This window comes from Amborella trichopoda, chromosome 1 (genome assembly GCF_054954075.1).
Source record: "Amborella trichopoda isolate Santa Cruz 75 chromosome 1, AtrichopodaSantaCruz75HAP2 v2.0, whole genome shotgun sequence".
Lineage (NCBI taxonomy): Eukaryota > Viridiplantae > Streptophyta > Magnoliopsida > Amborellales > Amborellaceae > Amborella > Amborella trichopoda.
The window spans coordinates 7,440,835-7,512,923 of NC_142336.1; the positions used below are offsets into that span (position 1 = coordinate 7,440,835).

The 72,089-nt window shown below is 35.6% G+C and overlaps 5 protein-coding genes across 5 annotated transcripts in view; 4 read left to right on the top strand and 1 right to left on the bottom strand.

Moving 5' to 3' along the window:
* LOC18426232 (aspartic proteinase CDR1) overlaps positions 1 to 1,149 on the top strand; it is a 1,717-nt gene extending 568 nt beyond the window's left edge. The window contains exon 1 of the mRNA XM_006832890.3: positions 1 to 1,149. This exon is cut by the window's left edge and continues 568 nt beyond it. Coding sequence (XP_006832953.3) covers positions 1 to 993 — 993 coding nt within the window. The 3' untranslated portion in view covers positions 994 to 1,149.
* A 14,486-nt stretch (positions 1,150 to 15,635) lies between these two features.
* On the bottom strand, positions 15,636 to 18,159 carry LOC18426233 (aspartic proteinase nepenthesin-2). The gene is given in 3 exon segments (XM_088867071.1): positions 15,636 to 15,691; positions 15,694 to 16,848; positions 18,030 to 18,159. Coding segments are annotated over 3 exon segments (1,341 nt in total).
* A 5,816-nt stretch (positions 18,160 to 23,975) lies between these two features.
* Positions 23,976 to 25,431, top strand: LOC18426234 (aspartic proteinase CDR1). Its single transcript, XM_006832892.3, has one exon. The coding sequence runs from the start codon at positions 23,976 to 23,978 to the stop codon at positions 25,320 to 25,322; it is 1,347 nt and encodes a 448-aa protein (XP_006832955.2). The 3' UTR covers positions 25,323 to 25,431.
* Positions 25,432 to 41,014: 15,583 nt separating this feature from the next.
* On the top strand, positions 41,015 to 42,481 carry LOC18426235 (aspartic proteinase CDR1). Its single transcript, XM_006832893.1, has one exon. It carries the CDS (start codon positions 41,015 to 41,017, stop codon positions 42,479 to 42,481), a length of 1,467 nt encoding a protein of 488 aa, XP_006832956.1.
* A 5,631-nt stretch (positions 42,482 to 48,112) lies between these two features.
* On the top strand, positions 48,113 to 48,749 carry LOC148783528 (putative aspartic protease At2g35615). Its single transcript, XM_088869079.1, has 2 exons — positions 48,113 to 48,324; positions 48,434 to 48,749. The coding sequence occupies exons 1-2, from the start codon at positions 48,113 to 48,115 to the stop codon at positions 48,747 to 48,749; spliced, it is 528 nt and encodes a 175-aa protein (XP_088725205.1).
* The last annotated feature ends 23,340 nt before the right edge of the window (positions 48,750 to 72,089 follow it).

Consider the following 72,089-nt stretch of genomic DNA (forward strand, 5'->3'; position numbering starts at 1 on the left):
CTTACGAATGACCGCGAATGTGGTGTCTCATCGTGCCAATACCACTATGAATACCAGGATGGCTCGGCCACCAGTGGCAAACTCTCAACTGAAAGTTTCACCTTTGAAACCCCCAAATCCACCTTATCATCCCTTAAACCTAGTATTAGTGCTATTCCCAGTTCTAGTCCCAGTACTAGTCCCATTAAAAGTACCGCTAGTGCCACTTTTAGTAACGATCAGGGCACTGGTGCAATAATCAAGGACCTTGGGTTCGGGTGCAGCTCCTCAACTACAGGGACCTTCGGCAAAAATGGCGAGGCTGGTCTAGTCGGGCTTGGAGGTGGTCCCTTGTCTCTAATCTCTCAATTAGGGAACTCAATTTCGAACAAATTCTCATATTGCCTTGCCTCTAGGCATGACAAGAATGCGACAAGCGTGTTGAACTTTGGCGAGAATGCCAATATCTCCGGCCTGAATGTCTCGAGCACACCGATAATGAATTTCGAGAATTTTCCAACCTTTTATTTCTTGAATCTATCAGACATTAGCGTCGGTGAAAAGAGGCTAGGCATTCCTACAGGAACGTTTGATCTAACCCCATCAGGAGATGGTGGGTTCTTCATAGATTCGGGAACCACTATGACTCTCCTGCCCATTGATGCTGTCCGATTACTGCTGGATGAATTCAACGATATTATCGATTTTCCGTCTATAGTTAATCCTCCGAGTCCATTTGAGATATGCTACATAGTGCCGGATTCCAGTAACATCACCGGATTACCAGATATTACATTCCATTTTTCCGGCGATGCCGATTGGAAGATGGGACCGAGTAATATATTTTATCCCTTGCATGAGAATGTGATTTGCCCGGTCATTGTGAATTCTCCGGCTGCCGGTCCTTCCATTTTCGGAAATTGGCAGCAGCAAAATACGGTGGTAGAGTATGATCTTGGGGAGAAGAGATTATCCTTTGCACCTGCTGATTGTAGAAGTTATAGGGAGCTATGATTTAGGGTTTTTTTGCCGGATTTTCATGGATATTTCCCATTCATGGTAAATTGGTAGATGTTGAAAAGTTTATAAGGAGATTTCATATGCTATGGTCCTATTTCAGAAATCTGTGATTTAGCGGATTATTAACATGAATTTGCTGCATATATAATATTTTATCACGCAAATATTGATCCATTAATCGCCTTTAAGACTTGGGAATCACCTTAGTCGAACTGGATGGAGGAGATTGGTGACTTCAAGGAATACATACCCAAAAATGGCGTAATTTTCCCTTGATTTTAGGTTTATTTTTTGGGAAATTTATATCCGTACTGGTTTAAAAAATCATTATAAGAAAAAGGCCCCCAAAATAAGTCATTATTACTTGATAGGACAGGCCCCTCAAAATTTTTTAATTTTTTTCAGTTTGCCGCAAGTCCAATTTTTTAGTCGTCGTCTAATGTTTAAAAAATCGAACTATTGGAGAGTTACCATGAGAGAGACGATAGTTACAGTAATGGAGAGAGAGGGAGAGAGAGTTACAGTGGGGTGAACATATACACCCGATGCTTTTTTAAAAAGATCCCTAAAGAGAGGTCCGGGTAAAACTGTAAAAATTATATAGGATATCCACGTAAGGTTTTTATATTTTCGGACGAAATTGTAATAACAGTTTGAGAAAATGGTAAGGACATAATCTCCCTTCCCCCAACTCTGGTATCACCCTAGCGAATCAGTGGACCTTTCCAATTTTTGTACAAAGCAGTGGTTTAAAAATCAGATTGGTGCTTCGGGTCGGACACCCCAAAAACCCATCTAAATTGGTGAATCGGTGATTCGGATCGAGAATCGGTTGAATTGATCGGATTAAGCTTTAAAACAAATTCAAAAAAATTATTAAAATTCATTAAAAATGTTATATTTTAGGAATCCAAAAAAAATTGGGGTACATTTTATTATTATTTTATTGTTATTTTATATTAAAATTGAAATTGTTGGTTTACATTGCAATATTATTTTATTATACAAATAATAACAAATCCAACCTTTTATTTATTTTTGACAAAACATACTTGATGTATTACCTTTGATTTTTTTTGATATAAACCTTTTAGTTTTTTTGACAAGAACCTTAAGAAAATTACAAAAATCCCCCCAAATTATACTATCTATGCAACTACCCCCCAGTTAACCTTTCCTATCACTTTTTTCCCCGTTATCACCTTTCCTCGAAAAACCCCCCAAGGTAAAAAGGTTGTTATTTTTTGGACGGAGATGCCCTTTCCTACAAAAAAAAAGTCAATTGTCGGTCCCAAGTAGTGTATTTCTGGAGCGACGAATTCAACCAAAGGAGCGATGTGTCTCCAGAAGGTGTACTGCAGGAGCGCTTGTCTTTATTGTTGGAGCGACCTATTCAACTACCGGAGTGCTGTGGCACTAAAAAGTGTACTGCTGGAGCACGTCTTTGTATTGCCGGAGCGACCTATGCAACTGTCGGAGAGCTATGGCTCCAGAAGGTGTATTGCCGGAGCGAGTTCTTGTCTTCATTGCCGGAGCGTTTAAATGGACTGCCGGAGCACATGGGGAGAGAGTCATGGGTAAAAGTGATGAGGAGAGAGAGGGGGGTAGTTTAATCTTTTTTTCTTTTGTTTTGGATTGGGGAGTTCTTGGGAGGAAAGATGGTTGTGTGGAAAAAAGTGAGAGGAAAGGTTAGCTGGGGGGTAAGTTGCACAAATAGTACACTTGAGGGGGGTTTTTGTAATTTTCTCTATTTGTTTTACAAGAAACGTTTATTTTTTTGACAAGAAAAAGAAATTTTGTCATATTATAATTATTTTTTATAAGAACCATATTTTTTTTTACAAAAACCTTTATTTTTTTGTTAAAAAAAATTTATTTTGTAAAAAAAAACTCTTATTTTGTAAAAACAAAACTCATATTTTTATGTGAGGGAAGAATGTGAAACCTACCAAGTGTTGAACCTGCAATGTCCAGGTGAGAAAAGGGCGTGCTAACTACCACCCCAAAATGTAAATTATGTTATTATTTGCCAGACTTAAAGATTATATTATATTACTATTTCAGCTATTACCTTTTATCACAATAATCCCACATCAAACACACGAAAGAAAATTGATGGAAATAAGTACTCCTTTGTTACCAATTCTTAACGCGTGTGAAACACATGAAGGAGTGTGGGGCTTGTAGTTAAGACACGTGGCCTGGAGGTTGTTGGACACCATGGATCTATTTTAACCCAAAAAATTACAAAAATGTGCATGACAAATTCATGACATCATGAGCGATTTACTGTACATGATATCATGAGCGATTTACTGCACAGAATCATCCAGTTGTAGGACAGATTCATGACATCATGAGCGATTTATTGTACATGATATCATGAGCGATTTACTATACATGATATCATGAGCGATTTACTGTACAGAATCATCCGGTTACATGATATCATGAGCGATTTACTGTACATGATATCATAAGCGATTTACTGTACAGAATCATCCGGTTCAAGGAATCGCTGACTGTACAGAATCGTATGACATTATGAGTGATTTGCTATACAGAATCATTCAGTTCTAGGACAGATTCATGACATCTGAGCGATTTACTGTACAGAATCATCCAGTTCTAGGACAGATTCATGACATCATGAGTGATTTACTGTAGGAATCGCTGACTATACAGAATCGTATGACATCATGAGCAATTTATTGTACATAATCATCCAGTTCTAGGACAGATTCATGACATCATGAGCGAGTTACTGCACATGATATCATGAGCGATTTACTATACATAATCATCCGGTTCTAGGAATCACTGACTGTACAGAATCGTATGACATCATTAGCGATTTACTGTACAGAATCGTTCGGTTCTAGGAATCGCCGGTTCTTATCTAAAACCAGACGATTCTCCGTTTTATACATGTATCGACAAGGGATGGCCGATTCCCTCATCCCGTGTCGAATTGGTTGATTCCGTGCCGACTTGACAACTTTAAACCACTGGTAGAAAGTATGAAGTTACAATACTTATTCGCAATTAACTTAGTAATGTTTGCTCGTATACATGCATGCGACTTTAAACCACCGGTAGAAAGCATGAAGACACAATATTTATACGCAATTAACTTAGTAATGTTTGCTCGTATACATGCATGCGACTTTAAACCACCGGTAGAACGCATGAAGATACAACATTTATACGCAATTAACTTAGTAATGTTTGCTCGTATACATGCATGCGTGCATACAAAGGCACACAGAACAATGGAAGGATATTTATCTTTATACAAGGGGAACACGGGATGACCGATTCCCTCATCCCATGTCGAATCGGCCGATTTCGTGTCGACTTGACGACTTCAAACCATTGATAAAAAGCACAAAAATACAATATTTATACGTAATTAACTTAGTAATGTTTGCTCGTATACATGCATGCGTGCATGCAAAGGCGCCTAGAACAAGGGAAGGATATTTATCTTTATCCAAGGTGAAGCATTCTATAGTCGGCATGAGCATAATAAATCCATGGCCCTGAGGGCCATCACCCCGTAAAAGTGGGACTACCATTTGGAGTGTTCGCATGCTGTGCTGGGCTCATTATCTTTCATCATTGTCCAATCAATAAGTGGACGATGATGATCTTGAAGATTCTTGGAAATATGTAAGCGTGATGGCTGTAGATGCCTTGACGATATCATAGAAGTGAGTTTGTGACGTTATAAGCACGGCTCATGCCAAGGACTCAAACTCTTACCGAAGGCGTGTTACTCGGGGAGACTTGAGTACCTCGCCTGAGTAGTTCACAATTGAATAATAATAATAATAATAATAAAATTATAAAGATAAAAAACGAAGGTAACATGTCATACTAAAAAAAAGGAAAAATAAAACAAACGATTTCGATTTTTTCAATTAAAAAATGGAGATCATGCTTGAGAGGCTCTGTGAATCGCGGACGTTAGGTAGCATCCACATACATAGTCGCGAACAAGCCACTTAAGCACATCACAAATAAGACTGCGAATAATAATATATAAATAAAATCAGTACAAGGTAATCGGCCACGCCCATAGGCTGAGTCCAGAAACGTTGGAGCATTAGTATATGATTCTCACTGTAAATTAGAAATGGAATATGTATAGTATTCACAATTTTGATATTGCCTCTTCGTTCACTCATTATTATAATTATTCAGTCTTGGTTTTCTATTAAATGTCCTGATTTCGAGTATAAATTTTCAATTTTTCTTTCATTTATTTTTTGGTAGTTCTATTTTTTGTTCTTGAAAGTCTGATGGGGAAGAAATATCTTTGAATTTATAAGTGTGCGTTCATCGATAAAATGAAGGAGACACCCCAGCCTTTTGTTAAAAAAAACAGGGAAATCATGATTTACTGCACTTATTATCTATACTTTGAATGCAAGCTTTCTTTATCCCCTTCTCTCTCAAGAAGGTCATACTTTGGTTTTTGAATAATATTTATTACAATATTATAATTAATAATTATATTAACTATACATTGATAATCAAATATTATATTCTATTTATTAATTTATTTATCTTATAAATAATAATTATATTAATTACATTGATTACCACATATTATGTTTTATTTTTTAATTTATTTACATTATATTACTTATAGGGTATTATTTTTTGTTATAGTAGTAAATTAGATTTTTTTAATACTATAAGACAAATTTCAAATGTATTTTTATTTGTATAGTAAAAATGATGATAGATTATTACCCAATAATTTCAATTTTAATGTAAATATTATAGTTAGTTAGATTATGATAATTTTAGACAAATAAAAAGAATTAATAAAGACAATTTCAAACTTTGATGCGATACTAATTTACTTTATATAAAAAATTATTTTTTTAATCTTATAATATGAAAGTATTTTATAATATTTTTATATTATTTTGATATGATATTGTCCCACTATCTTATAATTAATAATTACTAGTGGGATTACGTACGTGCACGAGAACAGAATGATCATTTAAGTGAATAATTCTCAGTTGGCATGATTTGTTAATTCATGGCATGGTTTGACCAAGTACAAGAATGTGTGCATGGGTTAATATGTAAAATTTGAGGACATATTTCGCATGTAATTTGAAAGGAGATGTTTTACGGTGTGGACTATGTCAAATTACCAATTTAACTTTGGCCTGTAAGTTCGATAATTTTACTGTGAGGTCATGCTCAATTGATTTTTAATTTATTTTTCAATCTCGCTTTAAAAAATAAGTGGTTCCATATTCGAAATATCGAACCATGGGCAACAAAAGAGACAGTAAGACCTCGCAGTCAAATTACTGAACTTATGGATCCAAAGTTAAATTTGGTAATTTCACCCCTAAAATGAAAAATAAAGATGCAAAACAAGTTTGAATACAGAAGAATGGTCCATATTTTAGGATATCTTATGTTCAAGGTTTTTGAGCTCCGCTAATTCATTTACCCTCGGTTAGAAAGTACTCTTTTGAACGCCCAAAACTTAAAAAACTGTGCTTCGGATAGTTCATAAGTTGTTTCGAATTTGACCAACGGCAAATTGATTTTGTTTTTGGACAGTTCAAATGTCCTACGTTCAAACCACTGAAAATATACAAAGAAAAGAAAAATTTATCAAAATATCCATAAGAGATGTATTACTTAATATTTTACTAATTACAACTATTCCAACTCAAGATAATGCGCTTTTTTTTTTCAGTAGTTTGAAATTTAATCAAAACATATGAATAGTGTTAAATTGTTTCTCTCGTAGATACTTTAATGAATGACCCCACAAAAAAAGGCTTGTGCTTTGGCCTGTTTGAAAGGAGGGCTTTCCACACCCTAACACTTAGGTCTTTTGTATTTGGGTGCAGTTGTATAGAGCCGAGGTTCTAAACAATCAAAGTAAAACTAACTTTTAAGTAGTTTCAAGGAATGTGGTTTCAATATTGAAAATCATTGTGATAGTCTTAAAATATATTTTCAACTTTAATTATAAAATTTAAAGCTTCAAAAATAGTGTCGATCTAGCGGATCTATGAAAACTTGAAAACTTGAAAATTGAAGTTCAAAAAATGCGTTACAAGATGTACTATTTCAAAAACTTGAAATCCATTTTTTATTCTCATATCCAGACATCTTGATGCCGAGATTATAAATTTGCAGATATTTGGATCTCAAAACCACTTCTTCTAGTGAAATTTTTGAGGTGGGCTCTAATTTGATTGTTTGAAGCCTCGGTCCTATATAAACTTTTTCCTGTGTTTCAGACCGCAAAAATGTTTAACTTGCAAATCAGGAGTAAATAAGCAAGAAAAATAAGGCTAAATTGGCCTCACTTTTTAACAATTTTAAAATTTTAATATCTGGTTCGAAAACTCAGATTGCTAATCCAGATTTTCGAATGAGCAATCCACGTCACGAATCCGTTTTCTAAAACCTTAGGCTATAAATATCACAAACTCACGTGTATTTGTAAAAGCATCTAAAGTCATCATGACCAAAGACTTCTAAGGATCTTGAAGATCATCATCATCCACTTGTTGACTGAACAGTGATGAAAGAGAGTGAGCCAATCCGAACGTGAGAACACTCCAAATGGTGGTCTCACTTTCACGTGTGTTAGCCCTCATGATCATAGATTTATTATGCTCATGCGGACTATAGAATGCTTTCCCTTGGTTAAAGTTAAATTTCTTTCCAACGTGCCTTGCATGCATGTATTGGAAATTATTCATATTATACATCATATGTAAATATCATTTACTGTATTATAATGAAATAATATATTGAGGAAATTAGTGCTGAGGGCCCTTAGGGCTGCCATGAGTTCCATGAAGAGCAGATGTGGGGTTCTCTTGAGGGACTCTTGATATTTAATACAGTTATTACTGGTGTACCGTTGCCAAGAATAGGTAAACTGATAGCTTTATGCTTTAATGGTTTGCTAATTTCAATGATGTGTGTGTGCCCGTATGTAGTTCATTTTCTAGTGTGTGCATGTATGCATTCCCTTTCCTTTACTCAAAGCGTGCATGTGTATAATTACTTTTACTAACACAGATCTAGGTAATTTTACTGTGATATCAAGATTTTGAATTCGTGGGGCAAGTTTACTTCAATTAGGAAATGGTCCAGTTCGTGGTGGTAGCACTCGCATGCTTAGTTACCGCGTTGTGGTTTCCAATCCTGTTGCCACCATCCACTTGCATCTTTAAAAAAGCTAACTCCCTTATCTATTTGAAAAAATGGATAGGGGCCGATTTGGTCTTCCCCAGAAGAATGGTTAAAGTTGATTATGTTCAAGGGTATTTTGGACAGTAGATTTAAATTTAAGGGATAGTTTGAGAAAGTTAGGTTAAAGGTGATTTTCAAATAATGGAAAACAATTGTGTAGAGTTCCGTGGTGACAATTCCAAATTTGAGATAGAAGAGTCAATGCATGCAAATTTCAATATGGAATGAGTGAAGTCTATAATTCTGTTGAATATTCTTGTAATTCGGTCCACACATATATGGTGTATGTTATGAGAGGGAACATGCAAATTTGAATATGGAATGAGCGAAGTCTAGAATTCTCTTGAATATTCTTGTAATTTCGTCCAAGCATATAGGGTGTATGTTATGAGCGGGAAAACCTTACTCGAATGAGATAAAAAGAGTCTAGAAAGGTCCTCAGAGGTCTATATATCCATGTACTATATTTTTGTACATGTAGAGTGAAGAAACTGTATTGATTTGGTCTCATTGTGTGCAAAAGTACAAATTGTAAAAGTAAGCCTTCTTCCTCCCTATTCTGACAAGTGGTATCAGAGCAAAAGTGTTAAAAACTGACCCCCTTGATTCAACTATGAGAATCGGAGTATTCAAATGAAGGCCTTGTTGGGGTCTCAAAATGCTTGAGATATTGTTGAAAAGTGGTATGTAGAACTGCCAACCCCGCAAGAAGATGCCGCTTTGTATCAAAATCAAAGAAGTGTGATAAAGGAGTTGAGAAGGTTGGATAAGAATGCTCTCTTTCTTATTTATCAAATAATTAATGAGAGTACTTTTGAGAAAATTTCTTCTGCTGCAAATTCAAAGAAGGTATGGGAGATTCTTCAAAACTCTTTCAAAAGAGTTGGAAAGGTGAAAAAAGAGTGCCTTCATACTCTTAGGGCTGAGTTTGAGGCATTGCATATGAATGAATCCGAAAATCTTTCAAAATACTTCTCAAGGGACTTGGTTGTTTTAAACCAATTGACAAAAAATGGAGAAAATATAGATGATGTTAGAGTAATAGAGATAATACTACGGTCACTAGATCGTAAGTATGAGCACATTGTTGTAGCTATTGAAGAATCAAAAGATTTAGAGGCCAAGACTATTGATCAACTCAAGGGTTCCTTGAAAGATAAACCAACGTGATTTTGTCGGGGTATATATATATATATATATATATATATATATATATATATATATATATATATATATATATATATATATATATATATATATATATATATATATATATATATATGGGTTTGTCTAGAGTTAACAACCCCTCAAAATATAAAGGTTAAAGTTAGAAGGGGTTGTGTTGGGTGTATATATAAAAAAGATGATTACTTTTTGTTTAAAAAATTAGTTTGAAAGGTAACTTAACTATTAAGCAAGGGCTGATTTGAAATTTTTACGAAAGTACAATGGCATTTTAAAAGTTAGTGTCTTGAAATTTTATTTGTAAAGTGCCCTTGTCGTTTAGTAAAAATTTCAACTTTACCCTTTATAGAGATGACAAAAGTACCCCTTGTCCTGTAGTAATATTTTCAAACTTGCCATTACTTAATGATGAGGATATCACAAAGAGTATCTGTTTTTAAAAAATAGACTACAAAATTAATAAATCCACCCTTCACAACTCTCTCATTTTTAACTTTCTTATTTGAATTAATAAATCCACCCCCTCTAACTTTAACCTTTGAATTTTGAGGGGTTGTTAACTCTAAACAAACCCATATATATATATATATATATATATATATATATATATATATATATATATATATATATATATATATATATATATATATATATATATATATATATATATATATATATAATTTTATTCTTTTCACCCCTTTCCTTTCAGCAAAGATCACTCATAAGCGTTCTTGTTACAATAATTCTTGCTTCAAGAAAATAAAAGAAAAACCAACGAATCCAAGATCTTGAAACCTTGATGCTATTAAACTAATTTTATTTAAACAAAGAAAAATAATCACTACTTCTCATACTTGGAAATGCAAAGATAATATAATTGAAAGGGAAAGACAATAAAAAAAGAATGTCGTAGATTACCTCACCTGGGTTTATTACACTCTTCACCGAGTCAGTGATCAATCTTCAATCTCAATGAGAAAGCAAGTTTCAAGGAAAACCCTCTAATGGAACATGAACACCTCTTGATCACAAAATTTGAAGTTAAGTACAAACCCATAAAACCTAGTTAATGCAAGATAACATCTACTTGCTACTACCTAGCCTTTTTCATAAAGCAAGATGAGGGTGAGAGATACATGGTGCTAAAAGTGGGGCATGCCCTTTTCATGATCTGGAGAGAGAGAGCCTTCTAGGGTTGGGACGTGGCCCCCCCTTCTTTTTTTTATCAAGAGAGAGAAACAAATATTTTAAAGAGAAGAGAGAAATTGACGTGTAGAGAATTACGGGTAAGGGGTCCTCTTTTTATAATGCTAAAAAATAGGATAAGGATTTCTAGGGCTTACCTCTTCTTGTGGATTGAATATGAATTGTTAATAATGGGTGACTTGTGGGGTGAGAGATTATCAACTCATCCTATAAAATAGGAAATCTCCTAAAAGTTAGGTGTGCCACCCATGTGGTGGATTTATTGGCCCCTCCCAATTTAGGCCATAGTCGCCCATGTGCACAATGGGCCCCCAATGCTATTTTTAAATATTTAAAAATTAATAAAATATTTCAAAATTAATTTGAATATTTAAAAATCAATATCTCTATTTGATAATTCAAATTTTATAAATAAAATATCTAGAGATCTAAAAAAATTCAAATAATAATTCTAAAATAACATCATCATAAATATCAATACAACTAAATATAGTCTAGGAGTCAACAATCTGAGGCATTCTAAAGTCTGATTGATGAGCCAAGGGGTCGTAATCCTAGTTTATGGATTTCAGGTTCTTCCCTGGAAACGTGCTAAGGTCACCTAGACCTGATGTGACCACAACTCCTATAGCGCATAAGGGTATCTCTCACATATACATAAACTTCACCCTAAAAGGAGGTTCATTTTCCTAAAATAACTATCATCATGCATGCCGTGTGATGCTACATAGATGAGGCTTTGGCCCCTGCCTCTGAAGGCTATCATCACACACAAGGGTCACATAGTCCTTTGGCTCATTCATTCAGGCATACTCCGACCTCATCAAGGGGTGACCTATTAGATCCCTTATCGGATAGTTTTCTATGCTCAGATAACATAGATTTTTTCCAACCGACTGGCCTAGACCGTCAAACACACTTCGGTATCAGCAAATATTATTTTCGTAGTATGATCCATGCGAAACCATGCTCCTATTGAGTTCATGTTCATTACATCAAATGTTTTTCATTACAAGCACTAATAAGACTTTTAATGGCCACACTCACCCAACATTCCTCATAAGCCCATGAACAAAGATTGTAAGAAAGACTCAAAACTCTTTGGAGCATGCATTGCAAGGAAGAGGCATAAGAGATCATGGCAAAAGAAGAAGAGGACATGGAAGATGCAACTATAACTATGGAGGTGTGAGAGATCAACCCACAAATTCACAGAGGAAGAAAAAGATGTAATTTTTCAAGGCCATACAATCATTCAAGATATGATAAATCAACTATTCAATGTTATAATTTTAAAAAATATGGCCATTATAGTTATGAGTGTAGATACCGTTCTCAAAATGATGTATTTAAAAAAGTTAATTTTGTTGGAAAGAAAAATGATGAAGAAGAAACAATTTTGTTATTAGCCTATAATGATAATAATAAGAATCAAATGGATACTTGGTATCTTAATACCGGTGCAAGCAATCACTTGTGTGGTAGAAATGAATTGTTTGTGGAATTGAATATGAACAAAGATTATAAAAAAGGCTCAAAACTCTTTGGAGCATGCACTGCAAGGAAGAGGCCTAAGAGATCATGGCAATAGAAAAAGAGGACATGGAAGATGCAACTTTAACTCTGGAGGTGTGAGAGATCAACCTACAAAGAAGAAGATGTAATTTTTCAAGGGCATACAATCATTCAAGGTATGAAAATCGACTATTCAATGTTATAATTTTAAAAAATATGGCCATTATAGTTCCGAATGTAGATACCGTTCTCAAAATGATGTATTTAAAAAAGTTAATTTTGTTGGAAAGAAAAACGATGAAGAAGAAACAACTTTGTTATTAGCTTATAATGATAATAATGAGAATCAAATGGATACTTGGTAGAAATCAATTGTTTGTGGAATTGAATGAATTTAAACCGGCAATTGGACTATAATTGAGAGATTTCTCTCTCCATGATTCTCTCCATTTATGAAATTTTTTTGAGTAGCTATTTAGGAAACTGTTTACATAGATGATTCTGTCTCTCTCCCCCCCTCTCTCTTCTCTCCCTCGTTTAGTAATTTGCTCCTTATTTTGTAAAATCTTTTAGATCTCCATATCTTTTCTTGAAAATGAAATTCTGCCATTTTCTACATATGTTTTCGTGGACCCGGTTTTTATGCGGCTAAGCCCGCATACATAGAAAGGCGGGCCTATTAATAAATCTATTTTTGAAATGGATTTTTGGAGTTAATTTTTAAGGACATGTAATAACTGACATGATCATGAATATGAAAAAATAAATAAATTCCAAAAACTAGAAATAATAATTCTAGTAAGAAAACATATGGACCATTAGTTTCCATTGTTTTTAGATGGAACGCCTGCTTGTATCCATCTTTAAGATAGATGGTTTCCACTTTTTGGATTGCATCTGTAGTCATGTGGTCCAGCCATGAAACAATTTTTCAGTTTTCTTTGTGTGCTGTCTTTATGGGGAACTGCAACATTCATTGTACATTTTCCATTGAAATCTCAGTCGGCATGATTTATTAATGCATGGCATGGGTGGATTCGCCATGACAAGTACAAGTATCTGTGCATAGGTTAATTTGTAAAATTTGAGGGCATATTTCACATGTAATTTTAAAAAAGAAGTTGTTTTATGGTGTGGACTGGGGAAAATTACCAATTTACCTTTGACCTACAAGTTTGGTAATTTTACTGTGAGATCATGCTCTCTTGATTTTTAATTTATTTTTCAATCTTTCTTTAAAGAATAAGTGGTTTCATATTTGAAATATCGAACGTTGGGCAATAATAGAGAGAGTAGGACCTCACTGTCAAATTACTGAACTTATGGATCCAAAGTTAAATTTGGCAATTTCACCCCTGAGAAGAAAATTAAAGATGCAAAATAAGTTTGAAAGTACTCTTTTGAACGCCCAAAACTTCAAAAACTGTGCTTCAGTAGTTCATAAGTTGTTTCGAATTTAGCAACGGCAAATTGATTTTGTTTTTAGACGGTTGAAATGTCCTACTTTCTAATCACTTAAAAAATACAAAGAAAAGAAAAAATTATCAAAATATCTGTAAAAGATGTATTATCTAACATTTTACTATTTACAACTATTCCAACTCAAGATAAATCGTTTTTCTTATCGGTAGTTTGAAATTAAATCAAAAGATATGAATAGAGCGTTAAATTGTTTCTCTCATAGATAATTTAATTAATTACCCCATAAAAAAAGGCTTGTGTTTTGGGCTATTTGAAAGGAGGGCTTTCGACCACCCTAACACTTGGTCTTTTGTGTTTGGATACGGTTTGTATAGAGCTGAGGTTCTAAATAATCAAAGTAAAGCACACTTTCAAATAGTTTTGAGAAATGTGGTTTTAAAATTGGAAATAATTGTGATAGCCTTAAAATATATTTTCATCTTTAATTATACAATTTAAAGCTTAAAAAATAGTGTAGATCAAGCGGATCTATAAAAACTTGAAAACTTTGAAAATTGTCGGTCCAAAAATATATTACAAGATGCACTATTTCCAAAATTTGAAATCCATTTTTTTTCTTACGTCCATACATCTTGATGTCGAGATGATCAATTTGAGGATATTTGGACATCAAAATAGCCTCTTCTAATGAAATTTTTGAGATTGCCTCTAATTTGATTGTTTAGAACCTCGGCTCTATATAAATTTTTTCCTTTGTGTTTTAAACCAAAAAATGTTCAAGGTGGAAATCAGGAGTAAATTAGCAAGAAAAATAAGGTGAAATTAACCTCACGTTTTTTTCCAATTTTAATATTTTAATAACTGGTTCAAAAATTCAGGTTGCGCATCTAGATTTTGGATCTGCCAAAGTAGATAAAAAAATACAGATGAGCAATCCGAGTCACGATTCCGTTTTCTAAAACCTTAGGCTATAAACATCACAAACTCACGTGAGCCCACCACAACATGAGAACACTCCAAATGGTGGTCTCACTCTCACGGGTGATAGCCCTCATGATTATAGATTTATTATGCTCATGCGGATTATAGAATGCCTTCCCTTGGCTAAAGTTAAATTTCTTTCCAACGGATTTTGCATGCATGCAGGTATTGCAAATGAAGACACATAAAATACAACCATACCTTACTAAGTTAGACAATGGGTTGGAGTTTTAGTGGTAGTTTTATAGCGCCCGATGATAAGGTCTTTTCCTCCATTGTCACCAAGAGGTGCAAGCCCAGAAATCCTCGTATCAAAGGGTAAGATCTCAAAAATCTCGATTGACTTACCATTTTTTGAGAATGGCTTTGGGGTCTGGGCAGTAGTATTGCCTAGCCCCATAGTGAGGTCTGTAACCCCATTGTCACCAACGAGAATACCTAGCCCCATGGTGAGGTCTCTGACTCCATTGTCATCACTGGGATAGTATTGTCAAGCCCCATGGTGAAATCTCTTACTCCATTCTCATCAAAAAGGTCGGGGACCGATCCCCATTAACCACTTTTCCTTTTACCTTACTAAGTTAATTGTCTATTAATCTTGTATCATCATGCTTTCTATTAGTGTTTCAAAATTGGAACGGTGCTCTAATTCTCTAGGGGTCCGATTCGAATTCACTCCAGTGATTCTTGAGTTGGATCTGACTATATTAAAAAACATAAAAAATTAAAAACTTGAAATCAGGGAGAATTATATCATTTTACGGTTTTTTTGCCCTGAAATTGCCCACCCCTCTATCCGGTCCAACTCCGGGGATTCCCAAGTCTCAACGGTGATTTATGCACCACTATTTTCGTGCTAAGGAACTGTATTTGAAAAAAAAGGAAAAACTGATAATAATCATAGATTTCTTAAATAGGACCATAGCACATGAAATCTTTTTAAGAAAAGTGCTACATATATTCACCCCATAATGTCAAGCATCTTACTTTTTCCGACAATAAACTTTTCAAGATCTACTATTTGACCATGAATACAAATTATCCATGAAGGACCAGCAAAAAACCCTAAATCATGGCCCCTGTAACTGGCTACACTGAGCAGGTGCAAAGGACAATCTGTTCTCCCAAGATCATACTCCACCATATTTTGCTGCTGCCAATTTCCGAAAATGAAAGGACCAGCATCACCAGTTGTCACAATGACCAAGCAAATCACATCCTCATGCAAGGGATAGAATAAATTACTTGGTCCCGTCTTCCAGTCGGCATTGTCGGAAAAGTGGAATGTAATATCTGGTAATCCGGTGATCTTACTGGAATCCGGCACCTTGTAGCATTTCTCAAACGGACTCGGAGGATTACTGATAGACGGAAAATCAACAATATCATTGAACTTGTCGAGTAGTAGTTTATCGGCAACAGCAGGCAGGAGAGTCAGCGTGATTCCTGAATCTATGATGAACCCACCATCTCCTGTTTCGGTTAGATCAAACGTCCCTGGAGGAATGCCTAGTCTCTGTTTATCGACACTAATGTCTGTTAGATTCAAGAAATAGAAGGTCGGAAACTGCTCGGAATTCTTTATCGGTGTGCTCGAAACGTTCAGGCCCAAGAAATCCGCATTATCGCCAAAGTACAACACGCTTGTGGAGTTCATATCATGCCTAGAGGCGAGGCAATGCGAGAATTTGTTCGAAATTGAGTTCCCTAATTGAGAGGTTAGGGACAAGGGACCACCTTCGAGCCCGACTAGACCAGCCTCGCCATCTGTGCCGAAGCGCCCAGTATTTGAGGAGACGCACCGGAACCCAAGCCCGTTGATTTTGGCACCAGTGCCAGGATCAGTACTAAAAGTGGATCTAGAGCTAGTTTTTATCGGATCACTACTAGGAGTTGTAGTGAGACTGAAACTCGGATTAACACTAATGCTAGCTTTAAGGGATGGTAAGGTGGATTTGGGGGTTTCAAAGGTGAAAGTTTCAGTTCAAAGTTTACCACTGGTAGCCGAGCCGTCGCCGTATTGATAGTCGTAATGGCATGATGAGCCACCACAGTCGAGGTTATCCTCAAGGTTTTGGCAGAGGGTTGAGGAGCAGTTAAGGGAGAGGTATGTTGAAGATGATTTGGGGTTGAAAATCGGCACGTTTTGCTCAAAGCAATTGGAACAAGGGAGGCATTGAGTCCAAGTTAGGTCGCTCCCTGTGTCGGCAATAAGCCAATATGGCTCTGCAGGGGTCCCGATCCCGACCCTCATGAGGTACTCAGAGGGACCCGCTTTAACCTCTGAGGACAATTTTGACGGTGAGGATTTGCCAGTGAGGACTATTGGAAGTGTTGAAGGCGAGAAAGGGAGCGTTGCGCAGAGAGCCGGAAGAGGTCAGAGGGCGTGGCCGAGGGTCACGCATGGGGGAGTAGGGAGAGTCCCGGTGTATGAGGGCTATCTTAAATGATGAAGAGGGGCTGGAATGAGAGAGGGGTCTTGAGAAGGAGCACAAGGGGAGGCAGAGCAGGAGGACAGACAGAGAGAGGGCCATTAGGGTTGCCATGAGTGCCATGAACAGTAGATGAGGGGAGGGACTCTTGACTATATATTACTTGGGTACCATGGCTAAGAATAGGTAAAAATTGACAGCTTTATGCTTTATTACTGTGCTAATTCCATGACTGTATCTATCTCGTTTTCTGGTGTGTGCATGTATGCAGTCCATTTCCTTTACTCAAAGCGTGGATGCGTTATATTACTTTCATTAACACAGTTCTATTCTTCTAGGTAATGTTACTGGGGATATCACGATTAAATCGTGTGATCAAGTTTGTTTCAATCGAACTCTCTATCTAGGAGAGATATTTCTGAGAAATTGGTTTCATACATTGCGAGTTATGAAGCCGTTTTCACACTGAAATAGGGGGTTGATGCTGGTCCTACCCCATCCCCCCCCCCCGCCTTTTCTCTCTGGCATCTTTCCCGAGGAACCCTCAATCCCTCATTCTCTCATCCATTGTGTCTCCTGACAAACCCTCATTCTCTCATCCACCGTGCCCTCAAAAACACAACTGGCCACTCATATTTCTATGTTGCTCTCTCTAAAACATCTCTCATCTGTGTTGAAATTCTTCTCCTTTCTCTGCAACATGTCTCTTACACGCAATGGAGAGAAGAGGATTGATTTATTAAAAAAATAGGAGAAACATGAAGATTCTTTGATTTCCAATGTGATTCCTTCAAATCTCCTAGATTTGTCTGTCCCTTTAAACCTATGTGTTTTTCTTTATTTTCCGTTTTTCTTTTAGAGAGAGATGATATGAGAGAGAGGTATGATTGAGAGAGTCGGGGTGCTGAGGAAAACATGGCCCAACGCCGCATGCCTAGGCATGGAGCCTGTCCCTTTCGTTTTTTATCTTTGCAGTCTTTTTTTTATTGTTTATCAACTGTGACCTACTTGGGCGAGTTACTCAAGACTCACCCGAGTAACACGCCTCGATTAAGGGTTTGAGTCCTTGGCCTGAGCCATTATTCAAAACACTAAAGCCTGCTGTATAATTGTAAACGCTGCAAACGCACATGCATGACATTGCAAAGGCATCTGCCGTCATCACCCCCAAGTATTTCTAAGAATATTGAAGATCATCATTGTCCACTTGTTGATTGGACAATGATGAAAGAGAGTGAGCATTTATTTTTTGTACAAATTTTTTAAAGAGATTGTCTCTAAAGAGGCCATTTACTTTTTGAAAATGTTTGCATAAGGATGCAACCTTATAATGTAGAACTATAGATACACCTCAAAAATCCATCGGAAAAGATAGTTTTAATGTTGAAAAACCCTTTGATTGATCATCTCGACATCGACATGTTTGACCATGAACAATAAAAAGATTTAAAGTCTCATAAATAGTACATTTTACGACATATTATCTCCACCGTCCATTATCAAGATGTTTATATGTTTATAGATCTACTTGATTTTAACCATTTTTTATATTTAAAATTTTATAATTAGATATAAAAATAGATTTGGAGATAATCCTAAGAACATTTTACATCAAAATTATATACCAAGATAAAATTTGAAGGTGCACCTTACCTCTACATCTACGAATGCATCCGTATGCCAACTGCACCCTTTATTTTTTGTACATAGAGATCACAATCGTTGTTGACCCATAAATTCCAAAATAGGTGGTCGTTAGAGTGTCGTTGAATACACACAAAGTTCCAAGAAAAATTCAAATTCTTAGACTCCTGACTTACTCCAAGCCATCCAATTTGACATGTAATAGGCAACCCCTTTTTAAATCGTTATTACGATTTGGTCTGAAAATATAAAAATTTTATGTGAAGCTCCTGTTGACTAGTTTTGTAATGTTTTTTTTACAGGTTTGCCCAACTGCTCTTTGGGGTTCTTTTTAAAATAGTATCTGGTGGATGGGGCTTAAATGCTCCAATTTTTACCCCTTTGTAACTCTCTCTCTCTCTTTCTCTCTTGTTCTCTCTCCCGTGCTCTCTCTCTCCCACTCCGAGTAACTCTCCAGTGGTTTGATTTTTTAAAAATCGAACCGCTTTGAAAGGGTAATGAGATATTATCAAGTAGTTCGATTAAAAAATCGGATTGGGGCAAACTTGACAAAAAAAATAAAAAATTTCGGTGGGCCGTCCTTTTGAGTAATAACATCATACTTTGAGGCATTTTCATTGTTACGATATTAAAAACGAGTACGGGTGTAAATTTCCCCAAAAAAATAAGGGTGCGGTTTGTATAGAGCCGAGGCTCTAAACAATCAAATTAGAGCCCAACTTCAATTAGAGCCCACCTTCAAATCATGTCGATAAATATGGTTTCAGTACTGAAAATCTTTGAATAGCCTTAAAATATATTTTTAACTTTAATTATAAAATTTAAAGCTTAAAAAATAGTGTAAATCAAGCAGATCTATAAAAACTTGAATAACTTAAAAACTAACGGTCCAAAAATGTGTTAAAAGATGCACTGTTTCCAATCAGCATTGTTTTCCTGAGCACCCCGACTCTCTCAATCATATCTCTCTCGTATCATCTCTCTCTAAAAGAAAAACGGAAAATACAAAAAACCACCTAGGTTTAGTGGGACAGAAAAATCTAGGAGATTTGAAGGAAACACATTGGAAATCAAACAATCTTCATGTTTCTCCTATTTTTTTAACAAATCAATCCTCTCCTCTCCATTGCGTGCAAGAGAGATGTTGCAGAGAAAGAGAAGAATTTCAACACAACATCGTGCCAGTTGTGTTTTTGGGGGCACGGTGGATGAGAGAACGAGGGAATGAGGGTTTGTCAGGAGTCACAATGGATGAGAGAATGAGGGATTGAGGTTTGCTCGGGAAAGATGCCAGAGAGAGAAAAGGGGGAGGGAGGGGAGGGGAAAATGAAAAGGGGTTAGAAAGACTGGGCATTTTTTTTACTTTTTTTTGAATTTTTTAGAATTTGTTTTAATAACCCGAAGTTATAAATACAATTCGGATCAACTCGAGCTTGCCCACATGGCGAAGCTGACTAGCTCAACCGATTCCCTATGGAATCCGATCACACTGGTAGGGTTTTAGCATGATGCATATCATTAAGTCAGTATTGTGATTACAAGTGTCATCATCGTCCAACCATTGGACTGGATAGTGGTGGAGGAAGAAGGGATGTATTACTGAATTAAAGATCTGAGACTCGCTTTCCATCATCGAATTCAATGTTCTTGTGGACCATAAATACTTTTTCTAAAGGGTAAACAAAGGTTTAATTTCAAAAGTAATGTTTTACCAACCAGGAATTTCCAATCTGAATATCTGTAGGAGAATCGATGGGGATCGATTCAGTTCTAGAATGGTATGAGTCATGGCCTAATTTCCCCTCTAAGACCCTTCTTTATTTTTATTTTTCTTATTTTTTTAAATTTATTTAATATTTTATTATGGCCCTTCTAAATCTCTACTTAGTAAACTCTTCTTTTAATTTTTATTTTAATATTTTATGGATCACCAATTTGGATCGAATCAAATCACCAATCCTACGATCCTACATGAATATATAGCAGAACAATCTTCCCTGGAGATCCAAGTTTTACAACACTTCTCAAAAGTGTCGCCCCATTTAAGGAGTTTTTTGTTTTTTTATGGGAAATTTATGTACAAGCCCAAATAAAATTTTTGTATTACAGGATGGCCTATATTTTTTGACATTTAATGGTGAGGTCTAAATTTTTTTTTTGCCTCGTTTTATTGCTAAGTTACTCCTAGTTTGAAAGTCCGACATTTGTACCATCTAAAACACGAAAGACCAAGCGGTGATATCCTTGAATGAAGCAAAGTTGTGGTGTCCTCGCTTGCCAGATTTTTTTTGTTGTCTTTTCTTTTATTTGATGTTGCCAATGTTCCTTTCCCAATGGCTGTAAAAGGTATGTCCCTGTAACATATTTTGAAAAAATATATCCATACCTCTTATTTTTAGGTTTCATTTCATAATAGACATAAGGTTTTAAAAGATGTCTTGGGTATAAAAATTGTAGATTTTATTTCTTCTAACCCCCTAAGCTAATTTAAATCTTGTTTTTTAGGCAAAACAAATCTAAAAAGACATACCCTTTCTAAAAGTCATCCTCTCAAATTCCTTTATCTCCATCTTTCCCATCTCTCTCCCTCACTCTCTCTTCTCCTGCTCTCTCTCGTCATGTTTTGAGAGAGAGAGGGAGATGTAGGAAGAAAGAGAAAGAAAGAAGTTTGGGGTATATAAATGAATAGAGAGAAAGGATTGGATTAGATTTCACGAAGGTGAGAGGTTATCAGTATGAGAGAGAGGTGTTTGGAGAAACACAAGAGGAGAAAGAGTGAGAGCTGCAAAAAGAAAGAGAAAGAGAAAAGTTTGAGGTATATAAGTGAAAAGACAGAAATGATTAGGTTTAAAAAGAGCATGTCCTTCTCACATTTGCTTAGGTTAAAAAATAGGTTTAAAGTGGCTAGAGGCTATATGTTTTAAAACTTTGGGTTTATCAAGAAATGAAACCTAAAAATAAGAGATATGGAGATATTTTATCTATTTTTTAGTTCTATTTGATAGAATCAGTTTGATTTTCCATGAGAAAAGTACCATAAATATCACGACACTTCCGATCAGGGTTTGGAGATTAGGGCCCTGAGGCTACTTTATTCTTTGAAAAACTTGTCACATTGTGCATGCATTGGAAAGACCTTAAACAATTTTTCTCAAATTATAAAGACCCTACATATCCGAATCCACGTAGGTTTGGCTACGTAAGAATATGAATAGGATCCCCACCGATCTGCTACAAGTAAAAACATTTTATGGTTCGTTGATCTATGTATGGTTGGCCAAGGGTTGGGTTGGGTCAGGTCCGGCTGGATTCGTACCCCAACAAATATTATGGGACCTCTACCCAGATTCTTCCGGATCCCCAAAAATCCACAACTTCTATATATTTAAATATATGTTATAAATTTGTTAAATATATACATGTGTTATTTAAATATTATAAGTAAAAAATAAAATCATATTTATTTCAATATTATATATTAAATTTTATTTAATTATTAAAACTATTCTAGTTGTTGGGTCTACATGGACTTAGACCTGTTTAGGTCTAAGATTTGGTCTCGGACCTGAATAGTATTCTGGTCAAAGATTTGGTCCCAGACCTAAATAGTGTTCAGGATCAAGATTTGGTCCCGATCATTTTTTGACCCATATCCAAATCCAAGTCAGGTCTACCTGACGGGTCCTAGTCTATTGCCACCTCTAGATTTATGCCCCCTAGCTCCTTGGTTTATTGTATACATACTAAGAGAAGTTTGGGTATGCGATACTTGGCATGAGGCCATTCAGGCCTGACATGCTCTAACTCTTCTAAGAGTGCTCTTGTTTTTAAGCCTTATATTAAAGCAGGAACAATTAGTGTAGGAATGAAATAGGAATAGAACTGTAGACATCATATTGCGTCAATCTGCCATTCTGACCACTTAAGTCTAATTACCATTATATTTTTTGGATATCAGGCGTAGAGCGCAATAATAATACCAAGCAAGTATGGTAATTAATTATCGGCCACCTACTGCTATCGTTGGCAAATCAAGGTAAGCTATGGTGATACTTGTGGGCAGTTGAATTAAAAATACTACTTGGTTAAATAAGAAAAGGGAATCTATATATTAAGGCCATTTATCGTTGGTACAAGAACATCATAATTATTTATAACTTTTTGATGTGAAATCTGATAACTTGAGTATACCATAAAGTACGATAAAATTTCTTTTGAATTTTGAGCTTGATCAATGAAATAAATGCAGCCATCCAATGGTCAAGATTAATTGCAACTAGCTTGTACCAAAGCTAAATAATCTCATTATATACTTTTCTATAAAAAAATGAGTGGCCGAATATAACTCTTATAATATAACTCTGTAGGTGGAATTGGAAATAAAAACACACATGAATATCTTAGTATTGTACAAATCTAGAAAGGGTGAGGTCTGTATAACAAGTTAACCTTAACCAACCAAAGTAAGGTGTAATGTCGAAAAATGAAGTTCTGTTGATAAAATATCCAATGATAACCCCAAAATTTATTTTTTTCCCAAATTGTGAAATCTATAGCTCTGAATGTGGAACAAATAGAGAAGATATTCATCAGAAATGGTGCCCAAGAAATTAAAAATGTTCAGGCTGCTAAATTGAAATTAGTAGTGTTTTGTTAGTGGAGGCAATCAGGCCCAAACTTGGTATGGGTCTGGGGACCGGTCTGGGTTAGCGTCCACCCGACCCAGTATATATGCATAAAATATATATAAACTATAAAATAAAAATTTAATTTCTTATCTCGAATGACTTGGATGAGACCCAGAACTAGGACGGTCTGGGTCTATGTTAGGGGTAGGACCAGCATCAACCCCCTATATCCGTGTGAAAACGGCTTCATAACTCGCAATATATGAAACCAATTAGTATCTCTCCTAGAAATAGAGTTCGATTGAAACAAACTTGATCACACGATTTAATCGTAATATCACCAGTAACATTACCTAAAAGAATAGGACTGTGTTAATGAAAGTAATATAACACATGCACGCTTTGAGTAAAGGAAATGGACTGCATACATGCACACACCAGAAAAGGAGATAGATACAGTCAGGGAATTAGCTGTCAATTTTTACCTATTCTTAGCCATGGTACCCAAGTAATATATAGTCAAGAGTCCCTCAAGAGAACCCCTCATCTCCTGTTCATGGCACTCATGGCAACCCTAATGGCCCTCTCTCTGCCTGTCCTCCTGCTCTGTCTCCCCTTGTGCTCTTTCTCAAGACCCCTCTCTCATTCCAGCCCCTCTTCATCATTTAAAATAGCCCTCATACACCGGGACTCTCCCTACTCCCCCATGCGTGACCCCTCGGCCTCGGCCTCTGACCTCTTCAGGCTCTCTGCGCAACGCTCCCTTTCTCGCCTTCAACACTTCCAATCAGTCCTCACTGGCAAATCCTCACCGTCAAAATTGTCCTCAGAGGTTAAAGCGGGTCCCTCTGAGTACCTCATGAGGGTCGGGATCGGGACCCCTGCAGAGCCATATTGGCTTATTGCGGACACAGGGAGCGATCTAACTTGGACTCAATGCCTCCCTTGTTCCAATTGCTTTGAACAAAAGGCGCCGATTTTCGACCCCAAATCATCTTCAACCTACCTCTCCCTGAACTGCTCGTCAACCCTCTGCCAAAACCTTAAGAATAACCGCGAATGTGGTGGCTCATCATGCCAATACGACTATCATTACGGCGACACCTCGGCTACCAGTGGTAAACTTTCAACCGAAACTTTCACCTTTGAAACCCCCCAATCCACCTTAACATCCCTTAAAGCTATCGTTAGTGTTAATCCGAGTTTCAGTCTCACTACAACTCCTAGTAGTGATCCCATAAAAACTAGCACTAGTGCCACTTTTAGTACTGATCCTGGCACTGGTGCCAAAATCAACGGGCTTGGGTTCGGGTGCGGCTCCTCAAATACTGGAAGCTTCGGCACAAATGGCGAGGCTGGTCTAGTTGGGCTCGGAGGTGGTCCCTTGTCTCTAAACTCTCAGTTAGGGAGCTCAATTTCGAACAAATTCTCGTATTGCCTCGCCTCTAGGCATGATACGAACGCGACAAGCGTGTTGAACTTTGGTGAGAACGCGGATATCTCAGGCCTGAACGTTTCAAGCACACCGATAATAAATTCCGAGCAGTTTCCGACCTTCTATTTCTTGGATCTAACAGACATTAGTGTCGATAAACAGAGACTAGGCATTCCTCCAGGGACGTTTGATCTAACCGAAACAGGAGATGGTGGGTTCATCATAGATTCAGGAACCACGCTGACTCTCCTGCCCGCTGTTGCTGTTGAACTACTACTCGACAAATTCAACGATATTGTGGATTTTCCGTCTATCAGAAATCCTCCGAGTCCGTTTGAGAAATGCTACAAAGTGGCAGATTACCGTAAGATCACCGGATTACCAGATATTACATTCCACTTTTCCGACGATGCTGACTGGAATTTGGAACCAAGTAATTTATTCTATCCCTTGCAGGAGGATGTGATTTGCTTGGCCATTGTGACCACTGGTGATGCTGGTCCTTTCATTTTCGGAAATTGGCAACAGCAAAATATGGTGGTCGAGTATGATCTTGGGGAGAACAGATTGTCCTTTGCACCTGCTCACTGTAGCCAGTTACAGGGGGCCATGATTTAGGGTGTTTTGCTGGTCCTTCATGGATAATTTGTATTCATGGTCAAATAGTAGATCTTGAAAAGTTTATTATGGGAAAAAATAAGATGCTTGACATTATGGGGTGAATATATGTAGCAGTTTTCTTAAAAAGATTTCATGTGCTATGGTCCTATTTCAGAAATCTATGATTATTATCAGTTTTTTCTTTCTTTTCAAATACAGTTTTTTAGCACGCAAATAGTGGTGCATAAATCACCGTTGAGACTTGGGAATCCCCGGAGTTGGACCGGATAGAGGGGTGGGCAATTTCAGGGCCAAAAAAACCCTAGAATGATATAATTCTACCTGATTTGAAGTTTTAAATTTTTTATTTTTTTTAATACAGTCCAATCCAACTCAAGAATCACTGGAGTGAATTTGAATCGGACCCCTAGAGAATTGGAGCACCATTCCAATTTTTGAAACACTAAGAGAAAGCATGATGATACAAGATAAATACACAATTTACTTAGTAAGATAAAAAAAAAGTGGTAAGTTCGTGGGGATTGAGCCCCTACCCTTTTGGTGAGAATGGAGTAAGAGACCTCACCATGGGGCTAGGCAATACTGCCCATGGGGCTAGGAATTACTACCCCTATCATGATGTGGTGACGATGGAGTCAGAGACCTCACCATAGGGCTAAGTGACAATGGAGTTAGAGACCTACCCTTTTAGTGAGAATGGAGTAAGAGACCTCACCATGGGGCTAGACAATACTACCCATTGGGTTAGGCAATACTAACCCTGTGGTGACAATAGAGTCAGAGACCTCACCATAGCTCTAAGTGACAATGGAGTTAGAGACCTCACCATGGGGCTAAGCAATACTACTGGTAAGGCACCAAAGCTATTCTCAATGGAGTCCGAGACCTCACCATAGGGCTAAGTGACAATGGAGTCAGAGACCTCACCATAGGGCTAGGTACCCCTTTTGGTCTTAACTCCTTTTGATGACAATAGAGTCAGAGACCTCACCATGAAGCTAACCAATACTACTGCCAAGGTCCCAAAGCTATTTTTAAAAAGTGATAAGCCAATGGGGATTTTTGGGCTCTTACCCTTTGGTGAAAATTGGGGCAGAGACCCCATGATAGGGCTAGGCAAAACTACCACTAAGACTCCAACACATTCTCTAACCTAATAAGGTATGGTTGTATTTTATGTCTTCATTTGCATTACATGCATGCATGCAAAGCACGTTGGAAAGAAGTTTAACTTTAGCCAAAGGAAAGAAATCTATAGTCCGCATGAGCAAAATAAATCTATGATCATATGGGCTATCACCCGTGAGAGTGAGACCACCATTTGGAGTGTTCTCATGTTCTGGTGGGCTCACTCTCTTTTATCAGTCAATCAGTGGACGATGATGATCTTCAAGAAGTCTTTGGTCATGATGATTTTATATGCTTTTACAATGTCATATGTACGTGAGTTTGTGATGTTTATAGCCTAAGGTTTTACAAAACGGATTCGTGACCCAGATTGCTCATCCGTATTTTCGATCTAGTTATGTGGATTGAAAATCTGGATTAGCAATCTGAACTTTCGATCCAGTTATTAAAATTTTAAAATTAAAAAAAAGTGAGGCAAATTTCACTTTATTTTTCTTGCTAAGTTAATTTTGATTTGCAACTTTAACATTCTTTCGGTATAAAACACAAAGGAAAAAGTTTATATAGAGTCAAGGCTCTAAACAATCAAATTAGAGCCCACCTCAAAAATTTCATTAGAACAGGTTATTTTGATGTTCAAATATCTTCAAATTGATCATCTCGACATCAAGATGCATGGACATGAGAAGAAAAATGGATTTCAAGTTTTGAAAATAGTGCATCTTGTAATGTGTTTTTGGACTTCAAGGTTTCAAGTTTTCATAGATCCGCTCAATCTATGCTATTTTTTAAGTTTTAAATTTTATAATTAAAGATGAAAATATATTTTAAGGCTATCACAAATATTTCCAATTTTGAAACCACATTTCTTGAAACTATTTGAAGGTGTGCTTTATTTTGATTAGTTAGGGCCTCGGATCTATACAAACCGTACCCAAACACAAAAGATCAAGTGTTAGGGTGGTCCAAAGCCCTCCTTTCAAATAGCCCAAAACACAAGCCTTTTTTTATGGGGTAATTAATTAAATTATCTATGAGAGAAACAATTGAACACACTATTCATATCTTTTGATTTAATTTCAAATTGCCGATAAGAAAAACGCATTATCTTATTGGCATAGTTGTAAATAGTAAAATGTTAGATAATACATCTTCTATGGATTTTTTGATAATTTTTGCTTTTTTTGTATATTATAAGTGAATCGAAAGTGGGACAGTTGAACCGTACAAAACAAAATCAATTTGTTGTTGCTAAATTCGAAACAACTTATGAACTACTGAAGCACAGCTTTTTAAGTTCTGGGCGTTCGAAAGAGTACTTTCAAACTTATTTTGCATCTTTACTTTTCTTCTCAGGGGTGAAATTACCAAATTTAACTTTGGATCCATAAGTGCAGAAATTTGACTGTGAGGTCCTACTCTCTCTATTATTGCCCACCATTGGATATTTCAAATATGAAACTACTTATTTTTTAAAGCAAGATTGAAAAATAAATTAAAAATCAAGGGAGCATGACCTCACAGTAAAATTACCAAACTTATAGGGCAAAGGTAAATTGGTAATTTTACCTAGTCCACACGGTAAAACACCTTCTTTTTTAAAAGTACATGCGAAACATGTCCTCAAATTTTGCAAATTAACCTATGCACAGATACTTGTATTTGTCATGGCGAATCAACCCATGCCATGCATTAATAAATCATGCCGACTGAAATTTCAATGGAAAATAAATAATGAATATCACAATTTCTCATAAAGACACCACAAAAAATAAACTGGAAAATTGTTTCATGCGGGCTGCACCCCATGACTACAGATACAGTCCAAAAAGTTTTAAAGCATCCATCTTAAAGATGGATACAAGCAGGTGTTCCATCTAAAACAATGGAAACTAATGGTCCATATGTTTTCTTACTAGAATTATTAGTTCTAGTTTTTGGAATTTATTTATTTATTTATATTCATGATCTCCATGTCAAAGATTACATATTTTTAAAAATTAACTCCTAAAATCCATCTCAAAAATAGATTTATTAATAGGCCCACCTTTTTAAGTATGCGAGCTTGGCCGCATAGAAACCAGGTGCAAAAAAACATATGTAGAAAATGGCAGAATTTCCTTTTCAAGAAAAGATATGGAGATGTAAAAGATTTTGGAAAATAAGAAGCAAATTACTAAACGAGGGAGAGAGGGGGAGAGAGAATCATCTATGTAAAAAGTTTCCTAAATAGCTACTCAAAATAATTTCATAAATGGAGAGAATCATGGAGAGAGAAATCTCTCAATTATAGTCCAATTGCCGGTTTTAATTCATTTAATTCCAAAGGAAGAAGTAAGCCCTAGAAATCTTTAGAAACCCTTATCCTATTTTTAGCATTATAAAAAGAGGATCCCTTGCCCATAATTCTTTATACGTCAATTTCTCTCTTCTCTCTAAAATATTTCTCTCGATCTTTTGATAAATAAAAAACAAGGGGGTCACTCCCCAACCCTAGAAGGCTCTCTTTCTCTCTAGATCATGAGAAGGGGCACGCCCCACTTTTTGCACCATGTATTTCTCTCCCTCATCTTGCAGCAAGTAGATGTTATCTTGCATTAAATAGGTCATATGGGTTTGTACGTAAGTTCGAATTTTGTGATCAAGAGGAGTTCATGGTTCCATTAAAGGGTTTTCCTTGAAACTTGCTTTCCCATTGAGATTGAAGGTTCCGGCGAGGGGTGTAATAAAGCCTAGGTGAGGTAATCTACGATATTGTTCTTTTATTTTTATTCCCTTTCAAATATATTATCTTTGCATTCCCAAGTATGAAAAGTAGTGATTATTTTTCTTTGTTTAAAGAAAATTAGTTTAATGGCATTAAGGTTTAAAGATTTTGGATTCGTTGGTTTTGCTTTTATTTTCTTGAAGCAAGAATTACTGTAACAAGAAAGCTTGTGGGTAATCTTTGCCAAAAGAAAAAGGGTTGAAAAGAATAAAATAAAATATATATACATATATAGTCTTTCCAACTCTTATAGGCGAAAATAAATAGTGATTTCGCCTACGTTCATCACCGTCCAAATTTCATCGCGTGGTCACTATTGTCCGGTAGTATTTTATTTTTCATTTTTTTTATAATCATAATGACCTAAAATTTGAAACATATGTACATCTTACTGAGGCGCATCTAATAAAAATATAAAAAAAATTATCTGTAAAAAACTATTGACCAAAATACCCCCGAAACTTTTCTGGGCCATTTTGGTCACTTATTTTTGACGAAAAATATTTTTTTATGTTTTTGAAAGATTTCTCTATTTTTTATTAATACACATTCTAAATTTCAGGTCATTCCGATTTGTAGAAAAAACAATAAAAAATAAAATAGTATCGGACAATCGTGACCGCTTGATGAACTTTGGACGGTGATGGAGGTAGGAAAAATTACTGTTTATTTTCGCCTATTGGTTTTACATAGTGTTTTTCATATATATATATATATATATATAGATGCACAACTACCTCAGCAAGATCACGTTTGTCGATCTTTAAAGGAACCCTTGAGTTGATCAATAGTCTTGGCCTCTAAATCTTTTGATTCTTCAATGACTACAACAATGTGCTCATACTTACGTTCTAGTGACCGTAGTATTGTCTCCATTAACATCATCTATATTTTTTGATTCATTCATATGCAATGCCTCAAACTTGGCCCTAAGAGTTTGAAGGCGCTCTTTTTTCACCTTTCCAACTCTTTTGAAAATGTTTTGAAGAATCTCCCACAACTTATTTGTATTTGCAGCAGAAGAAATTTTCTCAAAAGTGCTCTCATCAATTCTTTGATAAATAAGAAAGAGACCATTCTTATCCAACCTTCTCAACTCCTTTATCACACTTCTTTAATTTTGATACAAAGCGGGTTTTTCTTGCGGGGTTGGCAGTTTTACAAACCCATTTTCAACAACATCCCAAGCATCTTGGCATCCCAACAATGCCTTCATTTGAATACTCCAATTCTCATAGTTGTTTTTGGTGAGAAGGAGAATTTATAGTTGAATCAAGGGGGCCATTTTTTTAGCACTTTGGCTCTAATACCAATTGTTAGAAATAAGGAGGAAGAAGACTTAGTTTTACAATTTGTACTTTTGCACACAATGAGACCAAATCAATACCGTTTCTTCACTCTACTTGTACAAAAACATAGTGCATAGATATATAGACCTCTTAGGACCTACCTAGACTCTTTTTAGGCCATTCTAGTGAGGTTTTCCCGCTCATAACATACACCTATATGCTTGGACGAACTTACAAGAATATTAAACATAATTCTAGACTTCACTCATTCCATATTCAAATTTGCATGTTCCCTCTCCTAACATACATCCTATATACTTGGACGAGATTACAATAATATTCAACATAATTATAGACTTCACTCATTCCATATTTAAATTTGCATGCATTGCATGCTTTGGACTCCTCTCTCTCAAACTTAGAAATGTGACCTTGGTACTCAACACAATTCTTTTATATTATTTCAAAATTTCCCTTAACATAACTTTCTCAAAATATGACTGACATTTAAATATATTGTCAAAAATACCATTGAATATAATCAAGCTTATTTCTAAACATTCAATGGGGAAGACTGGCCCCTATCCAGTTTTTCAGATAGATTAGGGAGTAAACGTTTTTTAAAGTGTCAGTGGGTGGGGTCAACAGAATTGAAAACAACAACTTGATAACTAGGTATGGGGGTGCTACCACCACAAACCCTGACCATTACCTAATTGAAACAAACTTGTCCCCACGAATTTAAAATCGTGAAATCATCAGTCAAATTACCAAGTAGTGTTTTATGAAAAAATTATACACATGCACGCTTCGAGTAAAGGAAAGGAAATGCATACATGCACACACTCTTTCATTACTGTCCAGTCAACAAGTGGACGATGAGGCTTCAAGATCCTTAGAAGTCTTTGGTCATGATGACTTTAGATGCTTTTACAATGTCATATACACGTGAGTTTGTGATATTTATAGCCTAAGGTTTTAGAAAATGGACTCGTGACACGGATTGTTCATCCGAATTTCTGATCTAGTTCGGCCGGTCGAAAATTTGGATTAGCAATATGAATTTTCTAACCAGTTATTAAAATTTTAAAATTGTAAAAAAAATTGAGGCCAATTTGGCCTTATTTTTCTTGCTGATTTACTCTTGATTTTCAAGTTTAACATTTTTGCGGTCTAAAACACGAAGGAAAAAGTTTATATAGAGCTGAGGCTCCAAACAATCAAATTAGAGCCCACCCAAATATCCTCAAATTTATCATCTTAATGTCAAGATGCAGTTAGTCCCAATAAAAAAAAATAAAAAGTAAATAAAATTGAAATTGATAAAATAGTTTACTCGGATCTATCTTTAAATTACACGAGGGACTTAAGGTTCCATACCAAAACCTATAAACCAAGCCATCCGGTAACAGGCTACCTTGAGAGTCCTCTTTGTGAATCTCATTTACCTCTTTTCTATCCTTCTCTTTCGTTTCTAGCGGGGTTAACATCATTTTATAGAGAACATCTTTATTTAGTAACTCTCACATTCATAGTCCATAGGAGTTGAGTTCCAAGTGTAACTTCTGCCTTAATTCCTTTAAGTGTAGCTAATTAGGATTAATAAATTGTCACCAAACTCTTAATCCTATGTAATAAGCTAAACATGTCATTAGTCCACTAATGTCTCATATAATAGGGTGTCATCCAAGCATTCCCACACCACTGGGTTTTCCCTCCAGTGATACATCCTGTTAAAGCTAAAAAATGGATCAATGTTCAAGGCATTGCTTTATGTTAACCACATGGGATGTCACATATTATTCAATATGGCCTTTGTACTATTATTGAAAAAATAAATTTCCAGGAGGAAAAGGGCCTGATAAGCCATATTTCCATCAACTCCCACTTGGCCTGAATGCCCTTTAGCATATTGTACATGACATTGCCTCATGCTTTCCACATGAGATTTTCATATACTCAGCCTATGTAGTCACACACCACGTTTAGATTTCCTGGTCTCCAAAGCCTGACATTGCCTCATGCTACTTGTATGGGATTTCACAACTTTGTACATGGCATTACCTCATGCTTTCCACATGAGATTTCACATATACCTTGCCAATATGGTCAAACACCACACTTGGATTTCTTGGCCTCAATGGTTTTGTATATGACATTGCCTCATGCTACCTACTTAGGATTTCTCATATACCTTACCAATGTGGTCATACACCACACTTAGATTTCCTGGCCACAATATCTAGTATATGGCATTGCCTCATGCTACTTAAATGAGATTTCACATATACCCTGCCAATGTTGTCAAACATCATACTTGGATTTCTTGGCCTCAATGGTTTTGTATATTGCATTGTCTCATGCTACCTGTATGGGGTTTCTCATATACCGTACCAATTATTTACCAACACGTTGAATTTTATTTACATCTATCTTTTAGCCAAGAGAAAAATGCCTATTGCTTTCGCTTATTTCTTAAACATTTCGTCCACAACTGGTTTTTAAGTCCAAAGCTTAAATTCGAATCATAGGACAAAATAGTAAAAAAAATAATAATTTGACAAAGTTGTTGGTATTATTATATACATAAAGAAATCTTTAAGCGGTCTTAACCTTAACAATAATAAAAGAAAGAAATATAATATAATTTCTTTTTGACATGTTCAATAAGGTTCAAATTGATGATGTTATCAACTTATTCAATAATGGCTCCCACTATTCTCAATATGTGGTTGTCATCATAATAACAAAAATTAGTCCAATATAGTCTAGCATGCTAGATCAGTATTTGCTCTCACAATTTTAATGTGCATTGATAATTATAGAGCTAACAAATTCAATTCTAATTTGGTAAATGAAGATTTACTCCCACTATCTAATGAATAGCTATCACTAATATGATAATTCAATCTAACATGATACATCATTAACTATTTTATTGTCATTTGGACATACACAAAACACGATTAGATGTCAATGATAATTACTTCTCAATGAAAAATGATACCTTGGCATACATCCTCATGCGTACAATTTTAGTTTTCTAAATAAATAAAAGAATACTAAGCAAAACAATGCTGAAAAGTAAGTCACAACTTGGTTAAAAATAATAAACAACATTATCAATCTAAACAAAATATTCTTAATGTTTGTAGAAAGCAAGAAAAAAATTCTAACACAAATATACATATATTGTTGAACTTGAAATATTCATAATCATTGATCACCATAAAAATTTCAAATCAAGTATCTCTTTAAAAAAAATTGATAACCAATATATGTCTTATCATAATGTGTATAATTGCTAGAGGCCCATGTTGGAAATAAATAAGAATATCTTCCAACCTATTTTTTATAATTTATTTATTTTTTAAATAATGAAGAGTGAGAGATAGAGACTTGTGTATCCTTGGGTAGAGAGAGAGAGAAGCTTAAATTTAAAAATAGTACTACACATTGATTTACATTTATTTTATGCTATTAAGATAAAATAGAATGTCAACAAATTTCCAATTTAAGGCAATAAAGAACTTACCACAAAAGCTTTGTAATTAAAAATTGTCAAATTCTAATTTAAGGTAATAAAGAACTTACCACAAATGCTTTATAATTGAAACTTGCCAAATTCTAATTTAAGGCAATAAATAACTTACCACAAATTCTTTATAATTGAAACCTGTCAAATTCTAATTTAAGTTAATAAAGAACTTACCACAAAAGCTTTGTAATAGAAACCTGTCAAATTCTAATTTAAGGCCCTAAAGAACTTACTACAAAAGCTTTATAATTGAAACCTACCAAATTCTAATTTAAGGCAATAAAGAATTCACAAAAAAAACTTTGTAATTGAAACCTACCAAATTCTAATTTAAGGTAATAAAGAACTTACCACAAATGCTTTATAATTAAAACCTGCTAAATTCTAATTTTAGATAATAAAGAGCTTACCACAAATGCTTTGTAATAGATTTTGGGTACATTATTCATCAAAATATTGTTCAAAAAACCAGCTCATAAAATACTCTAAAGGCATGCAAAGATGATAGGTTGGAAGGATTGTTATGCCCGATACTTAATTTTTATTATCGGCATCCTTCACTACTCATACATGAGTGGAATAATCAAAGGACCCCTATAGAATAAATAATGAATTCATTTTTCTTTTTCTAATAGGTAAGAGAGAAGGAATTGTTAATGTGAGTTGCATGCTTTATTTATATATATATGAACAAAGGGATAACATTGAAAGTAAGAAATACCAGGCTTTAGAACTTGAATTACCACGGCACATGGTCCTAAAAAATGTATTAATTGCAAGTATTGTTCCCTAGCATATATAACTACCTTTGTTTTTTGGAAATGATATTAAGATTGGTTGTTCAAAGTCAAGAACTCAATTCTGACTTAGCTATTAAGCAGTCTGCATAATAATAAGTTCACACATAAGTCTATTTCTAATTTATACAAGAGTTATCACATAGAGAATAAATCTATATGAATATTGTATGATATCTCTAACAGTCATTCAATCATGGTTTTGTTGGAGTAAGTAAAAAGTAATATGAAAACCCATAGATAATGCATTGGATAAGAATGCATCCAATGGCTTGTATCCATAAAACATAATCTAACTGTTGTTAGAACAAATCCCACATTATTAATGTAGACCTATTTTCTACAAGGATATCCTCGTTTACAAACATAAATATACAAATCTCGCTCTGTTACCATTGTTAGTCCAAATAAAAATAATAACAAATAAATAAAATTGAAATCGATAAATAACTCAGTCGGATCTGTCCTTAAATCATACAAGGGACTTAAGGTTCTATACCAAAACCTATAAACCAAGCCATCTAGTAACAAGCTACCTTCAGACTCCTCTTGGTGATTCTTCTTCACCTGTTTTCTATCTTTCTATTTTTTTTCTAGAGGGGTTAACCTCTTTTTATAGAGAACACATTTATTTAATAACTCTCACAATCATGGTCCACAAGAGTTGAGATCCAAGTGTACCTCCTGCCTTAATTCCCTTAAGTACAGCTAATTAGGATTAACAAGTTGTCACTAAGCTGTTAATCCTATGTAATAAGCTAAACATCTCATTAGTCCACTAATGACTCATATAATAGAATGTCTTCCAAGCATTCCCACAATTTACAAGGAATCTAAACAGACCATTGGGTTTTCCCTTCGGTGATACTGGGTTTTTCCCTCTATTGATAGATCCTATTAAAGCTCAAAAATGGATCAATGTATATTGTATTGTCTCATGTTAACCACATGGGATTTCATTTATACTTCAATATGGCTTTTGTATCATTATTGAAAAAATAAATTTTCGGGAAGGAAAAGGGCCTGATAGGCCACATTTCCAACAGATGCATGGACATGAGAAAAAAAAAATGGATTTCAAGTTTTAGAAATAGTACATCTTGTAACGCATTTTTTGACCGTCAATTATCAAGATTTTCAAGCTTTCATAGATCCATTCGATCTACAGTATTTTTCAAACTTTAAAGTTTATAATTAAAGATGAAAATATATTTTAAGGCTATCGCAATGATTTCCAATATTGAAACCACATTTCTAGAAACTATTTAAAAGTGAGCTTTACTTTGATTGTTTACAACCTTGGCTCTATACGAACCGCACCCAAACACAAAAGATCTAAGTGTTAGGTTGTGGAAAGCCCTCCTTCCAAACAGCCCAAAATACAAGCGTTTTTTTGTGGGGTAATTAATTAAATTATCTATGAGAGAAACAATTTAACACTATATTCATATCTTTTGATTTAATTTCAAACTACAATAAGAAAAATGCATTATCTTGAGTTGGAATAGTTGTAAATAGTGAACTGTTAGATAATACATCTCTTACGGATATTTTGATAAATTTTTCTTTTATTTGTATATTTTAAGTGGTTCGAAAGCAGGACATTTGAAACCTCCAAAAACAAAATCATATTGCCGTTGGTCAATTTCGAAACAACTTATGAACTACCGAAGTACAGTTTTTTAAGTTTTGGGCATTCAAACGAGTACTTTCTAACCGAGGGTAAATGAATTAGCAGAGCTCAAAAACCTTGAACATAAGATATCCTAAAATGGGAAAGCTTTCTATGTTTCCTTTTCAACATAGAAGTTCTATGTTCCCCCTTATCCAACGGTCCATTTTTTAATGGAGGGCTAAGATTGCCCCAATCACAATGTCACGTCTCTATACTGTTTTATTTTTAATTTTTTTTTCTATAAACTGTTTTGACACTAAATTTTGGCTTCCATTCCTTTATTAAACTCATACTAACAAAAAATATAAAAAAAAAATATTTTCAATAAAATAAAATAACCAAAATACCCCTGAAAGTTTCAAGGGGTATTTTGGCCATTATTATTTATCGAAAAATTATTGTTAATATTTTTTATAGGTGCACCCTAATGAGAAGATGACACGTACCAAATTTCATATTCAAAAAAATTATGTAAAAAAAACTTAAAATAAAATACTTTGAAACGTTGGATCGAAGATCAAACGGTGAGTGGCTCTCTTGATAAAAAATGGACGACTGGATGGTACGGGGGAACATAAAACTTCTATGTTGTAGGGGGAACATAGAAAGCTTTCCCTCCTAAAATATGACCCATTCTTTAGTATTCAAACTTATTTTGCATCCTTACTTTCCTTTTTAGGGGTGAAATTACCAAATTTAACTTTGGATCCATAAGTTCAGTAATTTGACTGCGAGGTCCCACTCTCTGTATTGTTGCCCATGGTTCGATACTTCAAATAGGGTACCACTTATTTTTTAAAGCAAGATTGAAAAATAAATTTAAAATCAAGAGAGCTTGACCTCATAGTAAAATTACCGAACTTATAGGCCAAAGGTAAATTGGTAATTTTACATAGTCCACACTGTAAAACACCTCCTGTTTTAAAAGTACATGCGAACTACGTCCTCAAATTTTGCCAATTAACCCATACACATTAACCCATGTACAGATACTTGTACTTTGTCTTGGCAAATCAACCCATGCATTAACCGATCAATCCGACTGAGAATTCAATGGAAAATAAAGAATGAATATCACAGTTTCCCATAAAGACACCACGCAAAAAAAACCAGAAAATTGTTTCATGCGGGTGCGGTCTAAAAAGTAGAAAGTATCCATATTAAAGATGGATGCAAGTAAGTGTTCCAAGTATCCATTTGATTCTAATTTATTATCATTATAAGCTAATAATTAAGTTAGTTCTTCTTCATCATTTTTCTTTTCAACAAAATTAGCTTTTTGAAATACATCATTTTGAGAAAGGTATCTACACTCGGAACTATAATGGCCATATTTTTTATAATTATAACATTGAATAGTAGATTTTTCATACATTGAATGATTGTATGGCCTTGAAAAATTACATCTTACTCGTCTTCTTTGAGCTTGTGGGTTGATCTCACACTCCTCCATAGTTGAAGTTACATCTTCCATGTCCTCTCCTGCCATTGTCTTGACATCTTTGGCCTCTTCCGTAAGGAGATTCTTCATTCTCTTCCTTCATTGTAAGTTTTGTTTGTAGTGTATGCTCTAAAGAGTTTGGAGTCTTTTTTTACAATCTTTGTTCATACGCTTGTAAGGAACGTATGTGTTGATCAACAATCATGGTCTCTAAATCTTTTGATTCTTCAATGACTACAACAATGTGCTCATACTTACGATCTAGTGACCATAGTATTTTTTCCATGATTCTAACTTCATTGATATTTTCTTCAATTCTTGTCCATTGATTTAAAAAAACCAAGACACTTGAGAAATATTCTGAAATATTTCCCGATTCATTCATACGCAATGCCTCAAACTCGTCCCTAAGAGTTTGAAGGTGCCCTTTATTCACCTTTCCAACCCTTTTGAAAGAGTTTTGAAGACTCTCCCATACCTTCTTTTAATTTGCAGCAGAAGAAATTTTCTTAAAACCGCTCTCATCAATTCTTTGATAAATAAGAAAGAAAGCATTCTTGTCCAACTTTCTCAACTCCTTTATCATGCTTATTTGATTTTGATCCAAAGCGGATTCTTCTTACGAGGTTGGCGGTTCTACATACCCATTTTCAACAACATCCAAAGCATCTTGAGACCCTAACAATGCCTTCATTTGAATACTCCAATTCTCATAGTTGTTTTTGGTGAGAAGAAGAATTTATAGTTGAATCAAGAGGGCCATTATTTAGCACTTTGGCTTTGATACCACTTGTTAGAAATAGGGAGGAAGAAGGCTTACTTTTACAATTTGTACTTTTGCACACAAAGAGACCAAATCAACACAGTTTCTTCACTCTGCTTATACAAAAACATAGTACATGGATATACAGACCTCTTAGGACCTTTCTAGACTACTTTTATGTCATTCTAGTGATGTTTTTCCTCTCATACATACACCCTATATGCTTGGACGAAATTACAAGGAAATTTAAGAGAATTCTAGACTTCACTTATTCCATATTCAAATTTGCATTGCATGCTTTGGAACATTCACTCTCAAGCTTGGAATTGTGACCTTGGACCTCTACACAATTCTTTTATATTATTTCAAAATTAGCCTTGACTTAACTTTCCCAAAATATCCCTTGCATTTGAATCTAATGTCTAAATTGAACATAATCAAGCTTATTTCTAGTCATTAAGTGGGGAAGACCGGCCCCAATCCATTTTTTCAGATAGATTTGGGAGCAATGTTCGTAAAATCGGCCGACCTAACCGTTAATCGGCTGGTTAGATTGGAACTGGTCGGTTCCACCGGTTTTGGGAGGTTTTGGTGATCAACCGGTTTATTGAAGTTTAAATAAAATATTACGCCATGTTCATGTTAAATACTTTAAAATGCCGTGTTGGTTAGTGTTGTTGATTAAACTTTATATGGAACATGGTTCGAATCCCACCCTAAGCGATTTATCTTTGTAAGAATTCATTACATTGGTTTAGTGGTTTTGTTTTTAAGAATTCATTATATTGGTTAAAAAAAATTACTTACCCACATGAATTCATTAATCCCACCCTAAGCGATTTATCTTTGTAAGAATTCATTACATTGGTTTAGTGGTTTTGTTTTTAAGAATTCATTATATTGGTTAAAAAAAATTACTTACCCACATGAATTCATTACATTGGTTCAAAAAAATTACTTACCCACATGAATTCATTACATTGGTTCAGTGGTTTTGTTTTTAAGAATTCATTATATTGGTTCAAAAAAAATTCATTACATTGGTTCAGTGGTTTTGTTTTTAAGAATTCATTATATTGGTTCAAAAAAAATTACTTACCCACATGAATTCATTACATTGGTTCAAAAAAATTACTTACCCACATGAATTCATTACATTGGTTCAAAAAAATTACTTACCCACATGAATTCATTACATTGGTTCAGTGGTTTTGTTTTTAAGAATTCATTATATTAGTTCAAAAAAATTATTTACCCACATGAGTTCATTACATTGGTTCAAAAAAATTACTTACCCACAGGATTTTATTACTTTGGTTCAAAAACATTACTTGCCCACAGGAATGGAACTTGAAAGTTCTTGTAAAGAAATCATCATTATTAAACCCACTGACTATTACACCATTTACAACTTGGTTGCCTATTAGACCCACTAATCAATTGCGTACTTACTAAAAGAAAGGGCCTATATTGTATATAACTTAATTTTTTAATTTTTTTTTTTTTAAAAGAGTTGGTCACTTCGATTTTTTAACACTATTTTAATATTCTTTACATTATGGTAAAGATTAAAAAAAAAGTTGGTCATTGGTACTCAGTTTTATATTTTCTCATTTTTTTTAGAAATTTTTAAAATATCTCTAGGCACAAATCGATTTGTTCTATTTTTTTAATTAATTTTCAACTTCATTTGAGTGTATTTTGTATTGATCACATTCTTTATATGCTTTTCATATATTAGTCATTTTATGTATCTTTTTTATTTTTTTAACACTTTTTTATCGTTCGGACTAGAGCTGTTGAATCCGTCGGTTTACCCGTTGGACCGGTTAAATCGCTTAGGGGTCCAAATCCAATTAACTGTTTCGATTCGATTTTACGAACATTATTAGGGAGTTTGCTTTTTTGAAGTTGTCAATAGGTGATGTGAACAAGATTGAAAGCCACAACGTGGTAACTAGATATGGGAGTTTTACCACGCCCAACTAGACCATTGAAACAAACTTGCCCCCACAAATTTAAAATCGTGATATCACCTTTAAAATTACCTAGATCTGTGTTAGTGAAAGTAATTATACACATGCACGCTTGGAGTAAAGTGAAGAGAATACATACATGCACACACTAGAAAATGAACTACATACCGGCACACACACATGAGGGATGACATTGAAATTAGCTAACCATTAAAGCATAAAGCTGTCAGTTTACCTATTCTTAGCAACGTTACACCAGTTTTATATAGGCAAGAGTCCCTCAAGAGAGCCCCACATCGTCTCATCACGGAACTCATGGCAACCCTAAGGGTCCTCTGTCTCTGTGTCCTTCTGCTCTCCCTCCCTCTGTGCTCTCTCTCAAGACCCCTCTCTCTTTCCAGCCCTTCTTTATCATTTAAAGTAGCCCTCATACACCGTGACTCTCCCTACTCCCCCATACATGACCCCTCGCCCTCGCCCTCCGACCTCTTCAGGCTCTCTGCACAACGCTCCCTCTCTCGCCTTCAACACTTCCAATCAGTCCTCACTGGCAAATCCTCACCGTCAAAATTGGCCTCAGAGGTTAAAGCAGGTTCCTCTGAGTACCTCATGAGGGTCGGGATCGGGACCCCTGCAGAGCCATATTGGCTTATTGCCGACACAGGGAGCGACCTAACTTGGACTCAATGCCTCCCTTGTTCCAATTGCTTTGAGCAAAACGTGCCGATTTTTAACCCCAAATCATCTTCAACATACCTCTCCCTTAACTGCTCCTCAACCCTCTGCCAAAACCTTAAGAATAACCGCAAATGTGGTGGCTCATCATGCCAATACGACTATCATTATGGCGACGGCTCGGCTACCAGTGGTAAACTTTCAACTGAAACTTTCACCTTTGAAACCCCCAAGTCCACCTTAACATCCCTTAAAGCTAGCATTAGTACTAATCCAATTTTCAGTCTCACTACAACTCTTAGTACTGATCCCATGGAAACCAGCACTAGTGCCACTTTTAGTACTGATCGTCGCACTGGTGCCAAAATCAAGGGGCTTGGGTTTGGGTGTGGCAACTCAAATACTGGGGGCTTCGGCCAAAATGGTGAGGTTGGTCTAGTCGGGCTTGGAGGTGGTCCCTTGTCTCTAATCTCTCAATTAGGGAGCTCAATTTCAAACAAATTCTCGTATTGCCTGCCATCAAGGCTCGACGAGAATATGACCAGTGTGTTGAATTTTGGCAAGAATGCCGCTATCCAAACGTCTGATGTTTCAAGCACACCTTTGATTCAGCTCGAAGATTCCCCTACCTTCTTTCTCTTGAATCTAACAGGCATCAGCGTCGGGTCGAAGAGGCTCGACATACCTCCACTTTTCTTTGATCCAACCCAAAGAGGGGAACCGTTCGTGATAGATTCAGGGACCACTCTCACTATCCTGGGGCCTGGTGTTTACTATATACTGGCCGTCGAAGTCGAGAAAGCGATCAATCTTCCGACAACTGATCCTCCCCGCCCATTTAGTCTTTGTTACAAGGTGCCTGATTCTGGTAATATCACCGGAATACCGAATATTACGTTCCACTTTTCAGGCAACGCCGACTGGATAAATGGGCCAGAGAATTCATTTATTCCCCTAGATGATGGACATATGATTTGCCTGGGAATACTAGGTAGTGGTCAGGGTATGTCCATTTTAGGAAATTGGGCGCAGCAAAATAAGTTGGTGGAGTACGATGTTGGAAAGGGAATGCTTTCCTTTGCACCTGCTCGTTCCTGCGAGGTTTAGGGTTTTTTTCTTTGGTTTCATCCGATATTTTTCCACTTACTGTAAAATAGAGAGCTTGCAGGTCCGTGCAATCCCTTTATAGGAAGAAATAAGATGCTAATCAATTTTCTGGAAAATAAATAAAATGAAATCCTCGCCCTTATAAAGATCTCATATGCTTGGTTACATCTTTTGTGGAAATTTTGGATTAGTATTTTTAGAATGATATTAGTCCTGGGCTTCAAAACATGGAAAATATCTCTATACTCTCAATTTTTAGATTTGGGCAATGATCTAATGCAATAGTTGTATAGTAATATGATGCAACAACCTTAAAAAACCACCTTATGGCCATTTGGTTGATCCAAATTTTGATACTTTTTTTATTCTAATGAACAATTACAAAAAAGAAAAATTTGAAAACATAACCTAGAAAGTATTTTTGTAGCCCAATTAACATAAGCCATTCATATTGGTGAGATGCTTAGATCTAGGCATTAGAAGGATGTTTTTCATTTCCAATTTTTTCGGAAGGCTTTATTATCATTTGATAAACAATATTAAAAAAGAAAAAAAATGATTTTGAGTTTATTAAGTCTAAGATCTTGAAATTCACAAAATGAATGGTCTAGATTCTTTTTTGGAGGGGACTCATTTTGACCTTATTTAGGGTTCAAATTAAACATTTTTTTTTTTGAGGATTGATTATTGAGATGAAGAAATTGTATGTGCAAAATTTGGGGTCATAAAAATACCACAAACATGGTTTTCGAGAAGTGTCGTTGCATTATACTATGATGCAACTGTTGCATTAGATCATTTCGCTTTAAATTTTATTTCACAATAGAGCCAATGTTTTAAAAGATATCTTGGGGTATAAAAATTGTAGATTTTATTTCTTCAGAACCTTGAGTTAATTTAAACATATTTTTTAGGCCAAATGAATCTAAAAAAACATGCCTTTTTTAAAAGCCATCTTCCCTTTCTTAACCTGTCTCCCTTCACATTGTTTCTCTCTCCATCTGCCAAACCCATGTTTTCTCTCTCCCCATCTGCCAAACACCTCTCTGTATTTCTTCTATTTTCTCTACCCTTGTCTCTCACTCTTTCTCTTCCCGTGCTCCCCCAACTCTTTCTCTCTCTTGATAGACTAATTTTTCCCCCATTTTCTCAACTCGTGAAACATCTATTGAAGCTTTGTACTCCATATAGAAAAAATGAATGGGAAATACAAAAAGAGAAAAGACAGGGAACATATAAAGGAAAATATAAGGGGAGAGAGAGGGAGGTGTGAGAGATCGGGAGAGAGAGATGGGGAAGAGGGCAAGCGAAGAGGGGAAATATAAGGGTAGAGAGAGAGGGGGTTTGAGAGATCGAGAGAAAGAGATCGGGGAGAGGGTACGGGAAGAGAGAGACTGAGAGACTAGAGGAGAAAAAGAATAGGGAATATATATATATATATATATATATATATAGAAAGAGAGAGAGAGAGAAAGAGAGAGAGAGAGAGAGAGAGAGAGAGAGAGAGGACTAGGAGAGAAAAAAAAGTGGAATACAAAAAGAGAGAAGAATGGGAGAGAAAAAATAGGGGAATACAGAGAGAAGGGTTTGGGAGATGGGGGGAGAAAGAACGGGAAGAGAGAGAAGGTTTAGAAAAAGTATGTCTTTCTCGCATTTTTTATGGGAACAGAGAGTGCGAGACGCAGGAAGAGAGAGAAAGAGAGAAGTTTGGGTATATAAGTGAATAGAGAGAAAGGATTGGCTTTAAAGTTCCCAGAGGTTTAGAAGATATCTTTTGAAACCTTGGGTTTATCAATAAATGAAACCTAAAAATATAGGATATGGAGATTTTTCCCTTCAAAAAATATTAATGAAAATGAATTTTTTTTTGTTTTGTTATTTTTTTATTTTAATTTTCACTTGTAAGCATTAAGGGAAGATACATGTCTAGTATGTAACTAGTGTGCTTTCACATGGATTTGTATGTAATGATGTATCATTATGTACATATGGAATATCATATTATACATCATTAAAATCATCATATGTGCACATGCATATATACAATAATTAGGATAAGGCATGGATGATGATATTTGCATATGATAAGGCTCGAATGATGATATTTGCACATGCATACAAACAATTATGCTCCCAAAGGAGTATATTGTTAGGGGTGGTGACATCAGGTCGGGTATGGGTCGGGTCAGGCTGGACCCAACCCCTGACCTAAATAGTATTTGGGTCCAAGTTTTGGACAAGTACCCGAACCGTCGGGTCCAACAATTGGACCCATACCCGTACCTGTCGGGTCTTAGATCTATCCCATCATGTCTCGGGTCTAGTCTGGTCGATTTCCACTCTCACTAAGAGCTTCTTTTTTTTTCGTCTTTTTTTTCCATTTTTTTACCATCATATATACATAACAAGGTCACAATCACCTGTCATTAGATTTCAAGCCAAGCAAATAGGGCTTGAAGTATTTTATCTCTAATAGTTTACAGGTACGAGTCGAGTGCAAATCGAGTCGAAATGGACTTGGATCCAAATAGTTTTCGGGTCCAGATTTGGACACGGACCCGACCCACCAGGCCTAATCGTTGGACCCATACCTAGATCCGTGTGGGGTATACCGCATGGGTCCCAGGTCAGGTTTGGGTCCATTGCCACCCCTATATATTGTACATCTACTGCCTCTGGTTGATGCATATTAGCATGTTTCATATCATAAATCTTTGGACATGAGGATCATCACTACAGAGAAGGAGGGAGAGAGAGTAATAGTCTATAGGATTGATTGTATGCAACAATTTTTTAGTAATATAATAAAACAATATTAAAAAACTATGTGAGGGCCATTTGTTTCACCCAAATTTTTAAATATTCATTATTTTCATTCTAATAAACATTTAGAAAAGAGAAAAAATTGAAAGAATGTATTGTCTTAAGCTAATTAACATAAGCTTTTCATCTTGGTGAGCCACGTAGATCTAAGCTTTAAAATGTACTTTTTCTTTTCAAATTTTTATATAACTCTATTATGATTAAATTAACAATGTTAAAAAAGAAAAAATTGATTTTGAATTCATAAAGGCCTAGATCTTAAAATTCATCAAATGGACGGTTTAGTTTCATTGTTAAAAGGAACTCATTTTAACCATATATATGATGTAAATTATTAATTATTATTATTTTGAGATTAATTATTAAGATGAAAAGGGTGTGTGCAAATTAACCCATGCACAGATACTTGTACTTGGTCTTGGCAAATCAGCCCATGCTAGGCATTACCAATTCATGCCAACTGAGATTTCAATGGAAAATAAAGAATCAACATCACAGTTCCCCATAAAGACACCACACAAAGAAAACAAGACAATTGTTTAATGCGGGCTGGACTGCATATATATGTGTTCCCAAAAGTGTAAAGCATCTATATTAAAGATGGATGCAAGTGTTTCAAGTATCAATTTGATTCTCATTATTATCATTATAAGCTAATAACTAAGTTGGTTCTTCTTCATCATTTTTCATTTTTAACAAAATTAGATTTTTTAAATACATCATTTTGAGAACAGTATCTACACTCAGAACTATAATACCCACATTTTTTGTAATTATAACATTAAATAGTGGATTTTTCATACCTTGAATGATTGTATGGCCTTGAAAAATTACATCTTCCTCATCCTCTTTGAGCTTGTGGGTTGATCTCTCACACCTCCAAAGTTAAAGTTGCATCTTCCACGTCCTGTCCTTCCATTGCCACCACATCTTTGGCGTCTTTTGCGACAAGATTCTTCATTCTCTTCCTTCATTGTAAGTTTTGTTTGTAGTGCATGCTCCAAAGTGTTTTGAGTCTTTTTTTACAATCTTTGTTCATGGGCTTGGAAGGAAGCCATGAGTTGATCAATAGTCATGGCCTCTAAACCTTTTGATTCTTCAATGACTACAACAATGTGCTCATACTTAAGATCTAGTGACCGCAAATATTTCTCCATTACTTTAACATCATCTATATTTTCCCTATTTCTTGTCAATTGGTTTAGAACAACCAAAACTTTTGAGAAGTATTCTAAAATATTTTCGGATTCATTCATAGGCAATGCCCCAAACTCGGCCCTAAGAGTTTAACAGTGCCCTTTTTTCACCTTTCCAACTTTTTTTGAAAGAGTTTTGAAGAATCCCTCGTACCTTCTTTGAATTTGCAATAGAAGAAATTTTCTCAAAGGTGCTCTGATCAATTCTTTGATAAATAAGAAAGAGAGCATTCTTGTCCAACCTTCTAAACTCCTTTATCACACTTCTTTGATTTTGATGCAAAGCGGCTTCTTCTTGCGGGGGTTGGCAGATCTACATACCCCTTTTCAACAACATCCAAAGCATCTTGAGACCCCAACAATGCCTTCATTTGAATATTCCAATTCTCATAGTTATTTTCACTGAGAATGAGAATTTATAGTTGAATCAAGGGGCCCAACTTTTAGCACTTTGGCTCTGATACCACTTCTAAGAAATAGGGAGGAAGAATGCTTACTTTTACGATGTATAGTTTTGCGCACAAAGAGACCAAATCTACACAGGTTCTTCACTCTACTTGTACAAAAAATAGTACATGGATACATAGACCTCTTCGGACCTTTCTAGACTCTTTTAATGTTATTCTAATGAAGTTTTCCCCCTCATAACATACACCCTATATACTTGGACGAAATCACAAGAATATTCAAGCGAATTCTAGACTTCACTCATTCCATTTTCAAATTTGCATGCATTGCATTCTTTGAACTCCTCTCTCTCAATTTTGGAATTCTGGTCTTAAAACTCTACACAATTCTTTTACATTATTTCAAAATTACCCTTGACCTAACTTTCCCAAAATATTCCTTACATTTAAATCTAATGTCTAATTTGAACATAATCAAGCTTATTTCTAAGCATTCAGTGGGAATGACCGGCCCCTATCTGTTTTTTTAGATAAATTAGCGAGTTAGTTTTTTTGAAAGTGTCAGTGGGTGGTGTCAACAAGATTGAAATCCACAACGGGATAACTAGACATGGGGGTGCTACCACCTCGAACCAGACCATTTCCTAATTGAAACAAACTTGCCCCTGCAAATTAAAACTCGTGATATCATAAGTAAAACTACCTAGATCTTTGTTAGTGAAAGTAATTATACACATGCACGCTTTGAGTAAAGGAAAGGGAATGCATACATGGACACACTAGAAAATCAACTACATACGGGAGCACACATACATGAGGGAAGACATTGAAATTAGCAAACCATTTAAAGCATAAAGCTGTCAGTTTGCCTATTCTTAGCAACGGTACACCAGTATTATTTAGTCAAGAGTCCGTCAAGAGAACCCCACATCTCCTCTTCATGGAACTCATGGCAACCCTAAGGGCGTGTCCTTCTGCTCTCTCTCCTGTGCTATCTTTCAAGACCCCTCTCTCATTCCAGCCCTTCTTCATCATTTAAGGTAGCCCTCATACACCGTGACTCTCCTTACTCCCCCATACATGACCCTTCGGCCTCTCCCTCCGACATGTTTGGGCTCTCGGCACAACGCTCCCTCTCTCGCCTCCGACACCTCTGATCGGTGCTCACTGGAAAATCCTTACCGTCAAAATTGGACTCGTAGGTTATGGCGAGTCCCAATGAGTACCTCATGAGGGTCGTGATCGGGACCCCCACAGAGCGATACTACCTTATTGCCGACACAAGGAGCGACCTAACTTGGATTCAATTCCTCCCTTGTTCCAATTTCTTTAAGCAAAAGGCGCCGATTTTCGACCGCAAATCATCTTCAACATACCGCTCCCTTAACTGCTCCTCAACCCTCTGCCAAAACCTTGGGTTAACCGTGAATGTCATGGCTTATCGTGCCAATACGACTGTGATTACGACGACGGCTCGGCTACCAGTGGTAAATTTCTACTGAAACTTTCACCTTTGAAACCCCCAGATCCACCTTAACATCCCCTATTGCTAGCATTAGCGCTAATCCCAGTTCCAGTCCCACTACAACTACTAGTACTGATCCCAGAAAAACTAGCACTGATGCCACTTTTAGTACTGATCGTGGCACTGGTGCCAAAATCAACGGGCTTGGGTTCGGGTGTGGCTCGTCAAATGGGGGCTTTGGCGCAGATGGCAAGGCTGGTCTAATCGGGCTCGGAGGCGGTCCCTTGTCTCTAATCTCTCAATTAGGGAGCTCAATTTCAAACAAATTCTCATATTGCCTCGCCTCTAGGCTTGATAGGAACGCGACAGGCGTGTAGAACTTTGGTGAGAATGCCGATATCTCAGGTCCGAACATCTCGAGCACAGCGATAATTAAGTTTGAGCAGACTCCAACCTTCTATTTCTTGAATCTATCAGACATTAGTGTCGGTAAAAAGAGGCTAGGCATTCCTCCGGGGACGTTTGATCCAAACCCATTCTCAAGCGGTGGGTTTATATTAGATTCGGGAACCAATCAGACTTTCCTGCCCAATAATGCCTTTCTATTACTGCTCGACGAATTCAAAGATATTACCGATTCTCCAACTATCCTTAATTAACATTTCTTCATTTGCAATACATGCATACGTGCATACATTGGTAAGATATTAAACTTTAGCCTAGGGAAAGCATTCGCTTGGCCGCATGAGCATAATAAATTTGTGACCATGACAGAGTGAGATCACCATTTGGAGCGTTCTCATGTTCTGGTGGGCTCACTCTCTTTCGTCACTGTCCATTCAACAACTGGAATCCATGGGCATGATGATTATAGATGCTTTTGTAATGTCATATGCGTGTGAGTTTGAGATGTTTACGACCACAGTTTTAAAAAGCATATTGGGAATCCAAATAGCTCATCCAAATTTTTTATTCGAATAAGCTATCTGGATTACAGAACGGTCATTAAAAATTTTAAAAAAGAAAAGGAAAAAGTGGGGTCGGTTATGATTGATTCACTAACAGAACCGACTGATTCCAACTATTTTATGGGGGGAACTTACCGGTTCCCAATTTTTAGCAGGAACCGATGCACCTGAGAACGACGTCAGTTTAAACCTTGTTTATAACCGGAAAGAGTAGGGTTTTAGCATGATGAATATCACTATGTTAGCGTCGTGATTAGAATTGTCATCGTCGTCCAACCAATAGAGTGGATGGTTGTGGAGGTATAGGAGATGTATGATTCAATTAGTGACATGTTTTGTGGGACTCACTTTCCATCACTGTCCCAATGATCATGTGGACCATATAAAAAATTTATAAAAGAGTAAACAAACTAATAATCTCAAAAGTGTCGCTCCATTTAAGGAGTTTTTTTAATGGGAAATTTACGTACAGACCTTTTAAAATTAAAGGATGGTCAATATTGAATTAAAGGATGATCTAAATTTTTGGACATTTTATGGTAAGGTCTAAAAAATTTTGGCCTTGTTTTTCTCGCTAATTTACTCCGGGCACAAAAAGGCCTAAGGGTACGTTTCGTTCACGCTTAAATATTCCCCCGGAAATATTTACATAAGTAAACACTTTGTCTGTGTAAATATTTGCATATGCATTTTTTTTACGATCTTCGGCAGCACATTTTAAAAGCACAGTGTAAACAATTTCATACGTTTGGTAGCGCTTGGTTGCTGTCAAAATATTTACACAAAACCTTTAATATATAATATAATAAATACATATATTATTTGAGTAATGATACCATGAGACCCTCCTACACCTGTGTGAGTAAGACCTCAAAAGATCACCATTAAATTTTGATACAGATCTCTAGAAAAGTTATCAATAAACCCATTCAGCCAAGTCCCACACCCATGTGATAACGCTTTTAGAGATTTGTGTCAAAATTTAATGGTGATTCTTTGGGGTCCTACTCACATGGTTGTGGGAGGATCTCATAGTGTCATTACTCATATTATATATACAACATAATTTATAATATAATATAAATATCTTAAAATTATATAAAATATATAATATCTAATATATATTATGTTATAAATAATAGTATATATTATTATATATTTGATAAATATATTAGACCAACTAAATATATATAGTATTTTAATAAAATATAAATATAATAAAAATATATTATATATTTAATATAATAAATTTATCTATTATAAATAATATATCGTACATTACATATTTATTTATTATTATAGTAATATATAATATAAGTAATATATATTACATATAACAAGATATACACTAATAACATAGATATAAATAAATGATATATTGTTATTTATTAAATAAATATATATTAGTATATAAAAATTATATATTATATCTCATTTCATAAAGGGAAAAGTTTATATTGAGCCAAGGCTCTAAACAATCAAATTAGAGCCTACTTCAAAACTTTCCCTAGAAGAGACTGTTTTGATACCAAAATGTCATCAAATTGATCATCTTGACATCAAGATGCATGGACATGAAAAAAAAAAATGGATTTCATGTTTTGGAAATAGTGCATCTTGTAACGCATTTTTGGACCATGAATTTTCAAGAATCTCAAGTTTTCATAGATCTGCTCGATTTGCACTATTTTTGAAGCTTTAAATTTTTATGACTAAAAATGAAAAACAAAATTTAAGGCTCCCACCAAACATTCCAATGATAAAATCATATTCCTTGACACTATTTGAGGTAGCCTCAAAATTGATTGTTTAGAGCCTCGACTCTATACAAACTGTACCCTTTCATAAATATATTATAAATAATAAAATTATTATTATATTAGATAATACTAAATCTGATATAAGATAAATATAAATAACATAAATATATATAATATATCTATTACAGATGATATATTGTATATTATATATTTATTTAATATAATAATAATAATAATATATAATATAAGAAATATATTATAGATAATATAATAAATATATATTTTATAAAATTAGATATATATTAATATATAACATAATATAATATATAATATAATATGTAATATAATATATATTACATATTAGTATATATATATATATATACACATACACATACACTTATATACATATACATATACACATACACATATAGATATACATATACACATATATAGATATACATATACACATATATAGATATACATATACACATATATATACATATATATATATATATATATATATATATATATATATATATATATATATATATATATATATATATATATATATATATATATATATACACACACATATATATATATATACATGTACATACATATATATATATATATATATATAGTATAAATATAAATAAATGTTGTACGTATAATATATAATATAATAGACATATTGTATATTATAAATATAATATAAATTGGATTTTATAAAATAGTTCAGCTTCGGTGTGCAAAAATTCCCTGAGGAATATTTCCACACCTCACGAGGTGTGGTTTCATTTTACCATGTTTTGGCCCTTTCATGGTAAAATATTTGCATATGCATTTGGAATGAGCCAAACGTGTGAAAAACAGTTTACATATATAAATACTTCCCAGGAAATATTTACAGATGAACGAAACATACCCTAAGTGTTTGGGTGGTCCAAAACTTTCATTTCAAACAGCCCAAAACACAAGCGTTTTTTTTTTGTTGGATAATAATCATATTATCTATGAGAGAGAAACAATTTAACAGTCTATTCATATATGTCGATTTAATTTCAAACTACTGTTAAAAAAATATATGATTTGGTGTTGGAATAGATGCAAATAAGTAAAATGTTAAGTAATTGATATTTTGATTTTTTTTATTTTTTTTTTAATATAAATGGTTCGAAAATAAAACGTTTGAACCGGCCAAAAACCAAATCCTTTTGCCGTTGGTCAATTCGAAGCAACTTTTGAAATACCGAAGCACAGTTTTTTAAGTTTAGGGCATTCAAAAGAGTAATTTCAAACCAAGGTTAAATGACATTAGAGGAGCTCAAAAACTTTGAACCTCACCATAAGATATCCTAAACCATGGACCATTCTGTTGTATCCAAACTTACTTTGCTTCTTTACTTTTCGTCTTTATGGGTAAAATTAGCAAACTTACCTTCGGAACCGGAAGTTTAGTAATTTAACTGCAAGGTCATAGGTAAATGACATTAGAGGAGCTCAAAAACTTTGAACCTCACTGGCAAATCCTCACCTTGGCCTCTGAGGTTAAAGCGGGTCCCTAGGAGTAACTCATGAGGTTCGGGATCAGGACCCAGGAGAGCCATATTGGCTTATTGCCGACACAGGGAGCGACCTAACTTGGACTCAATGCCTCCCTTGTTCCCATTGTTTGAAGCAAAAGGCGCTGATTTTCGGCCCCAAATCATCTTCGACATACTGCTGCTCAACCCTCTGCCAAAACCTTAGGAATAACTGCGAATGTGGTGGCTCATCGTGCCACTACGGCTAAGAATACGGTGACTGCTCGGCTACCAGTCGTAAACTTTTAACTGAAACTTTCACCTTTGAAACTCCCAGATCCACCTTAACATCCCTTAGTGCTAGCATTAGTGCTAATCCCACTTCTAGTCTCACTACAACTCGTAGTACGGATCCCATAAAAACTAGCACTAGTGCCACTTTTAGTACTTATCTTGACATTGGTGCCAAAATCAAGGGTCTTAGGTTTGGGTGTGGCTCCTCAAATATTAGTGGGTGTGGCTCCTCAAATATTAGTGGCTTCCGCAGAAATGGCGAGGCTGGTCCAGATGGGCTCGGAGGTGGTCCCTCTTTATGCTTTCAATTAGGGAACTCAATTTCGAACAAATTATCCTATTGTCTTGCCTCTAAACATGATAAGAACCGGCCAGGCGTGTTGGACTTTGGCGAGAATGCTGATATCTCAGGCCCAAGCTTCTCGAGCACACTGATAAGGAATTTCTAGTAGTTTCCGACCTTCTATTTCTTGAATCTAACAGACATTAGTGTCGAGAAAAAGAGACTAGGCATTCGTCCAGGGAGGTTTGATCTAACCAAAATAGCAGATGGTGGGTTCCTCATAGATTCGGGAACCACTCTGACACTCCTGCCCACTGTTATTGTTAAACTATTGCTCGCCAAATTCAACGATATTATTGATTTTCCTTCTATCGATTATCCTTGAAAAAAGGATTAATGTGATCTTACTGGGGAATATTTCATTTTATTTTTCTTCTTTTTCACTCATTTTCTTTGTTTTCTTAATTTCTTTTGGCAAAAATCACTTACAAGTAATCTTATACAATAACTCTTGCTTCAAATAAAATAAAACTAACAAATCAAAGATTTTAAAATCCTTGATGCCACTAAACCAATTTTCTTTAATCAAAGAAAATAAAATCACAATTCTTATGCTTTAGAATATAAAGACTATATAATTAAATCTGGTGAGAAACAAAAAGAGAGCGTCGGTGATTACCTCAATCAAGTTTTTTACACCCCACATCGAGTCACCACCATCTAATGGCGCGAGATCAATGATCAACCTTCAATCTCAAATCGAAAAAGCAAGTTTAGGCCATACCCTCCAATGGAACTATGAACTACTCTTAGATCACAAATCTCAAACTTAGGTTCATAACCCATGAGACCTTGTTTAAGAGAGGTAGCATCTATTTACTACTACCCAACCCTTAGGATCAACACCATCAGAACATAAGCCCAGAGAGAGATAGATCTAGGTGGGGCATGGCCCCTCTTTCAAAACTTTGGAAGAGAGAGAGCATACCTAGGTTGGGGGGTGCCCCTTTAGGATTTAGAGAGATAGAGAGAGTTTCTAGGTTGGGGCATGCCCCCTTAAGCTTTAGAGAGAGAGAGAGATTTAGATAGAGAGGAGAGATTTTTGGTGTAAGAGATTAGCTGTAGAGATTTGGGTAAACATCCATCCCTTTTTATAGTGCTTGAACAAGATTAGGGTTTTTTAGGGTTTTCCTTGGATTGCCTATTTGTTTAGATTGAATATGAACCATTGATCTTGGGTTTCTTATGGGGTTAGAAATTTGAGCCTTCCATTCCATAGATGGGCTGTCAACATTATGAAAGGTGCTAGAATATTTATCCCTCATACCTAAATCATTTTCCCATATATAAAAATTAAATAAAATAATTTCATTCATAATATAGTTGTTTACAGTGCAAAATCAGAGGGATCTTTAGAGGGAGATCCCTTGAATGTGAACACCACAAACTGAGTTTTTTTTTTAAAGTGTAATAGAGAATGTGGGGAAAATCAAATTCTGATCTGAGGCAAGATCTACCCAGAAATGAGCGGATTTGTTCTCAGATCAGTGGAAGTACCAGCATTGATCCGAGTACGAAACACAAAATAAAAGCAATAAAAACTAATCTAATCTAATTAAATTGAAATAAAGCAGAAAAGAAATAATAAAAGAGTAAGAAATGATACCAAACCGAGCCAAATGACCTGGAACTCTCGAGCCTTCTAGGGCTCACCCGTATCAGAATCAGTGTCCTCTTTGTCTCTCTTTCTCCAAGTGTTGAGAGACAGCAATGAATAATACACCCGACCTTTTATGTCATACGGGGCTAGATGAATACACCCGACCTTTAATGTCATACGGGGCTAGACATTTTCTGAATACACCTAAACTTTTACGTCATACAGGGCTAGACATTTTCTGAATACACTCGACCTTTTACGTCATACGGGGCAAGATGTTTTTTGAATACATCCGACCTTTTACGTCATACGGGGCTAGATGTTTTCTGAATACACCCGACCTTTTATGTCATATGGGGCTAGACGTTTTCTTAATACACCCGACCTTTTACATCATACGGGGCTAGCCATTTTCTGAATACACCAGACCTTTTACGTCATACGGGCTTAGACATTTTCTTGTCTCGGCTCTTTTACGTCGCACAATTTTGACGTTTTTCTTGTCTCGGCTCTTTTACTTCGCACAAGTTTGACATTTTATGAATTGGATTTTAGTTGGCAGTTTAGGCTCGTGCCACTAAGGAGTACTTTTTTAACTTCCTTGTATTTTTTATTTTTATTTTGTTTTTGAAATTGGTTGGCAGTATAGGCTCATGCCACCACGGAGCATTTTCTTTTTTATTTTTTATTTTTATTTTTAAATTGGTTGGCAGGCTCATGCCACCGTAGAGAGTTTTCTTTTTGAATTTTTGGTTGGGCGACATAGGTAGTGTCGCCAAAGAAAATAAAAAACAAGTTTATTTTTTATTTTTTGGCTGCGGGTTGTGTCGCCCAAAACAAAAAGAAAAAAAAATTTAATTTTTTATTTTTGGATGGGCGACACAAGCCGTGTTGCCCAAAACAAAAAGAAAAAACAATTTTGATTTTTTATTTTTGGATGGGCGACACAGGCAGTGTCGCCCATAAAATATTTTTATTTTTTGATTTTTATGTTTTGGTTAGGCGACAAGAGTGGTGTCGCCCAAGAAAAAAATTTATTTTTTGATGTTTTATTTTTGAATGGGTGATACATGTGGTGTCGCCCAAAAATATATATATATGTTTTGGATGTGCGACACAGGTGGTGTCTCCCAGGAAAAAAAAATTTTGATTTTTTTTATTTTTTGGATGGGCAACATGGGTAGTGTCGCCATAGAAAAAAAAAATTATTTTTTAATATTGTCTGAGTGACACAAATGGTGTCGCCCAAAAAAAAATTTCTTTTTTTATTGGCTTGGCAATACTAGTGTCGCCCAAAATTGTTTTTTGTTGTCATTTATGTTTTGGGTGGGCGACACTTGCGGTGTCACCCTTGAAAACCAAGAATTTGTTTTTTTTTTTTTTTTTTTATGTCTAGGCGACACAGGTAGTGACACCCAAAAGAGTTTTTTTTTTTTTTGTTGGGCGACACCACCTGTGTCGCCCAGAGAAAAAATGTTTGTTTTTTTTTGGTGGGCGATACCACCTGTGTCGCCCAAGAAAACATACTTTTTTTTTTTGGTGGTAGGCGACACCACCAGTGTCACCCAACTAAAACAAAACATTTTTTATTTTTAGTTTTTTAGTGAGTGACACCACCTGCGTCGACTGCAGAAAAAAAATTTTTTTTTTTAGGGTGGCACTACTTGTGTCGCCCAGAGAAAAAAATCATTTTTTTATTTAAATGAGGGTCTTACAGTTTAGCCACTTGCGATCCCTTTGGTGGACTCTATATGAGCGTATCGGGTCCTTGCTTGAATCTTCAGAAAGATGAATCATCAAATATTTCTTTATTTTCCAACCTCAGCTCTTGTATTTCAATTCGAAAGAGCGTTCTCTGGATTATTGAGAAAAACACAGTCTTTCTTACACTTATCATATTGTTATCAATGAGATCTGGAATTTTATGTCTGAAAGCTCGATACTCTTCAATGCTATGAGCATAATTTTGATGTCAACTGCATCATTGAGATGTATCGTCTCCATGGAAAGGAGGAATCGTGGCTTCTATCGGTAATTCTATGAGTCTTGCCTTAAGAAACTTCTTAATGATATCGCTTATAGGCTCATCAATGGGAGTGAATTCCCTTGGTGTGGAAGTCTGTATTCTCCATGTGGTAGAACAAATTTTAATCTTTTCTTGTGAATGGTTTGCAGAAGGGTTGCTTTTCTTAATCATGTTTACCTCTCCTTCTTGAGAGGACTCTCCACCAGTTGAGTTATCAAAGACTATGGTCTCATCCTCCTTAGCTAACTAATATCGCGATACTCTTTCAAGCATAACATCAAACGAATAAGGGACTGGCCCCATACTGAAGAACGTGACATATTCCGGAGTCATATTTACTAATGACATGCTTACCTTTGCGGCTTCAGGGAGTGGAGTTTCAATGACTTGCATAGTGGCCTCTCTGAATATAAACAAAGAAGGAGACTTGCCTGACATTTGTTTGGTCGGGTGACAGGTCTTGGCCTTGTCCCACGATAGCGAGAGAAAAATTTCCTGAACATTTCGTCAGGAGTTGCTTCAAGGTTATCATTCATGAATCTTCTATGCCACATCAGGGGCTCTTCTGATAAGCTATACGAGAACATGACCTTAAGTTGGTTGGGTAGGTCTCGCAGTGTGTGGATCATCAATAAGTAAGCGTTGATGTGTGCCTCATGATCCTCTTTCCTTGAAAATTTGTTTCTGAATTGTGACATCACAAACCTTACTAGTAGATCTTCTAGGTGTCCTAGAATTTCTTGTACATAGGCTTTAGGAGTTGAGAAATCTCATATTCCCATTTTCTCTAAATAGTCTTGGAGGCATTTCATGTGAGCGAATTGAGTCGTTGTTATAACAGTGGCCTGGCTCTGTTGCATAGTCTATTAAACCTGACTTTGTGGTACGTAGCTCGTATAGACTGGCTGTTGAGCCCATATAGCGGGTGGCCCCAAGTATTGAGCCTGGGGAGTTTGTTGAACTTGGCGTGTCGGTTGTCGGCCTAGAGAATCAGCCAAGTTGAATTGGGTCAGAGCAGACCCATTACTTAGAGGTTGCACAACATGGCTAGGCAAGAAGGTTTGCATGATAGGATCACCCCTTGACTGAGATGGACGACTCGAACTGCTATGATGACTAGACCTCTAACCTTCGGCGGCTAGGTCTACCTGACCCTGACCTTAATTGGATGATCTATCCCTAGGGTAGTGTATTCTCTTACCTAAGCACTAGACTGAAACAGTGAAGGAATGCCATAACTACTGCAAGAGGTAGTCTTCCCTCTAAGTAGTCTTGGGCTCGATTGATGATTAGAAGTAGACCCCAGGCCCATAGTGGGTTGGATTGGTAGGCTAAGAGCCGTAAGATTATCCTAGTTTGAGCAAAAATGTTGGACTTGGCCCATGGCTTGAGCTTCTGACCTGAATTTCCTGGATTGACTACACTGGATGGTGTACCCATCATTCAACAGGTCTTGAAAGTATGCATACACCTTAGGATTGTCTTGATATCGAGTTAGGTCAAAGCCTTGACCTTTATTGGTACTGGGTTGCTTGGGCAGACTTTCCCTATGTTGTGTGTGGACCCACTCACCCACTAACTGGCTGATTGCCAAGACTGGAATGTTGGGTTGCTAATTGACCATCGGGTGGCTGAGATTGGTTGACTCAGAGAACTAGGTCGGGGCCTTACTCTTGGTGTGTCGACTGGTTTGAGGCTAACCCCCATGTCTTGGAGGATTGCCCCAAGCCTGACCCCTTGACTATTCATGGTATTACAAACCTTATTAACATGTTGGCTCGTGACTTCCAAATGATGGCTCTGCAGACGGCTTGGATGGCTAGTTGTGGTTTCGTATGGGTCAAGACTCGGCTCATTGACACGAGTGCTATGGATTTGTACGGGAGCATTGTGACAGTGTCTCTTGGACTAACTAGGTTCTCTAGATCTAGATTGAGCAGGAGCCATAGGGTTGGACCTTGCTCTGCTTTGATCCTGGGTCATGACTCCTAGACTTTTGCTAGACCAGAAAAGTTAGGCCTAGCTTGGGCATGGACTTAGATTAGGCTTGAAAGACCTAAGTATTAACTTAATGGACTTAGGTTTGAACCCTAAACTAAGGTGAACCTAGTCTAAGTCTAGGGACAACTCTGAATCTAAACCTAAGCAAGGACCAGGCTGGATGGATCATGCAAGACTCAATGGTTTTTGGTTTGGACCCTAAACTAGGATGAGCTTAGTCTAGTTTTAGAGGCAACTCTATATTTAGACCTAGGCTAGGACCTAGACTGAGATCTAGACTAGATGAGTACAAGTCTAGGCTCGGACCCAGAGGGGGCCTATATTCGGACCTGAGTGTAAACCTGAATCAGACCTAGACTGAGCTGGATGCAAGCCTAGGCTTGTACCAAGAGGGTTTTGAAAATCAGACCAAGTGTGGACCCCGATTGGATCAAGGTGAGTTAGGCACGAGCGCTTGGCTCTGATCAAAAGGGGACATAAGTTCGGACTTGGGTGTGAACCTAGTTCGGACTTGGGCTAGGCTGGGTACGAGGCTGTATTTAGACCAAGGAGGTTTCAAATATAGACCTAGTGTGGACCCAGACTATGTTTTGGATGACGTTTGATGTGAGCTTTGGCTCGCACCAAGAGGGAGCCTAGGCTCAGACCTGGTGGTGAACCTGGTTCGGACCTGGGCTGGGCTGGGTAAGGTCAAACCTGAAGGGTTTGGACTGAGATCTAAGACTAATTAACTGTAGTACACAAACACAACACTCGAAAATGTTTGCCCTAAACTATGGGTAGGCTCGGTCAGAGTGGGTTCCTAACTATTGAAATGCGGCTAAGCTGAGTAAGTCCCCACGTAGGTCTTGGTCTCTTGTTAGAGGATTTTAACCAGGTCCTGCTATATGTGGAGTTACCTTGAGGCTAAGGATTACAGAGGGCCCCTCACAGTTCACGAATCCCAATTACCTTGGCTCTCAATGCTAAGTTCCCCTCACGACAGTTATTGCCGAGTTTTGAGGGTTTATGAAGAATTTTGTTGGTTTCCTGGGCTTCCCGGGTCCGTTGTGTGCAAGAGTGTGTAAAGAAGCATGCAAGTGAAAAGAAAAATAGCAAACAGGCAAATACACAATGTAAGAAAAAACATGTGAGCACTTGGCAAAAAACGTGTATAAGAAAAAAAAATATGAGCACTTGGCACAAATCGTGCCTAATGAGGTGTGCTTTGGGTTGAGCTTTTGAAAGACCAAAAGCACAGTTCAGGTGTAGGGGTAAGCAACCCCCAAGAAAATACATAGTAAATAAAAGTGGAACCAGGCATAACCTGTGCCTAGTTGAGCACAGCCCGAGTCGAGGGTGACTCCATCGAGACACAATTGGAGAGAGAGTGCAGGTGACACTGAAAACTTATCCTCTATTTTTTTTTTTTGAACAAAGAGAAATGGCAAATGATGAAATACAAGCAAATAAATGAAAAATAGATTTTTTAACAAATTTTTTTTTTTTTGTAAAGAGGAAAACATCTTAAAGATGAACTTTTTTTAGTGAAGAGTTTTTATTTTTCATTTTTTTTTGCAAAAATGAAATGACTTGCAAAAGCAAACTTTTGTAGCAAAAATGATATTTTTTCTTTTTAAACCAAAAGAGCTTTAAAAGTTGCTTTTTTTTTTTTTTTCAAAAAAAATTTTCTTTTTTTTAGAAAATAGAAAGACCTTAAATTTGTCTTCTTTTTTTTTTTTTAAAGCAAGATTACCTTTAAAAGGTATTTGGCTTTTTTTTCTTTCTTTTTTTTTTTTGTATTTTAAGGCAAAGATGCCTAATTTTCAGAAATGAGAGATTCCTTAATTTTTTTTGTTTTTTTGGAACCAAGATTGGCTTTAAAACAATTTTTTTGTGTTTTGGACAAAGATGTCTAAAAAATTTACTGAATTTTGTTTTTTAAGAAAGGGACTTTTATTTTAAAATAAAAATAACTCAAAATTCTTGTTTTTTTTTTTTTTCTATTTTCTATTTTTTTTTGAGATAGAATGACCTTAAAAAAGACAAAACAATATTTCACAAGAATGACCTTTTTTTAAAAAAAAAAATAAATAGAGACTTTGAGAATTTGTTTTTTTATTCCAAAAGAAATTTCTTTCTTTTTTTTTTTCAAAAATGAGAAAGGCTTTAATTTTTTATTTTTAAATTTGAAAGCAAGATGCCCTTAAAAGTGTTTTTTTTTAAAAAAAAAAAAACAAGTGCCTTTTTAAAATACTAATTTTTTTTTATTTTTTTATTTTTTTTATTTTTTTCTTCGCTCTTCTATGCCCTAAAACTCTCTCTCCCACGCCCAAAAACTCTCTCTCTCTCTCACTCGTGATCTTTTCTTCCTATTTCCTCTCAGTCTCCTTTCCCTATTTTTTTTCTCTATTTTCTTTGATATATAGGAGCTTCCATATCTCTCCCTTATCCTTTCAACAGTATAATCACAAGTTAACAAGTTTTTTAGGGAAAGAAATAGGAAGACGTGATGGCCATGAGTAAAAAATCAGCAAAATAATAACAAGATAACAATTTTTTGATGCATAGAAATAGAAAGGTGTGATAGCCATGAGCAAAAAATCAGCAAGATAATAACAAGTTAACAAATTTTTTATTTAAATAAATAAAAAGGCGCGATGACCATGAGCAAAAGAGCAACACACACACAAAAAACATCTCGTGCTCCGTACCTTTCTTTTCTTTTTCTTTTTTATTTTATTTTGGAAAACAAGGTGACTTAAAGAAAACAATTTTTTTAGAAAAAGATATATATATATATATATATATATATATATATGTTAATTCTTAGGGATACAAGAGAAGAAATTAATCAATTTTTTTTTTGTTTTTAAATGCGAAAATGCCTTAGAATGAGATTTTTATTTTGTTGGAAAAAAGACCCTTTTTTTTAAGGTAGGAACAGTAAAACCGAGAAAAAAGGAAAAACTTAGTAAGAAAAATATGAGCAGCAAAAAGTTCCCATGGTGGGTGCCAAACTGTTATATAGTGTAAAATCAGAGAGATCTTCAAAGGAAGATCCCTTGAATCTGAACACCACAAACTGCTTTTTTTAAAAAACCATCATAGAGATAGTGGGGACAATTAAATTCTGATATGAGGCCAGATCTATTAAAACATGAATAGATCCATTCTCATATCAGTAACAGAGCCAGCATCTATCCAAAAGCACGAAATACAATATAAAATGGAATAGAACAGATTTAATCAAATAAAAATAAAAGATATAGAAAAGAAATGTAGAAAGGTGAAAAAAATACCAGACTAGGCTAGTTGGCCTAGGAATCTCGAGGCTTCAAGGCCTCTCCTATATCAGGACCGACTGAGTTTGTGCCGTGCATCCTCAGGTAAATTAAAATAATAATAATTCTTGTTTTTCCAAGGCGACAAACTTTCTCTCTCTCTCCATTTCATAGATGGGTCATCAATATTATGGAAGGTGCTAGAACCTTTATCCCCCATTCCTAAACCATATTTCCATCAAAAGAAATTAAATAAACTAATTCCATTCATAATATAGTGCTTACCAAAAGTATGCACAAGCCTTCTCATGCTTTCCAAAAAATATTTTGAAAGCTTCATAAAGGCAAAATCTTTCCAAAAAACATCAAAGCTTCTCTTCAAGCCCAAACTTGAACTAACACGAGGAAAGTTTCATTGGAGTGGGGCATGCCACGCTAGGTGGTACTTCATGCTCCCCACCCACATGCAATGGTGGACCCATTAACATATTGGGCCTCCCATGCAATATTAAAATTAATTAAAAATTATTTCATTTTTTGTCATAAAATCTAGTATGAATAATTAAATCAATCTAAAATCAATATTTTTATTTTTTTATAAATCCAAAGTTGATAAATAAAATATCCAAAAATCTAGAAAAATTCAAATAATAATTCTAAAAATCATATATCATTAAACTAAGCACCATTAAATTCATTAAATGGGAAAAAGATCCATATGGTTTAGGAATTAAATAAATAAACACTGGGCACTGCACCTTCAACTGTGGACTACTGTCCACATTTGCTTTATCAAACCGACCAAGTATTTCTCGTGACCCATAGTCCATATAGGCGCTCATTAGTGCGTCACCAAAGTCTGGCCGATGAGCCAAGAAGTCGTAATCCTAGTTTGTGGATTTCAGGTTCTCCCCTAGAGACGCATAGGGGTATCTCTCGCACATGCATAAGCTTCACCCTGAAAGGCGGTTTACTTTCTTGAAGCGGCTATCGTATATGCATATCATGTTATGGCTCACAGATGATGCTTTGGGCCCCGTCTCTGAAGGCCGGCATCACATAAGGGTCACACAGTCCCTCAGCTCACTCATCCGGGCATACTCCGACCTCATCAAGGGATGACCTATTAATACCTTTATCAGATAGTTTTCTATACTCAAGTAACATAGGTTTTTCCCTACGAACTGGTCTAGCTCATTAAGCTCAATCTGGTATCAAGAAATATCGTTTGCTTAGTATGGTCCACACAGGACCACACTCCAACTGAGTTCATATTCCATTATATCAAAATGTTTATTACATACACTCATAAGGCCTTGAATGACACACTCAACCAACATCTCCTACTTGGCCTTTGAAGGCCTTACATTCTCTTGTCTGTACTATCTCTCATCCCCATCTCTCTCACATGTCATAAAAAAACATTAGAGGCAACGGCTTTTGTCAGAGGATTTGTTATCATCAGATCTGTGGATATATAGCTAATCTCAATCTCACTTCATTCATCAGGCGATAGAAACATGATTTTATACGTTTGGATGCACATGTCGTCACCATATTGTCGCAGAAAATCTTTATTGCCTCACAATGTACAAGGTTGAAATTCAAGTCGATTAAGAAACTTCTTAATCCATACGGCCTCCTTGAACGCCAAACTACACGCCACGTACTATGTCTCCATGATAGATAATGTCATCACATCTTGTTTCTTTGATTTCTGTGAAACTGTTCCCCTTCTAAGCATGAATACATATCCAGATGTAGACTTCGTATCATCTGGATCTATGAGATAGCTTGCATCTGTATATCTAAATATCCAAGCACCTAAAAAAAACGTGGGACTGTAGCAACTTCCACTAAATTATTGCACATACAACATAAATATTCTTAGCATTCTAATGCTTATATCATGAGTTTGTATAATATGTCTTATGCAATAAGTAATTCAATGCTCGTTGGTTTCATAATATGCAAACTAAACTACAAAGGTTCAACCACACTAGTCATCTTGATAGTTAAACTACATAAATTATCTAATCAACACAACATGTATCAAGGAAGCCTAACAAGATGGCCTTCCTACAACATTCCCTATGGTTGAAAGTCTTAGGTAATCAAGGATTCTAAATAACTAGATACATGGATCAAGGCATATGGTTTTTTAAAAACTAGTGCATGACAGTTTTTCTCCCAAGTTTATAAATACCTTTAAAACACAATGTTTTCTCTTTAATCAAAAAAAAAAACTATTGACCATATATTTATACATTCACAAACAATAGTTAAATAACAGTAGGGCCTTGCATGATTTTACATAAAAACTTAGTGGACATTGCAAGACTATGGGGTTTCCTCAAAACTATATTCATATAATTATATTTTTCTTAAATCATCCTGTTTAATTTTAAAATACATGTTTAGCCTTCATAAATTATTTTACCGCATTTATCTTTAATTTCGTACCAAGTCAAGTTATGGTCATAAAAACAAATCATAAAGACCATCTTATAATTTTATCCAAAATAACAGTTGACTTAAAGAATTGTTAACAAAATCTTGACAAAAAGCTTCCTTTTGGCAAATATGGAGACTATATCAAGAGATCATCATCATATGAAATACATCATACTACTGGCCATTATTGGGAGGATAGTCACTAAGATCGAGTTCTATCAGAACACTCCCTTTGTACTTATACATTTGAAAGAGCCACATTCATCTCTTGTGTTTCATACTTAGGGCTCAAAAGCCTTTGACCGAATCATAGCTGCATATGTATCACTACCTTAACTAGTCCGTACTCAAGCACAAGGAGGTACTAAAATACTGGGTATTAGTAAATCAGCTCGATCAAATTTGTTAGCACGTATCACTTAATGTCCATGCACTCTATGCATATTCATAAAACATTTAGCCAAAATATAATCAAAGCATATTAAACATAAAATAAAAAGTTACTGAATCATCTTTCCCTATAGAACCTTACTATGTAATGTGGGATAGAATTCATACCTCAAAACCATGTAATATGGTACCTGGGCTTTCTTGATTTTTTACTTGTTTGACAAGCTTTTGTGATCTTGGAAGAGCACGCGACCAATGGAGAATATATATTGGTCATCGGTTTCACATATCTCAAAGTGTCCATCTCTTTGGTACTTGGATTCTCCCTTTCTCATACCGTGAAAAAATACTCATGTTCATCCCATCATTATAAATGTCACAAATTTGATTATCCCACTAATCTTTAGCGATTATTTGCTACCACCAAGCCTCTCTATGCATCCCTTCATTTCGAAGAAACCAACATACTTTTATAGGTATTATGTTTCTTCTTCTTTCTGTTATTCCCAGATCGAACGCTCTTCATATAGAGTATCTTACCTTGTCAACTATGCATTTCCACTCTCTAAAGTTTTACTATAATAAACCATACTTATGGCAAACTATAAAACCTCTTTAAATGAGCCCTAAAAAGGTCTCCTTAATTAGTAATCCAAAGATGTAATTTAACATGCCACAACTTTTAACTAACTGCTGAATAGAGTATGAGCATCCCATGATAAAAATATGATATCTCCCAGTTCATAAAGAGTTTATTTCCGAATCATTTTGAGTATTGATATAAACTCAAAAATATAAAATAGTGCTCAGTTCTATCCCTAACATCATTTAGTGAGTCTTCGTTTTAATGACATTTACATCACAATTGTAATTTTCTCAGCAGAAAATCAGGTTAAGCACCTTTCAATAAAAAATTAATTTCTTTCATTCCTCAAATAATTTCTTCCTGAAATCTTTTATATTAAAAATTAGACTCAAAATAAAATCATAATATCATGGTGTGAATCCCAAATAATATTTTTCTTCAGATTTTCTTCAAGATGAACACTATCTAGTAAAATTGTTTTTTCTCTCTACCCTCATGGAGTTTTCCTTTTAAACCAATTTTCTTTGAAAGTAGACATAAAATGGTAATATATACGTTCCCACAAACCTCATATCACACTGTTAAGTACGCTTAGATGAATATATATATTCATGTCTGAATGAAGAACATACCAAATTGCAGAAAATTCAGATGACCTCTCTTCAATCCAAAATTTTCATTCCTCATTCCCATGGACATTTCTTTCTAAAATAAATTTTATTAAAAACTAAACTCAGAATAGAAGCCTAGAACCTTAGTGTGGGTCATAAAACATTACGTTAAGAATAGAAATAAGATCAAGACTTCCAAGTCATTGACATAATTTTCATTGTGGAAAACAGTACTTGCACATCCTTCAATAAATTTACCATATTTTTAAAATGACAAGGAATTTCTTAGCGAAACTATTTTTGTTTGAAATTAGACTCAATTTGATGAGCTACAATCAAGATTCAGTGAGAAATAAAAGCATATGGTTGGTGGGAAAAATCATGGAACTCAATAAACAGCTCTTGGATTTTGCAGGGTCAGAACTGACACCCTACATTGATGAGTCCATATCTCTCAATTCCCTTAGAATCTCTAACAGAAATTTTGCAGGTTAATCCTATTCTAAAAAATGTATAATATTACAGAAGTATGTAAAATAAAAATAACTTATCATCTTTTTCATATCACTACTCCAAAACAACACAAAATACTCACTCTGCAGAGTGCATTTTTTAGTCTTTGAATATTTCAATAATTCTTAACTGAAGGTATAAAACTTGACCACAAAGGTCATTTGCTTTTCTTATACCTCATTCCCAAGCTTGATCTAGACTTAATAAAGAGAAAAGACAACTAATGGCATCAAGTATCAATTGCTCTAATACCAATGAAATAAAAACTAATGTGATCTTGCCGGGGAATATATTTTTGTACTTTTCTTGCTTTTCACCCCTTTTCTTTGCTTTTTCTTTTCTTTTGGCAAAGATCACTTACAAGTAGTCTTATCATAATAACTCTTGTTTCAGAGTAAATAAAACTTACAAATCCAAGATCTTAAAAACTTTGATGCCACTAAACTAATTTTCTTTAATCAAAGAAGATAACCACAATTCTTATGCTTGATAATATAAAGACTATATAATTAAATATAATCAGAAACAAAAAGAGAGTGCTGGAGAGTACCTCAACAGGGTTTCCTACATCCTACACTGAGTCACCAACATCCAATGGCACGGAATCATTGATCAACCTTCAATCTGAAACCTGAAAAGACAGCTTAAGCCAAACACTCCAATGGAACTATGAACTACTCTTAGATCACAAATCGCAAACTTAGGTTCAAAACCCACAAGACTTAGTTCAAGAGAGATGGTATCTATTTAGTGCTACCCAACCCTTAGGATTATCACCATCAAAACATAAGCAGAGAGAGAGAGATAGATCTAAGTGGGGCATGCCCTCTCTTTCAAAACTTTGAGAGAGAGAGAGAGAGAGAGAGAGAGAGAGAGAGAGAGCTTCTAGGTTGGGGCATGCCCGCTTAGGCTTTAGAGAGAGTGAGCTTCTAGATTGGGGTGTGCCCCCTTAGGCTTTAGAGAGAGATTTAGATAGAGAAGAGAGATTTTAGTTGAAAGAGATAAGGTGTAGAAATTTGGATAGCGATCAATCCATTTTTATAGTGCTTGAACAAGATTAGGGTTTCATATATTTTTCCTTAGCTTGTCTTTTCTTGTAAAATTGAATATGAATCATTGATCTTGGGTGACTTGTGGGGTGAGAGATTTGAGCTCTCTATTCCATAGATAAGTCATCAATATTATGAAAGGTGCTAGAACCATTATCCCCCATTCCTAAATCATTTTTCCATAAATAAAAATTAAATAAAATAATTCTATTCATAATATAGTTTTTACAAAAATTATGCACAAGCCTTCTCATGCTGTCCAAAAAAACCTTTGAAAGCTTCCTCAAAGCAAATCTTTCCAAAAAACTTCAAAGCTTTCTCTTCAAGTCAAAGCTTGAACTAACACAAGGAAAGATTCATTGGGGTGGGGCATGCCACCCTAAGTCGTACTTCATGGGCCCCATCCACATACAATGATAGGCCCATTAACATATTGGGCCTCCCATACAATATTACAATTAATTAAAAATTAGCTTATTTTTAGAAATTCATAAACTCCAATACAAATAATTAAATCAATCTAAAATCAATATATATGTTTTTTATAAATTCAAATTTGATAAATAAAATATCTAGAGATCTAGAAAAATTCAAATAATAATTCTAAAAATCATATATCATTAAAAGAAACATAATTAAATTCATTAGATGAGAAAATTATCCATATGGTTTAAGAATTAAATAAATAAACATTGGCACACTCCACCTTCTACTGTGAACTACGGTCCACACGTACTTTATCAAACTGACCTAGTGTTTTCCATGACCCACAGTCCATGCAAGGGCACATTAATGGATCACCAAAGTTTGGCCGATGAGCCAAGTGGTCGTAATCCGAGTTTGTGGATTTCAATTTCTCCCTTAGAGAAGTACCAAGATCATCTAAACCTGATGCGACCATAGCCCATATGGCGCCTAGGGGTATCTCTCACACATGCATAAGATTCACCCTGAAAGATGGTTCACTTTCTCAAAACGGCTATCATAAATGCATGTTATGTGATGGTTCGAGGATGAGGCTTTGCCCCCGTCTCGAAAGGCCACTATCACCCACAAAGGGCATATAGTCCCTCGGCTCACTCATACGGGCATACTATGACCTCATCTAGGGATGACCTATTAGAACCCTTATCGGATAGTTTTCTCTTCCTAGGTAACATAGGTTTTCCCAAACCGACTGGCCTAACTCGTCAAACTCAATCTGATATCAACAAACATCGCTTACTTAGTGAGGTCTACATAAGACCGCACTCCTACTGAATTCATATTTATATCAAAATCTTTATTACAAGCACTCATAAGGCCTTTAATGGTGACACTCACCCAACCATCCACCGAGCCTATTGAGAAATGCTACAAAATGCCGGATTCCGGTAAGAATACCGGATTACTAGATATTACGTTCCACTTTTCCGACGCTACCAACTGGAAGATGGGACCAAGTAATGTATTCTATCCCTTGCATGACGATGTGATTTGCTTGGCCATTGTTACCACTGATGATGTGGTCCTTTCATTTTCAGAAATTGGCAGCAGCAAAATATGGTGGTCGAGTATGATCTTGGGGAGAAGAGATTGTCCTTTGCACATGCTCACTGTAGCCAGTTATAGGGGGCCATGATTTAAGGTTTTTTTCTGGTCTTTCATGGCTATTTTGTATTCATGGTAAAATGGTAGACCTCGAAAAGTTTATTATGGGAAGAAATAAGATGCCTGACATTATGGGGTGAATATAAGTAGCACTTTTATAAAAAAGATTTCATGTGCTATGTTCCCACTTCATAAATCTATGATTATTATCACGTTCTTTTTTTTCTCAAATATAATTTTTTAGCACGCAAATAGTGAACATAAATCGCCGTTGAGACTTGGGAATCGCTGGAGTCGGACCGGATAGGGGGGTTGGCAATTTCATGCAAAAAAAACCCTAAAATGATATAATTCTCCGAGATTTCAAGTTTTTAATTTTTATATTTTTTTTAATATAATCCGATCCAAATCAAGAATCACTGGAGTGAATTCGAATCGCACCCCTAGGGAATTAGAGCACCATTCCAATTTTTTAAACACTAGTAGAAAGCATGCAAGACTAATACACAACTAACTTAATAAGGTAAAAAAAAAAAGTGGTAAGATTTTTGGAGCCCTACCCTTTGGTGAGAATGGAGGTCAATACCTCATCATGGAGCACGGCAATACTACCACTAAAACTCCAAGCCATTCTCTAATTTAGTAAGATATGGTCGTATTTTATATTTCTTCATTTGCAAATCATGCATGCATGCAAGGCACGTTGGAAAGAAATTTAACTTTAGCCAAGGGAAAGCATTCTACGGTCTGTATGAGCATAATAAATCTATGATCATGAGGGCTACCACCCGTGAGAGTGAGACCACCATATGGAGTGTTCTCATGTTCTGGTGGGCTGACTCTCTTTCATCACTGTCTAGCCAACAAGTGGACGATGATGATCTTCAAGATCCTTAGAAGTCTTTGGTCATGATGACTTTAAATGCTTTTACAATGTCACATACACCTGAGTTTGTGATATTTATAGCCTAAGGTTTTAGAAAACGGACTCGTAACTAGGATTGCTCATCTGAATTTCTGATCTAGTTCGGCAGCTCGAAAATTTGGATTAGCAATCTCAATTTTCCAACCAGTTATTAAATTTTTAAAATTGTAAAAAAAGTGAGAACAATTTAGCCTTATTTTTCTTGTTGATTTACTGCTGATATGCAAGTTGAACATTTTTGCGGTCTATAAGACAAAGGAAAAAGTTTATATAGAGCCGAGACTCCAAACAATCAAATTAGAGCCCACCTCAAAAAATTTCACTAGATGAAGTGGTTTTGATATCCAAATATCCTCAATTTATCATCTTGACATCACGATGTTGTTAGTCCCAATAAAAATAATAACAAATAAATAAAATTGAAATTGATAAAACAGTTTACTCGGATCTATCCTTAAATCACACGAGGGACTTAAGGTTCTATACCAAAACCTATAGACCAAGCCATTCGGTGACAGACTACCTTAAGAGTCCTCTTGGTGAATCTCCTTCACCTCTTTTCTATCCTTCTCTTTCTTTTCTAGAGAGGCTAACCTCCTTTTATAGAGAACACCTTTATTTAGTAACTCGCACATTCATGGTCTATAGGAGTTGAGATCCAAGTGTAACTCCTGCCTTAATTCCGTTAAGTGCAACTAATTAGGATTAACAAGTTGTCACCAAATTGTTAATTCTTATGTAATAATCTAAACATGTCATTAGTTCAATGACTCATATAATAGGATATCATCCAAGAATTCCCACAATTTACAAGTAATCAAAACACACCATTGGGGTTCCCTCCAGTGATATATCTTATTAAAGCTCAAAAAAGGATCAATGTATATGTCATTGCCTCATGTTAACCACATGGGATTTCACATATATCTCAACATGGCTTTTGTACCATTATTGAAAAAATAATTTTCCGGGAGGAAAAAGGCCTGATAGGTCACATTTCCAATAACTCCCACTTGTCCTTAATGCCCTTTAACATCTTGTACAAGACATTGCCTCATGCTTTCTACATGGGATTTTCATAAACTCAGCCTGTGTAGTCACACACCACTTTTAGATTTCTTAGACTTCACAACCTTATATATGGCATTGCCTCTTGCTACTTGCTTGGGATTTCACATATACCCTACTAATGTGGTCATATACCATACTTAGATTTCTTGGCCCCAACAACCTTGTACATGGCATTTCCTCATGCTTTCCACTTGGGATTTCACATAAACCTTGCCAATGTGGTCAAACACCACCTTGGATTTCTTGGCCTCAATGGTTTTATATATGGCATTGCCTCATGCTACTTACATGAGATTTCTCATATACCTTACCAAAGTGGTCATACACCACGCTTAGATTTCCTGACCTCAATAACCTTGTATATGACATTGCCTCATGCTACTTGCATGAGATTTCACATATACCTTGCCAATGTGGTCAGACACCACACTTGGATTTCTTGACCTCAATGGTTTTGTATATGGCATTGCCTCATGCTACCTGTATGGGATTTCTCAGATACCTTACCAATGTGGTCATATACCACACTTGATTTCCTGGCCTCAATACCTTGTATATGGCATTGCCCCATGCTACTTGCATGGGATTTCACATTTACCCCGCCAATATGGTCAAATATTATACTTGGATTTCTGGCCTCAATTGTTTTGTATATGGCATTGTCTCATGCTACTTGCATGAGATTTCTCATATTTCATACCAATTATTCACCAACACATTGAATTTTATTTACATCTATATTTTAGCCAA

Coding starts and splice junctions, on each gene's coding strand:
- LOC18426234 (XM_006832892.3), top strand. CDS start 23,976: ATGCGTGACCCCTCGGCCTCGGCCTCTGACCTCTTCAGGCTCTCTGCG.
- LOC18426235 (XM_006832893.1), top strand. CDS start 41,015: ATGGCAACCCTAAGGGTCCTCTGTCTCTGTGTCCTTCTGCTCTCCCTC.
- LOC148783528 (XM_088869079.1), top strand. CDS start 48,113: ATGGCGAGTCCCAATGAGTACCTCATGAGGGTCGTGATCGGGACCCCC. Junction 48,325..48,433: donor ACCCTCTGCCAAAACCTTGG/GTTAACCGTGAA, acceptor TGAAACCCCCAG/ATCCACCTTAACATCCCCTA.